At 34.4% G+C, this 72,089-nt stretch overlaps 2 protein-coding genes and 1 non-coding gene across 3 annotated transcripts; 1 reads left to right on the plus strand and 2 right to left on the minus strand.

Moving 5' to 3' along the window:
• The first annotated feature begins 21,848 nt into the window (after window positions 1-21,848).
• LOC18604582 (ATPase 11, plasma membrane-type) lies at window positions 21,849-28,378 on the plus strand. The gene is made up of 21 exons (XM_088805008.1): window positions 21,849-22,162; window positions 22,291-22,410; window positions 22,518-22,616; window positions 22,711-22,848; window positions 23,001-23,135; window positions 23,234-23,413; window positions 23,502-23,708; window positions 23,794-23,913; window positions 24,010-24,129; window positions 24,245-24,367; window positions 24,456-24,560; window positions 24,662-24,806; window positions 24,875-25,039; window positions 25,162-25,400; window positions 25,585-25,617; window positions 25,751-25,832; window positions 26,171-26,331; window positions 26,854-27,039; window positions 27,125-27,307; window positions 27,448-27,626; window positions 27,907-28,378. Exons 1-21 carry the CDS (start codon window positions 22,109-22,111, stop codon window positions 28,001-28,003), a joined length of 2,871 nt encoding a protein of 956 aa, XP_088661134.1. The 5' UTR covers window positions 21,849-22,108; the 3' UTR covers window positions 28,004-28,378.
• An 18,049-nt stretch (window positions 28,379-46,427) lies between these two features.
• Window positions 46,428-48,858, minus strand: LOC18604583 (protein NRT1/ PTR FAMILY 2.11-like). Its single transcript, XM_007037135.3, has 4 exons — window positions 48,679-48,858; window positions 48,382-48,599; window positions 47,537-48,096; window positions 46,428-47,451 (listed from the first exon to the last, which is right to left on the minus strand). The coding sequence occupies exons 1-4, from the start codon at window positions 48,785-48,787 to the stop codon at window positions 46,542-46,544; spliced, it is 1,797 nt and encodes a 598-aa protein (XP_007037197.3). The 5' UTR covers window positions 48,788-48,858; the 3' UTR covers window positions 46,428-46,541.
• Window positions 48,859-65,255: 16,397 nt separating this feature from the next.
• Window positions 65,256-65,362, minus strand: LOC148763688 (small nucleolar RNA R71). The gene has a single exon (XR_016025664.1). It is a non-coding gene; the product is annotated as a small nucleolar RNA R71 (small nucleolar RNA).
• Window positions 65,363-72,089: the final 6,727 nt, after the last annotated feature.

Raw genomic sequence — 72,089 nt, forward strand, 5'->3', positions numbered from 1 at the left:
TCTTGCATTTGAGCAATTTAATTCATGGGGTTGGGGTGGTGATGGGATTCTTCTCCTATTTATGATTTATTCATTATGTTCTTTCTAAGAATTAGGGTTGTAGATCTATAATGGATTTGAGTTTTTTTTTTAAAATTTAATTCTTTTCTTTACTTTTTTTTATTATTATCATGGCCAAAATTCATTACATCGACAATTGTACAAAGATATATTTATCTAGAATGAATGAAAATGATGTGAATTTGTAAAAAAAAAAAAGTTTCAACAATATAGTTTGATAGAAAAAAATTGAAAAATAGATATATTTCATGTTAGTATTCCTTGCTAAGTTAGTAAATGTCACATCAATTTGATCGAATGTCACATCGATACATTTAATGGTAAAATTTAAATGATCTTAAGATTTGATTTGATATTAACAAATTTGAAAAAGTATAAGAATTCAATTTAAATAAATCATTATATAGGACTAAATTCATATTTTTAGAATAAAAGGACTAAAACCTTATAAAATATATTAAACTTTTTAAGTTTCATTTTATATTAATTTCATCACTTATTTTTTATTTTCTTTTTTTATTTATTTTATGAAATAAATAAAACACTTAATTACTAAAATGTAAATGAAAGTAAATTTAAAAATTATGTTGTTTATAGAATTTGAAATTATATCCAAAATAAATCGTTAATGTAAAAAAATTGTTTAAATATTGCATATGTTTAATTTAATTTTAATAATTCAATTACTTTATAATCAACTGGCACATAATGGGGAAGATGGTGCGTTGGGGCTTGGACCACCAAGGCTCAGAGCCTTTTTCTGGCAAATTGTTTGTATTAAGACAAGTTGCATTTAGCAGGAAAGAATGTAGGTAAGATGTAAGGTCACTTCCGCTTTGATTTGCTGGAGGCCTTACGGCTTTCAACTTTCCTCTGAGCAGCTTCAAATTCTTATTCAGAACGTGCATTTCCCCCATGGAAACATGAAACCAAACGGCTCTTTCCTCTCGCTTCGGTGCTCAGCTACAATTGCCACTACATCTGCTTCTATTTACACTAGTAACCAATTAACTATGCTTGTAGGTGGCATGAATCATCTGCTTCTATTTTTTTATTCTTGCTTTGTCAAGCTAAGTGGTAAAGTATCATTATACTGATTTTTAATGGTAATGTGATTGCAATGTAATATCATATTATATTAATTTTTTCTCTTACTAAACACTCTAAAATAATTGTATCTCTCACGATACAAGGAATATGAGTAACTTCCGTCATCTTCTAAAATAAAAATTCAAAAGTTTACATGAACACAATAAAACGTGAGAGGACTTATTTGTAATCTTTTACTAAAAACAAGCTTCAAAAAAAAAAATCTTTTGTTGAAAACATTATTGCAAATATGAGTCTTTTAAGATGAAGATTGCAAATCGTTATCGAGTGAATTGGGTTATTCTTGATCTTGAAGAAAAGATTTTGTTGTCTTATATGTAGGATGATATGGCTATGGGATCCAAGGACGTCAACCTTTGACTAACATCGTTAATGGTTAATGGTTCAGAGGGTACAAGATTAGTGTCTTTTACGGATTTTTGAAATTTACTCATATGGAGGAATGATTTTTTATTTGAAGTGAAGCGTATCTCGACAAAAGAACGACTTGGCGTGATTAACGGCTTCGCTGTCACGGTTCACAAGGCTTTTTCCTGGAATGATTTATGCAATAGTTCTCGGGTTTCAGAAAAGAAGAGGTTCTCATAGGTTGGACTAGACCTAAGCCTAGCTGGTGGTACTCAACACAGATGGTGCATATCGAAGATTGCTTGAGCGAGCAGAATCAGGTGGTGTCCTCTGTAGTAATGCAGCTGAAGATTGGTTAGGAGGCTTTGCAATGAGACTTGATCATTGTACTGCCGACCGTGTGGAATTATGGGGTGGTTTTCTAAGATCTGAAGCTAGCATGGGACTTGTCTTTTAGTCAAGTCGAGTTACAGGTGGACAGCTCTCTGCTGGTTAATGCTATCACCTCATTTTCACCTCATCCTTGCTCCAATTCAGATCTAATCCAAGAAATGCTCAAGAGACGCTGGAAAGTTATTGTAAAACATGTTTACAGAGAAGGGAACATGTTAGCAGATTTTGTAACAAGCAGGGGGTTTTCATTAGATGAAACATGCATGGTTTATGATGATCCTCCCATAGGAGCCAGGGAGATTATGATTTATGATGTAATAAGGGTCTGTTTCCCTAGATTAATTAGAATATAATACATCTATTTCTAAAAAAAAAAAAAAGTATTATAGTAAGAGTTTGTATGCATTTAAAGGGTTCGAAAAGACGATAATTTGAATAGTTCAAATAAAATAAATAAAATTTGCATTATCTACACATTTTAATTTGTTTTCAGACAAAATTTCATTAAAGAAAGGCCAGAGGGGGTGGATAAGAAAGACAAAGGAAACGTAAGAACAAAGGTACATCATGGGGTTTCTTTGCAATGAAAAATTCCTTTTTATCTTAGAAAAAATTCTAAATCAACGTCTTAACAAATGAGATGTGCACGTTTATTAATTGGTACCATTTTCGCAATGGAATAGCTCTTCCAATTAAATATCCCTCTAATAAACATTTAAACATCTAACTATTCATCTATAATGTATTTACATTATAACGTTGGTAAAACTTTGAATTGATGAAAATAAATATGTTTATTCAGTATATTTTTAAACTATCATTGTAAATATTTTTATTATTAATATTAATAAAATTCATTCAATTGTTTTAGTTGAGATAAACTTAAAGTAAATTAACTAAGAGTGGGTGAATTGGCTACCAAGAAAAAATCCTCACTTTTTCATAGATTAAAGAGATAATAAAACTTAAGTGCAGCAGAATAAAAAACAGAGCGTAACAGACTATGAAAGTGCAAAAAAATAAAAAGTGTAAAGCCACAATTTTTATAAAGGTTCGGCCTTCAATGCTTACGTCCTTTCTCTTGATATCACAAGAAGTTTGAATCCACTATAAACTGCCTTTTAAGGAGTAGGCATAACCTTTACTCAAACATTGTCTTTTTGAGAGAAGCAAGCACAACCTCACAATGTCACTGCTTTTTAAAGAGGAGCATGCACAACCTCATAACATCACTGCCTTTCAAGGTTAAAGCACACCTTTTTTACAAGTCTTTGCCTTTTTAAGGTTAAAGCACAACCCTTTACCTTTTGCTCGGAGATATAACCAAGTTACTATATTTTTAAAGAGGTGTAACCTTTAGTACTACTTTTTTCTTGGAGGTATAACCAAATACAAAGTGTGGATTACAAAGGTATGAACTTTATACCTCTAAAGGAGGCTGATGAGCAATGAAAGTACTAAAGGTGAAAGCTTTTTGAAAATAAAAGTCAAAAATAGGAGTATCTAAGCTTAGAAACTTTTTGTAATGAGGAAAGGTATGATTTTTTGGAGATAGTTAGCTCACTACTAGAATAAAGGAAGGATTTTTTGTTTCAGCTTTTTCAAAAATATTTTTCTTTTGTTTTCCCTCTCTTTATCATTTTCTTTTGATTCTTAATCTCTTCTTATTTTCTCTCTTCTAAAGTTCTTTAGGCAGGTATTTATAAGCCTAAAATTTTTCTACCTGTTGGAATGAAATTCAAAACTTTTCTTTTCGTTTCATGTCAGTTGGACTTTTGTCTGTCGTGCTTATAAAAAAGATATGTTGTATCTTTGGTGTCGATTCTTCATAATTCTGAAAAATCTGTACTTTTTTGTTTTTCTAGAGAGTTAACATGTTCTTCATCTAATGTTGATTCATCATAAGATGCTCCAAGTCTAGACCTTTTTTTCTTTTCCAAAATTGACATGTTATGCTCTTAGTGTCGATTCATGTATGATTGGCACCAATCCAAAAATTCAAACTTGAAATTTTACGCTCCATTCTTATCTATTTGTCAACACTTGCTTCTTCTCCAAGTTTCTGACTTTTTCTCTCTCAAGCTTTCAAAACTGACATGTCAACTCCTTGGTGTCGGTTCTCGCTCTGTCCAGTGGCTTTTGTTTTTTTAAAATCTACATGTACTTGTTTGAGAATCGATTTTCTTGTAATAGAAAAAAAAAAGATTTTGATTTATGTACAGTAGAGAATCAATTCTTCACTTTCTAAAAGTCAATTCTTGCAGCTAAAAATTTAGAGTTTGAAGATTTAGAAATATCTTTCAATTTAAAACCAACTTCAAATCTTTTTGGGGATTTTCTTCACATTTGGAAACTCTTTTTAGCTCTTTAAAGTAAATCAATTTTGTAATTTCAAAACCAAAATAAAGAAAACAAATTTCCCTTTTTTATATAACAAAATTAAGAGTTAAATTTACTCATTTGAAAAACTCTCATTGAATTTATGCATTAAAAACTTGAAAAACTCTCCCCCTAAAATTATGCTTACTTGAGAAATTTGTAAACATATTCAAAAAGGTCTAGTAGTGAAAAACCAATAAGCATAGCAAATTTACTAAGAATATTCTTTTCTTTTTTGTTATATAAAAAAGGAACAGTAAACAGAGTATCACAATATAAAAACTCACAGGGAAAGACAAAGTATTAGTAGCACAAGTATGCATATAAACAATAGTTATTATATAAGTAGATAATCAAAAGAGATATTTTATTAAATTCAAGAACAAAGTATCAAGCATAAGTACAAACACAAAAACTTGCAAGTGTAATGCATTAGCAAGGATATATCATATGCAGTATGATGCAAATGCAATGTAAGTTTACACAATTATGGTTTGATTGGTTGGTTGGAGTCAGAGCTTTCTTCTGTTTCTTTTGAACCCGAATGTTTAAATCAATGTTGTACTCATATCTTATTTTTCCAAGAGTATTCTTGTTCAACATTTTACTTTTCCTTTGCCTTTTGGGTATATCAGTAGAAATGTCAATCTTCAACTTGCTATTGAGCTATAAGATTGCCATTCCATAAACCAGGTTATTTTCTGCTCCTTTAATCGGTGTTTTCATATCTCTGAATATGAACTGGGCAAAATTAATTGATGTTCTTTTTTTAATGTGATGCATAAACCACATCTCTTCAGTTGTCACAACTCCATGTTTGACTCTCAAAAGTCTGATGTTGCGAGCAACAATGAAGTGTAGAATTCTATCATGAATAGTCAATATAGAAATGTTGTTGGGAGACTCAGTGGTGATTGATCCAAATAGAAATTCAGCAGTTAACTCTTCTTCAAAAATATCATTTTCTTCTCCTAAATTCACTAGTGCATTCTCATTTGTAGGTTCTAATTTCAAAAATCTTTGAAGCAGTGCAAGAGCAACGATGTAATTGTTACTAGCAATAGAGGTGAGGAAGGAATCATCATGATCAACTGGGCTTTTGTCTTTTTCTCCCACAAAAATTGTTACTCCATTTGAGCAGAAAATTTTAACAAGATCTTCATAAACTCCACTCTTTAAACCTAGAAAGAAATCCCAACCCATTTCCCTTCAGTTATCAATGAATGACCATTTAAATTCTTCTTTAAACCAATCTAAATCAATCATCCTACCATGATGTAACTTCTTTGGAGCATAAATTTCATCAAATGCTCTTCTTTTGGTTACTGATGAGAAGTGTATGTCGAGAAAGTTGTTTTCTTAACTTTTCAACTTCTTGAATGATGCATCATGATTTTTTGTGCATCATTTTATAGCCTTGTGGGTGCCATTGTGACAGAATATGATTTGACTCTTAGGTTTTGAAAATGAGTGATTGATCTTTATATATTTAAATCACTTCTTTTATAAAGGTTTTGTGTTTTGAAAGGTTTGAGTGAAATCCTTATATAAATCAATGAAAAGACGTATTTGGTTAAAAAGTTTCAACCTTTCTACTTCCCAAACTCACACTTTTGATTAAAATTGAAACAATTGTGTCTTTAGAATTTGAAGAGACATCTTTTGAACTTTGAACTTTTGACAATTTTTTGAAAAATAAAAAATTTTGACTCCAATCAAATATATGAAACTTTCCCAGGGTGAAATTAAGTTTCATTTACAATTTTCTCTAGCTTTAGGTAATGTTTATGCATGAAATGCAAATATGACAATGTATCATTCATCATCACTATAACTAATATCATATCAAAATATTCAATCAAGTTTTCGCATAAAAGAATAATTAAGGCAAAATTAATTTATTTCAAGCAACATAAGAACAAGCAATTAAGACTCATGCTTTATAAACTAATAATTTTCGGTATGGAGTTCACCATATCTCAATAAGAGCTTTAACTTACATAAATTTATTCCTTCTAGCTTCGATTTGCCTACAAAACATATTTTCACTTGATTTTTGGTATCCAGTTTTCTTTGAATCCTTTTGTCAATTACAACAATAAAAGAAAAGAGTCAATAATCAAAGCTTCACTCTTGGAACTTATCTAATCAATTTTTTTTTCATAATTTTCAAGAGCATTTCTTAACTTCTCTTTCTCATCTTCTGCATCATTGAGATTCATTCCATATATTTTAAAAGCCATTTTCAATATCTTATTTTTCTTTTTTAATTTAAGTTTTGCATTTCTCAAAAATTCATTTTCAAAATTACGATTTGAAATCTTTTTTTCATTTTCCAAATTTATTTTTTCATAGCTATGAGTTAATTTATCAAAAACCTCCTTAAATTCTTCAAAAGTGTATTGAAACATACAATCATATAAGAATCATACCTTCCCTTCTCGATTCCAAAATGAAGAGCTTGCTTCATCACCTTGTTGTGAAGATTGAAACTTGCTTGACTCATTATTACTTGTTGAGCTGTTATTTTCTTCCAACTTTTTTTTCTCCATATATTTCTTTTAGTCTTTCTCATACTTTTTTGGCACTATTGCACGAAGAGACTTTGTTGTATTCTCTGCATCCAAGTGCAAAAAAGAGAATATGCATGGCTTTGGCATTGAGTTCCAATGTATCTAAGTGACTTGTATCCCATTCATTTTATTCTTTGATCAACTTGCATGGTCTATCTTTAATTATCCTCTAGGTTTCATAATCATTTGCTTGGACAAAAAGTTTTATCCGATTCTTCTAATGAAGGTAATCTTTATAGTTAAATTTTGGACACTATATTATTGATTTTCCTTTGTTGGGAGTAGAGTCTATGCCCATCGAAGTAACTTTTTCTTGTTCTTTAACTTTGCTATGGTGGTTATTTTCAAAAACAGAATTGCTACATTTTCATCCTACATCCATAACTTTTTCCTTAATGATTATTGAGTGACTCGAACATTCAGCATCAAGATATTGTGAGTTATCTATTTGCATATCAAATTCCAAAAGAATTTCATTCATAGCATCATCAACTACCATATAGTAGGAGTTGTCTATCTTTTTTTCTTCTTTATTTGGTGACTCATCATTGTCACTCCATGTAACTACCATAGCTTTTTTCTTATAGTTCTTTGGATAACTCTTTTCAAGATTTGGACATATATGATATTACTAGATTTTTTATACTCATAACAATTAACATGGTCATTTTCATGATCATCCTTTAATGTGTCTCATTTTGCATTTCTTTTTGGTTCATTTCTCCTAAATTGTCTTATGTCCCCTTATTTACTTCTCAAGAATCAATTAAACCTTTTGGGTAACAAAGTTATTTCATCATCATCATCTTTATCATTATCATCATTTTCAATCATCTTTTCATTAGCTTCTTTCACAACCTTGAGAGCATTGTCTTTTCTTTTTTATTCTTTTTTAATTGCTTTATTTTTTTCTTTCTCATGCCTAAGAGTCATCTTATAAGTGAGTAAAGAACCTAAAAGCTTATCTAGCTTAAGCACATTTAGGTCTTTATCTTTTTCTATGGCAATGACCTTAGGTCTCCAAGATTTTGGCCAACAGTGGAGGATTTGTTTCATTAATTGAGCATTAAGAAGTGTAAACGCCCACTTTTACTACATTATCTTTTTTGAATTTCATATTCAACTAGGAAATTAGACTTAAAATGTATTCAAACATAACAAACCAAGATTATGGCAAAATCAAAGAAGAAAAGTAATCTAAAAAAAAGAAAAGAAAAAAAGAAAAAAAAGAAAAAAAGGAAAAAAAATTGAATTGCTGCTATGCTAGGCATGGCAATAGAGACTCGACGGCCGTGACAACCAACAAAGGTTGGACTGTCAGGCAGTCATCCTTTCTCACCTCTTTGAGACCTAGTGCCTTTTTCTCAAAAAAAAAAAATATTTCTAGCTAAGGTTTTTTACTCTTTTGAATTTACCTATTTTTGCCTTTCCTCTCATATGATAAAGAACAAAAGTTAATTTTAAAAAAGTTAGGGGTTTGGCAGCTTGACGCTACCATTGACAGCATGCAACCATCAAGATGCTGTCAAGTAAACAGGAAGGATTTTCAAAATCCTTCCCCTATTTATAAAATGACCAAACCAGGGGTGAAAAAAAAAGGGGGAAAAACCTTGCAAAAAAAAAAAAAAACCTAATAAGCTAAACTCTAAATCTAATAGTACAATTAAGTGGATATGCAGAAGGTGAATGCTATCAAAGAGTGGGCCACTCGTAAGAATACAATTGAGCTTCATTTTTTTTTAGGGTTAACAAATTATTATCGAAGATTTGTGGAAAGATATTCAAGAAAGACAGTAGCATTGAATTGCTAAAAAAGGGACATAAATGGAGTTGGATGTTGTAATGCCAAAAAGCCTTCGAAGGCTTGAAAGATGCGATGATAATGGATCTCGTTTTATCACTCATTGATATTGTAAAGTCCTTCGAGGTACAGACAGATGCATCAAACTTTGCCCTTAGAGGAATGTTGTTACAAGAAGGACAACTAGTTAAATGAAGTTGAGAGGAAATACACGACACAAGAGAAAAAACTACTAGCAGTGATTCACTGTTTACAGACCTGGCGACATTACTTGCTAAGATCACAATTCGTAGTTAAAACTGATAGTACAATCGTAGGTCACTTCCTCGCATAGCCAAAACTTACAGCTAAGCAAGCAAGATGGCAAGAGTTCCTAATCGAGTTTGATTTCTCCTTTAAGCACAAAGTTGGAAAGGCAAATCGTGTGGTAAACGCCCTAAGTAAGAAGGCCAAATTTGTAGCTCTAAGGGTGATCGCACCAATGATAGCTAGCAAAGTGACTATCGATATTTGTGATTTTATTGAGGAAAACTTGCGTCGAGATCCCCAAGTAATGGCCATTATGAAGTTGGTGGAGAGTGGAAAATTGAAATACTTTTGGGTGAAAAATGGACTTCTACTAATGAAAGGACTACGCATATTTATTCCAAGAATGGGATAGCTTAGGTAAAAATTAATGCGGGAATGTCATGACACTTATGTGCAGGATATCTAGGTTGGCAACGGATCGTTGCACTATTGAAATAGGGTTATTATTAGTCTCATATGTGGCAGGATGTGATGGATTATACTAAGACGTGCCTCATTTGCTAGCAAGACAAAGTAGATAGACAAAGATCAATGGGAATGCTCTAACATCTACTAGTGTTGACCAAACCATGGGAAAGTATTTCTCTGGACTTTACTATAGGATTTCTTAGAATGGGAGATATACCAGCAATCTTGATAGTGGTAGACCATTTCTCCAAGTACGCAACATTCATTTCAATGTAGAAGTTTAGCTCCGCAAAAAGAAACAGCTCATACGATTTTTAAATATGTGGTAAAATATTGGGGTGTTCCTAAAAGCATTATCAGCGATAGAGATCCAAGGTTTACAAGTTTTTTCTGAAATTTTTTTTAAGTTATTAGGGTTAGAATTCAACATATCTTTCAATTATCACCCATAAACAGATGGTCAGACAAATCGCTTCAATGGGTTAATGGAAGAATACCTATGGAACTTTGTACAGGCGAACCAAAAGAATTGACTTGACCTACTAGATGTGGCTCAACTATATTTCAATTCATAAAAGAGCTCAGCCACTAATAGAACCCCTTTCAAGGTCATCACCAGACAATAATCTAAACTTCCCCAAACCTCAGTGGAATCGTATAACAAGAAAAGTCCCCGACGTTCAACTTTGCTAAAGAGTGGAGACAAAACACTAAAATTGCCAAAGCCTATTTAGAGAAAGCCCATGGTCGCATGAAAAAATGGGTAGATAAAGGTCGAAGGGAGCAACACTTTAAGATGGGAGACCTGGTGCTGATGAAGTTGGTACCCGAACAACTTCGATTCTTAAGGAACATAGATCGAAGACTAATGCGAAAGTATGAAAGTCCAGTACCAATTATAGCGAAGGTGGGGAAGACTTCCTACAGGATTGATCCATCCAAGTGGATGAATGTACACCCCATGTTTCACATCAATAACCTAAAATCGTTCCATGTAGATCCTACAAAATGTAAGTAGGAATCAAGCCACAAGAGCTGTCATTAGCACCAACCCACCATCACAACACTAAGTGGAGGAGATTCTGACGGGAAAGACAATGATAATCAATTGATGACTAACACAAGAGTTCCTAGTGAGATGGGAAGATTTGGGGCCAGATAAGATCACTGGGGGAAAAGTAAGTCACTCTCCGAGCTTTCCAACAGAAGATTAAAGAATTCCAAGCCAACCAGTCAACGAGGATGTAGACAGATTGAGTGGGGGAGGATGTCATGAGCCAACCTTGTATCGGACTATGATAGGGTAGAATTGTTTAAGAGATTGAGTCTTTTGTATTTGTAAAGGAAATATCCCTCTTTCAAACATTGTAATGGCTCGATGTGACATTTTTAGAAATACTTGTTAAGTCTTTAGGGGGAAAGATCTATTAGGAAATGAATGTCTTCATTTCAAGCATTGTAATGATTATTGGTAGAACACTTATAAAATCTCATAAACTCTTTCTAAGGGGTGAGCAGTCAATGGATTGTTGGGCTGCCTCATTGATAAACGTATGTATGTAGCAAACTATCTAGGGTTGTCCCTATAGCCCTATGATGGCATGTCTTGGTTCCTATGTACTCATTTTCATATTAATAAAATATTTTTCTTTATATGGCTTCAGTGATTGCATGTATAGCATTCGATATGCCTTATTATTTTGATGTGTGTTGTTTTAATCTAATTTATGGTTGTTGTTGATGTTTGTTCAGATCTAGACTATTTATTGGCTAGCTTGCGTGGAAGCATCCATTTAAGTGCTATACAGACTATTGCATTCTTAAGTGAAAGAGCGTAGTCCGTAACACTAGGCATAGCAGTAGAGACTCAACTGCCATGACAACCAGCGAAGGCTAGACTACCAAATAGTCATCCTTTTTCACCTCTCTAGGACCCATCGCTTTTTTCTCCAAACTAAACACCACTTCTAGCTAAGGGTTTTTACCTTTTCGAATTTACCCATTTTTCCCTTTCCCCTCATATGATGAAGAATAAAAGTTAATTGCAGCATGCAGCCATTGAAACAACAAGGAGGAAGGATTTTGAAAATCCTTCCCCTATTTATAAAAAGACCAAACTAAAGGTGAAAAAAAATGAAGGAGGAGAAAAAAAAAAGAGAGAAAAACCCTACAAAGAAAAAAGCCTAAAAAGCTAAACCCTAGATCTAGCAATAGAAAAGTCACAAGAAACACAAAATATATATAAAAAGCATAGGATGGAACCTTTTCAAGAAATCATATACATGGTTTCAGGCTTTTTTTTTTTTTTTTAGAGAAAAAGTGTTACAAGTTTAGCTTTCGTTGTGTTTAAAGAGTTGGTTTCAGGGTGACATCTCCACAAAGTGTTAAGTGAAAATTAGGCTTTTATATTTAAGTTTAAGTTTATTCCAAAATGGTGACATTTGAGGCAACAATAGAGCCATCTTTTGAGCACTAATAGTGTGGTGTGGGAAGAAAGAACAAGCTTTGTTGGAGAAGGCTAGTCGTGGCCCTTACTTTGGTGAGTTCAAGAAGGTATAACCCCTTGGACCTTTATTTCATTGCTTGCTTATGGGCTTAGTTTAGATATGTGCATGCATCTAAATATCTTTTTTATGTGTTGGTTAATTATGTATTTTTAGAAAAAGATATCATATATATATATATATATGCACATGATGAAATAATAATGAAAGTGGAAACATATTATTGTATAAGATTGTAAATGGTTATATTGAATATTTGTGATCCATGTGGTTATATTGTGAGGAAAGAACATTAATATATGTAAACAATATATATATATATATATATAAGAGTAGTTAAGGGTTTAATTGTGGCCTGGAAAAGTAAGTCATGAGGTTGTCTTTTGATAAAAAATAATAATAATGATAAAAGACAAAAATAATGAGTTAGAATATTTAGGCTTAGGAAAATATTTTATATATTCCCCTAGAATTTTTAAGCATAAGGTCTATATAATTTGAATTATTAATCGATGATACAATATTGGTTTAGGATGCAAGAAATCACAATCTCAAATTTATTTTCCTAGGTGAAGGATTTTGATTAAAACTCCATCAATACGATGGGAGGGTTTTAATTCTGAAACTCAATATTTATAATCCTAAAAAATAAAAAATTTTGAATAAAAAATATTAATCAAATAAAATAAGCATTAGAATAAAAAAATAATATAAAAAATAATAATATTGATAATGATAATAAACATAAAGGATAATAGATGAGATACCTAAAATAACATAGAGTTTTGTGATAATTAAAAACGAAAGTTTAAATCTTTAAAATGAAAAGGCTAGACATAAAAAATGTTTAGCTATATAAAATGCGTGTAAGAAGGAAAGCAATATAATAAATAAGTGAATAATTTTGCTTTCTAAAGGATATAAAAAAGAGAGTAATAAAAGTATAAAATAAATAAAAGTAAAAAAAAACAATAAGAAAATTTCAAAAAATGGTAGAATTATAGTGATAGCAATTAATTATAAATATCAAAATTTTTGCATGTCATGAGACATTATTGCATTATCAAAATGTCATGGTATATCGATATATTTTGTATGCGAGTCAAGATCCCAATGATGGGACTTTTCGAGAAAGCTTGAGAATGCGAGTTCACTTAAAAAATTCCCTAGGTGAAAGGATAATTTTGAATCTTACTAGCATGATGAGAGGGCTCAGAGAATGTTCTTAATAAAAGCCTTTTACTTGTACTAGGGTTTACGTTTCATGAAAATATTTTTATCCATAAAATGATTACCCCAATGATAGGATTTACTCAATAAACTTGTAAAGGCAAATTTTCTCAAATATTTCTCTAGGTGAGAGATTATCCCTAGGTCCCACCAATATGATGGGCAGATTCAGGAAATAATATCAATAAAAAGTTTTCATTTGACATTTATCGAGGGTTTTTGCCATGTATTTCATAATTGCATCATAAGCACGACACACTTGTAAAATTGTATAATAAACTTTAGATTGTTAATAAAATAAAAAAATAATAATAAACAATGATTAAGGAAACATAAGAATAAAATTAAAAATTAAGGTTTAAATAAGATAACATATAATAAAATGATACTGTTCGTGGAATGGCGTCACGGAAGTGCTAATCCTTCCTCATGCGTAAATGTACTCCTAAATCCAACTCAAAACTTGCAGTCTAGATTATTATTTTTTAGACTGGCCTAAAATCAATTTAAGACCTCGTCAAATAAAATGAATTTAATAGGTGACCAATCACACCTAAATAAAAAAAAAAGATTGATAATAACTCCAAAAATTTTTCACGTCGAGGTGGATGGGTTCTCGAATCTCGCACGTTAAGACAGGAAGCTCTTTCCCTAGAGCTTTCAATTTTTTTATAATTTTTGTAAATCTTTCATACATCTCTTTAATAGATTCACCTTCCTTCATATTAAAAAGCTCATGATCAAGAGTCAAATACTAATTTTTGACTTTTTCACTTGACTTGTGCCTTCATAGAAATATTTTAATGTGTCCCAAAATTCTTTTGCTGAAGTGCACATAGCTATTCTATTAAATTCACTTTCACTAAGAGCATATAAGATAGTTGTCACAGTTTTGTGATTCAACATAATAACTTTTTATCTTTGTCATCCCATTTAATTCTTTTCTTAACATGTTTCACACCATCAAAAGTTTTGCTAAGAACATGAGGTCCATTAACAATAATATCCCAAAGATCCAGATCAATAGATTGTATAAAACTTCATCTTCCAAAATGGGTAGTTCTCGCCTTTGAACAGAGGATGTCGCATCATAGTTAGACCTTCACCAATGAAGCTTGAAAATGCCATTATTGTTTCTTTAAGCTTTTGTTTAGGATTTCTCAAAGGTTGGTAAACTTGCAAAACTTAAAGTCTTGCTCTGATACCAATTGTTAGTTGAGATAAGTTTAAAGTACCAAGAGGGGGTGAATTGGTTATCAAGAAAAAATCCCTTCTTTTTCACAAATTAAAGAGATAATGAAACTTTAGTGTAGCAAAATCAAAAACAAAGCATGACAAAGTATGAAAGTGTAGAAAAGTAAAAAGTGCACAGCCACGATTTTTATTGAGGATCGACTTTCAATGCTTATGTCCTTTCTCTTGATATTATAAGGAGTTTGAATCCACTATAATTGCCTTTTAAGAAGTGGGGATAACTTTTACACAACCTCACAATATCACTGCATTTTCGAGATTAAAGCACAACCTTTCACAAAATCTCTACCTTTTTAAGGTTAAAACATAATCCCTCTACTCTTTATTTAGAAGTCTGACTAAGATACTACATTTTCAATGAGGTATAACCTTCGACACTATCTTTTGCTTGGAGGTATAACCAAATACAATAGTGGATTACAAAGATATGAACTTTATGCCTCTAAAGAAGGCAGTTGAGCAATGAGAGTATTAAAAGTGAAAGCTTTATGAGAATAAAAGTAAAAAATTAGAGTATCTAAGCTCAGAAACTTTCTATAGTGAGGACATGTCTTATTTTTGGAGATAGTTAGCTCACTACCAAAATAAAGGACGGATTTTTTTGTTTTAACTCTTTCAAAAATATTTTTCTCTTGTTTTTCCTCTCTTTTTCCTTTTCTTTTGATTCTTAATCTCCTCATCTTCTCTCTCTTCTAATGTCCTTTAGGCGAGTATTTATAAGCTTGAACTTTTTCTACCCGTTGGAATGAAATTCAAAATTTTTCTTTCTGTTTCGTGTTAGTTAGACTTTTATTTGTCATGCCTGTAGAATTGACATGTTGTACCTTTCGTGTCGATTTTTCATAATTCTAAAAAATCTGCGCCTTTCTGTTTTTCTTGAAAATTGACATGTTCATCTAGTGTCGATTCTTCATGACATACTCCAAGTCTGCACCTTTTTGTCTTTTCCCAAAATTGCCATGTTGTGTTTTTGGTGTTGATTCTTCATATGTGTTTGGCACCAACCCAAAAATTCAAACTGAAAATTTTGCACTCCATTCTTATCCATTCGTCAACACTTGCTTCTTCTTCAAGTTTCTAACTTTTTCTCTTTAAAGCTTCCGGAATCGACATGTCAACTTACGGATGTCAATGGGTACCCTATTATAGGGTACCCACGGGGTATCCGACCCGATTATACAGAGTTAGGGTATCCAATAAACAGGTTCGTATATCACTCTTAGGGTACTTTTACCTGAACCCGTTTACAATTACTCGCTTATATTTTTTTTAGCTTATATATTTTTTTATTATTTAAATAATTGAATAAAACTGATGCTGATTGGATTCAAACCCAGGTAAGAAAAGAAAACACCCAAAGTTTGTGCCATCTTCACCAATAGTTTCATTTATTAAATGTTGACAAATATATTAAAAATATAGTATATAACTTGTAATGTCTTTTAACACATACACTTTATATTATATATTATGTTTATTTATAAAGAATATAATTACTATTATATAAATTAATTACTAAATAATATATATTCCTTTGTTTATATAAATTTATAATATATAAACTTAATTATCTAAAAAGAAGTTGTGAGATTAGAATAGTTTTGAAACTTAGCTATTTTTTTTAAATTTCATGTAACTAAGGACAAATTCATATAATTAATTAAATTAATTAATGAAATTCCTATTATTAATTAAATTGTAATATCTTTTAATATCCATACTTTATATACATTGGGTTCATTTATAAAGAATATAATTACTATTTTGTATGTACACTATAATATTTTTAGTATATATACTTTAAATATAAATATATTTATTTTTTATTTTGTGTTAACATTATAAAAATTATAACTTATAAAAATTATATTTTTTGTTATTTAAATTTATGTTATTTGTTTGGATCTTTGTGTTTAGTTATTTAAGTTTATGTTGTTATTTGGATATTTATGTATAGTTATTTAAGTTTATATCGTTGTATGGATATTTATTTTTAGTTATTTAAGTTTATGTTTAAGATCTTTATTTTTGATTATTTAAATTTAAATTTTATTTTTTTTATTAATTTAATTAGTGGTTAATTTTATGAAATACGTAAAAAAAATTATTGCATATGTATACGGGTTTAAGTAATTGGGTACTTATGAAAAAGATTTTAATAATTTTTTAATCTAATCGGGTTTTTAAACAGGTTAGGGTAATTATAGGGTAATAAAAATGTAATAGGATTAGGCTTATAGTAGTAATTTTAAAATTATTTGAGTAGTTAATAGGGTTAGGATAGTTGATTTTTTATAGGGTTAGGGTTCAGGTACCTCGAAATTATAGGGTACCCTACCCGTTGACATTCCTATGTCAACTCTTTGGTATCGGTTCTCACTCTATCCAGTAGCTTCTATTTCTTTAGAATTGATATTTACTTGTTTTGTTTGAAAATCAATTTTTCCTATAACAGAATCGATTCTTTACTTTCTAAATGTCGATTCTTGCAACTGGAAATTCAAGAGTTTGAAGATTTAGAAATATCTTTTAATTAAAAATCGACTTCGAAACTCTTTGGGGATTTTCTTCATATTCGGAAACTCTTTTCAGCTCTTTCAAGTAAATAAATTTTATCATTTTAAAACCAAAATAAAGATAACAAATTTATTAGTATTAATTAATTTATAAATTAATACTACAAAAAATTTAATTATTTATGTCTCAAAAATTATATTTTAGAATATTTTTATTTATATATAATGATATTATTTAAAAACAAATATAAAAGTAAAGTATGTTGCAGATGATAATAAATATTAATTAAATTAAAAGAACAATATTAAAATTTTGCTAGTTTACCAAACAAACATCATCTACTGCTTAATGGTCACACAAGGAAACCACCAAAGGTAGAGCAGTCAAATGGCCAAAAGTCTTATACAGAGCTGAAAAGTCAAAGCATAGAGTTGAATCGTCTCTTTGATTGCTTAAGGAGATAAAAAGTGTGTGTGAAATAAATAATCATACAAATATTTTATGTGCTAAAAGTAAATGTTTTTCAAGATTTGTTGCCCAGAATGGTTGAAACGTTGAAAGCAGGTGCAGTTGATGGACCGCTAACCTACGAACAGCCAACGCAATCCGTCAACAAAACGTGAACTACGTTTGAATCAAAGAAAATACACTTATAATTTATTACTAGTAACTCCTTCTCAACAAAAATCTTGCTATCGACGCTACCTTTTTTTCTACTTCCACATCTCATGTGACGGAACAGGACTGGGCCCGTGAACATTTGAAGCGTTAATTGCAGATTCCAGGTTGGACATTAGCAATATGCCAATCCCCTTCCTTTTCTATAATAATAATAATGAATGAATGAATAAAGTCTAGTCTACATTTATCTCTTTAAAAAAAAAAAAAAAGTCTACATTTGCTATTCTATTTGAGGTGCTGAATCTTTTAACCGCTGTTCATTTATTATCGTATTTTTAATTAAAGATAAATATATTTTAATTTTTGATATTTTTGAATCAAATTAAAAAGTATAGTGATAAAATTAGGACATAATACTTGCAAAAAATTCTAAATTATTTTAAAAAATTTAAATCAACGTTTAACTTTCTATCAAGTTCAATCAAATCTCTATAATTTCATTTTGGGTCTAATAATCTTATAGAATTTCAAATAAAAAAATCTTTTATAATCAACGGTTGACTAATTATAGTAAGTCAAAATGTAATTTTATCATTTTATATCAACATGCATGCTGACAAAACACTAACATAGAAAATGAAAATATTACATGATCATGTTGTTATGCCACATTAACATACAATGACATTATCTATTATAACATGTTAACATGTCCTGTCAATGTCATGTAAAATAAAATGACAAGTGAAGTTTTCGGTTTTTGGCTGAAAATAATAGTATAAGAGCATGATGAAAGTTTATTTGAATTTTTTTGAAGAGTTAAGGACTTTTTTATTAGTTATTATACCTAAAATTGCACTTATTTAAAAATAAGTAGTAAATTTGATCCATCATCATAAATAGAATAAAAAATTTAGATTTGATCTTAAAAATATTTAAATGAATGAAAATTAAGCTGTCAAAAAATAAATTATTTAATACTTTAATGCAATAGGGTAGACAAAATTCACAATTTAATCCTATATTCTTCCGTCCTAATTATAAATAAATTTGTATCACGTAATAATTTCATGATTACTCTCCTAATGACTTAACTCTTACAATATTTATGAGAATTAAAAACCACATCTCTCGCCTGGAATAATAAATCATACAAAAAAGGTCTTCGCCACATTCCCTAATTTGGTTTGGGTTAGGTCAGGATTAACTTACCTCACTTGCTTTGATCCTTAAGCAATTAAGCACTCCAATAATAATCCGCCGTCGTTTTTCAAGCCACCTAATTTTGTAAGGAAAATTTTACGGCCTGTTACTTTTGTAATTATGCACAACAATAAATTATTTTTCCATTTTTTTTTATCTATAGACAATTATATTATAGTAGTAAAAATCAAGAGTTTAACTCTCTTGTTTTTTGTTTTTTTTTTCCATTTACCACATTTATAGTAAATGCGAAAATGGAAAATAAGAAACATGTTCCGAAGCTAAACTCATATTGAAAAACTTAATTAAAAAAAATGGTTGAAGTTTGAATTCGGTCCAATAACTTGGACATTATGACATTCAATTGATGACCCCATGTACTGAGATGAATTAATTTTTGATTCATATTAAATAATATTATATCATACTTTAATTAAATATAAAAGAAGACAAAAGAAATCACGTGACTAAATTTGATTACGAAATTTTAAAATCATAATCAATTGTTGTTGAATTGACTTATAGTATTAAGATTAAATTCATTAAAATTCACATAAAAAAAACTAAAATACTAAAATTGAGATAATATAGAGATCAAATTTAGATTTTGACAACAACAAAAAAAGAAATTGATACTTTTTTCTCGACAAAAGGCATTAATTGGGAGTCTTGTGGTTTTATTCTTTCATACAATTGAACAAAATTAAGAAGAATAACAAATCTTCATATTAAGTTGACTTAATTGATAAACTTGTTCGTGTCTACCTTGGCGGTGTCCAATAAGAAGTAATTAATCCCAACATATATGTCTTATTATTATTATTATAAAGATAATTTTTTGTAACCAAAAAAAAAAAGAAAAAAGAGATGTGAACTTTTCACGTGGAAAACAACAGGTTGAACTTGTGGGTTGTTGGGCAATGAGAGTATCCGTTAAGTCTAAAACTAAATATTCCAAAGGAAAAAGCATAAGAAAAGAAAAGCAAAAGCAAAAGTGGAAGAACAAATTTTAAGAAAGACAAAAGGCGGGCGGAAAGCAAAGGATTTTTCCTTTTTCTTTGGACTATTATTATCACTGACTCTCGAGACTTTTTGGATGCCTCACGTTGAATCCATTTCAAACAACACTTGAGTAACTTTCAAGACAAAATTGAAAGCTGACAACAGCATAAACGTCTTTCCCATAACACGTTCTTTTTGGGACTACTGTCTCAACAGTCCTTTTCTTTTGGTCAATTAGGCATTAGTTAGGCTACCAATTCAGTTCCGTTTTTTGAAATCGATCGAATTCATCCAAGTAATTCGGTTTTAATCTGTTTGATTAAAATAATAATTCAATTCCATTCGAGTATTATATAAAATATGTTCATTTTTTGGTTTTTTAAATTTAATATTGAATCGATAAAATTATCATCAACATACCCATACTAATTAGGTATTAATTAGGCTACTTTTGCAATTGGTTCCACACTCAAATTTTTTCAAACACTACTACCTAATTCTATAACTTGTCAGATTAATTGGTTACTTGTGGCCTTTTCAAGTACAAATATACTTTAGAAATTAGGCCAAATAGACACCTATATCACTAATTTCCAAAATCTTTAGACTTAAAAATATCTTCAACTTTTATATCTACTGGTATATAAGATTAACATTATTATTATTATTATTATTATTATTATTATTATTATTATTTTATAGAATAAAACTCTTCATCCAAAATCCAAATATGTTATTGTAATAATTGACCAAGATATGGATACATACAAGCACTTATATATAAAGATTGGCAATTATAGAATAATGGTATTCAATTACTTTTTCTAAAATAACGGGATAAAATATTTAATTTGATCAAACCTTACTCTTTTAAATAAGATTTCCATGCACCTACTACAAAAACCAAATGTTTAAGTGTTCATTATATACATTTTAAAACTCATAATTTTGTCATAATAATGTGGATTTCCTTTTGCATATGATTAATTATTGTATGACCCCATTGAAAAACTTTTCTGGCTATGCCACTGTGGGTGACAAAGTGAATATTGAGCAATGTTATTTACATGCTCATTTGTATATTGTAAAAATACGAATTAAAAGAGAAAAAAAATAAAACTTACATTTGAATTTAAATTTTAAATCTCAACATTCAGGTTTGATTTACCGGTTGTTATCTTCTTTAAGTTTCCTTCACTTAGAACCTCATTTATTTTGTATTACTTCTATTTTGGTACTTCAAGTCACTGTTGTTAATTTAACCTTGAAATAATTTGCATGAAGATTTTTACAAGGTAAGTGCAGGTAGGAATTTGGTGTGAACATATATATATATATATATATATGTATGTTTTGATTGAGTAGACTACGTAATACAAGGAATTGAAAATGAATCATGCAAATTTTACAAAGGAATAAAGAATCCTATACATGGCAGTTTGTCAACAAACAAGAAAGTTTAAATTAAGGGCATCACTGCAAAGATTTTCTTTTTGGGGCTTTGAAAATTTGTTCTTCACATCACCATGTCCAAATTTATCTCCAACAAGACTGAATAGGAAATCACATATAACAAAATTTGTTCATACAAAAAAAGGAAAAAGATTGAATTATGTCATGTTAGTAAATTCCATAACTTGGCATGTTAATGTTATGTTGGAAAGATTACAAATCAAAGTAAATGGCTCTGGCAGTATCTTTTTTTGTGCATGAACAACATCCTGAAAAAAAAAAAACCACGAAAGAAACAAAAAACAGGGTAGGGCTAAGGTGCATGTGCATTTTATTATATATGGGCATTGTGGTTGGCATCATCTCATCACCCATAAAATATATTATAAAAAACAAATGTTATAAAAGCAGATGCACTAAAATCACCAACCAATCCTTTGAAAATGCATAAAAATTCAAAAAAACCCAGGGTACAAGATCCCACCAGCATTGCTTATGGTACAACCTGTGAGAGCATAAGCATGGGAGGATGGTTTTGGATTTTTACTAAAAAAAAAAAAACATTAAAAACAGAAGAAAGGCAAGTGTAGAAATAACAAGGGACTGTCACTGGACATATATATCAACAACAACACTGCCACTACTCTTTTAGCGGTTCCACCTTTCTGTTTGGTCTGTTCTGCATTTTTTTTTTTGGGGTTGTTTGTTGTAGATTTCGAGCTGTGGGTTGTTCTCATTTTGGTTCCTTAACAAAAATCTAAGTTCAAGATTAAGTCTTTGAAACTGGGTATCACTTGTATCGTTCGGTTGTTCAAGGTTTCTTCCAGTTTTGGTAGTTTTTCTTTTCTTGGTGGTTGTGTAATGGAATTTTTCTGTTTTTGATTTTTTTGCTGCAAGGTAGAGTTTTTTTCTTTTGGGAGTTTTGAGTTTTAGAGGAAGAGAAGATGGGGGACAAAAATGAAGTCTTGGATGCTGTGTTGAAGGAAACTGTGGATTTGGTAAATAGATCTGAGCAAACTTTGAAGCATTTTGTTTGTAAACTACGTTATGTTTCATGTTTGTTTGGGTTTGATTTGTTTTTGTCAGGTTTTCTTTTTAATTTTGAGTTATTATCTGTTGTGAGCAGGAAAATATACCCATTGAGGAAGTTTTTGAGAATCTGAGATGTAGCAGAGAAGGTCTTACTACTGAGGCTGCCGAGGAAAGGCTGGTCATTTTTGGACACAACAAGCTTGAAGAGAAAAAGGTACTCTATTTATTTTTACAATTCATTTGTTCCCTCTTGTTTTGTCAATTCTGATTGGGCTTCTTTACTAACTACTAACAATTTATCTGCTTGATTGTTTGATTCAGGAGAGCAAATTCTTGAAATATCTGGGCTTTATGTGGAATCCTCTCTCCTGGGTTATGGAATCTGCTGCTATCATGGCCATTGCTCTTGCAAATGGAGGAGTGAGTGCTTCTTTTGATGGTTTTTATATCAAATTTCATTAGAAGATCTGTCTCTTTAGGCTTTTTAATGAATTTTATCTTCTGTCTCTTGCAGGGAAAGCCTCCAGATTGGCAAGACTTTGTTGGTATCATTACTCTGCTTCTTATCAACTCCACCATCAGTTTTATCGAGGAAAACAATGCTGGTAACGCAGCAGCTGCTCTCATGGCTCGTCTTGCTCCTAAAGCAAAGGTATTGTTCCAGTTCCTTGTTAGGAGTTTGTAATTTAAAGCTCTTTTAGATGAGCTTTCTATCTCTGTTATTGCTATATGCTGCAGTTTTCATATGATTTGTTCGAGTATTTTTTCCTTCTTGTTAATCTCTAAATGAATTTTTAATTAAAGGTTCTTCGAGATGGAAGATGGAGCGAGCAAGATGCTGCTATTTTGGTTCCTGGAGACGTAATAAGTATCAAACTAGGTGATATTATACCTGCTGATGCCCGGTTACTTGAAGGTGATCCGCTTAAAATTGATCAGGTGGGTCTATCTTAATCATTGCTTTGCTTACTGTAATCATGTTGATTTATTGGAATCTTAGTTCTTTCTACTAAGCGCGTTTTTTGTGGTATTTGCAGTCTGCACTAACTGGAGAGTCTCTCCCTGTAACAAAAGGACCTGGTGATGGTGTTTACTCTGGTTCTACTTGCAAACAAGGAGAGATTGAAGCAGTGGTTATTGCAACCGGTGTTCATACTTTCTTTGGGAAAGCTGCTCACCTTGTTGATACTACTAACCAAGTTGGTCACTTCCAAAAGGCAAGTGATTAAATATATTATTTTTTTCTAAGTTGAAACTTTTGGTCTCTTGACTCTGACACTTATTCTTTCTTCTTATAACTTTTAGGTCTTGACGGCAATAGGAAATTTCTGCATATGCTCTATTGCAGTGGGGATGATAATAGAGATTATTGTCATGTATCCTATTCAAGACCGGCAGTACCGTCCTGGAATCGACAATCTTCTTGTTCTCCTTATTGGTGGCATCCCAATTGCCATGCCTACAGTTTTGTCAGTTACTATGGCTATTGGTTCTCATAGGCTATCTCAGCAGGTTGGTTGCATTTGACGGGAAATTTTCAATTGACCTTGGTGCAAGGTAGTTGTATTCATCAAAGTTTTGTTTATAATTGCTACAGGGGGCTATCACAAAGAGAATGACTGCAATTGAGGAGATGGCAGGCATGGATGTTCTTTGCAGTGATAAGACAGGAACTCTGACTCTGAACAAACTTACAGTTGACAAAAATCTTGTTGAGGTCTGCTGGTGAAGATGTTTTATTGGTTACAGCATGTTTCCTCCTCGTGCAGAATTTAATTTCTTCTTTCTAATTGTGTCTGAATTAATTTTTCAGGTCTTTGCCAAAGGAGTAGATGCAGACACTGTAGTTCTGATGGCAGCCCGAGCCTCTAGAACAGAGAACCAGGATGCAATAGATTCTGCAATAGTTGGGATGCTGGCTGATCCAAAGGAGGTAATTGGTCCAATCCTCGGTGTTCTTATGAGCCATAACCATTGGGTTATTAATTTTCCACTAAGTATCTTTTTCTGCAGTTCCTTTTTTATCTTCTTCTTGTTGATCCTGACAGGCACGTGCTGGCATTCGAGAAGTACACTTCCTTCCTTTCAATCCAACAGATAAGAGAACAGCTTTAACCTATATCGATAATGATGGTAAAATGCACAGAGTCAGTAAAGGTGCCCCTGAACAGGTAGCTTGTTCTTACCACCTTTATCCCTTTACTTGTCCCTTGGTTATCAGGATTTCATCCTAATCCCTGCTTGGGAAATGCTTTCTAGATCTTAAACCTTGCACATAATAAGTCAGATATTGAGCGAAGAGTTCATGTGGTCATTGATAAGTTCGCAGAGCGAGGTTTACGATCTCTTGCGGTGGCATACCAGGTAATTGTAATTCTCAGTTTTCGTTGATACTCCCGTTTCTAGTGCTAAGCTGCTGTCTCTCTTGTGTAATTGAAATGTGGCATTCCTTTCATTCACTGCAGGAAGTTCCGGAAGGAAGGAAGGAGAGTTCTGGTGGCCCATGGCAGTTCATTGGTCTCATGCCTCTCTTTGATCCCCCTCGGCATGATAGTGCAGAAACAATTAGGAGGGCTTTGAACCTTGGAGTAAATGTCAAAATGATTACAGGTGGGTTTTCTTTTGCAGGTTTTTATCTTTTCGCACTCAGTCTTGCTGAGCCTTGTGGTTTCTCTCAGGAGATCAACTGGCAATAGGAAAGGAGACTGGGCGCCGTTTGGGCATGGGAACCAACATGTATCCATCATCTGCTTTATTGGGTCAGGACAAGGATGAATCTATAGCTGCCTTACCAGTTGATGAACTAATTGAGAAAGCTGATGGCTTTGCTGGTGTTTTCCCAGGTATTAATTGTTTGAAATTTGATTTTTGCTTGATGACATCATATATTGTTTCCTGCCTTCAGTAAGCTTGGTTTTTGTTGTCTATTGTTTGTTTATTTTCCCCAATTTGTGTGTTGGTGCAGAACACAAATATGAAATAGTAAAACGCTTGCAAGCCAGGAAACACATCTGTGGCATGACTGGTGATGGAGTTAATGATGCTCCTGCTCTTAAGAAAGCTGACATTGGGATAGCTGTGGCTGATGCAACTGATGCAGCACGTAGTGCTTCTGACATTGTCCTTACTGAACCTGGACTTAGTGTCATCATCAGCGCTGTCTTGACCAGTCGTGCCATTTTCCAGAGGATGAAAAATTACACTGTAAGTTCTCATTGACCATGATGTTGTGTTGAATTTCCTCAGGTTGATGTCATGAATGCCATTGTCACTTTGTGATAGCCTTGGCAGTGATATCATAAATTTGTCATATAGTCTACCACTCCTTTACTGGCAGGGTGTGTTTGCTTCTTGTGAATGTGCTTATGTTTGTCCTTTTCCTTGGCAGATTTATGCAGTTTCCATTACAATCCGTATTGTGGTAAGTGGGAGTTTTTTTTTATAATTTCTTTCTAATTGTTTGTTCTCTCCCATTTCTTTTTTTTTTTGTTCTCTTTGAGGTTGTGTTTTATGATAAGTGTTAAATTTTACTGCATGCTTGCCTGATTTCACAGTTGGGATTCATGCTGCTAGCCCTCATCTGGGAATTTGACTTTCCGCCATTCATGGTGCTTATTATTGCGATCCTCAATGATGGTCTGTTCTCTCATTCTAACCAAAACTTTTCTATTTCTCTCTTGTATTTTCTAAGTTTATCACATGTATAGAAAGACTTGACAAGTTGAAAACTTAATAAAACAATGAGAAGTTTTCTTCTTAATACCCCTGGGAAATTTAGTTCTATGTGTCCTTCAGTTGTTCATTTGTGCTCCATTTGAAGTTGCTATAGGTTTTATTAAACGGAATAATTTCTGAAAGCAATCATAAATTTTAATGTTGTTTGTGTTGCTGATATTTTCTATTTCTGTTGTTTTATGCTGGTATCAACTTACCATGACTGTTCTTGTCAGCTGAAAAGTTTTATCAAATTTCAGGTACCATTATGACAATATCCAAGGACAGGGTCAAACCATCACCTCTACCAGACAGCTGGAAGCTGGCGGAAATTTTTACAACCGGAATTGTTCTTGGTAGTTACTTGGCAGTGATGACAGTTATATTCTTTTGGGCAGCATACAAAACAGACTTTTTTCCGGTATGATTTACTTTATTTTGAACTATACAATTAATTGTTTGTAAAACCCATTGTAGAAAAATTCACTCTGGCGTATAATGTTTATTAAGTTGGCAGCCCCCACCATTCCTGTTAGTGTGACAAAACATATGAGGTTTAGTTGTAGTTGACTTAAATATGATTGAAGTTCTGGTGATGGTGGTAATGGGTTTTTTGGCTGTTTGTTTTGTTGTTGTTGCTTCTTATTCTCCCATTTTTGTTTAGCGCTTCAGATTAGAATGAAAATATTTGATGGGGGATGGTTGGCGTTTGTAACATTCCTTATTTTTCCATTTATGGCTTGCTGGAAATTGAGACTTAGCAATTGTAATTTTAACTTGTTTGTTGCATTGGGCAGTTATTTTTATTTTTTTTTCAGTTGTGTACATGTATATGTATATTGCCTCTTTTTTTGGGGTGGGGGTGGTGGGGGCTGCATGTTGGAGCATTGGTTGTGAACTTATGAGGAATTACTTGTTTGACTCACTTGTTTTAACTTGCCAGCGTATATTTGGGGTGCCGACTCTTGAGAAAACAGCTCATGATGACTTAAGAAAGCTTGCCTCTGCAGTGTATTTGCAAGTGAGCATTATAAGTCAGGCCCTAATATTTGTAACACGATCCCGAAGTTGGTCTTATGTTGAGCGTCCAGGTTTGCTATTAGTGGTGGCGTTTGTGGTAGCTCAGTTGGTGAGTCAATTGTCTATCTGTTTGAATTGCTGATCTTTCTGGTAGGTAGCAGGGAAAACTGATCATTCTATATGATTATAAATAGATTGCTACGCTAATTGCTGTCTATGCAAATTGGAGCTTTGCTGCAATTGAAGGGATTGGATGGGGTTGGGCTGGTGTGATCTGGCTCTATAACATAATCTTCTACATCCCACTTGATTTCATCAAGTTCTTCATTCGCTATGCTTTGAGTGGCAGGGCCTGGGATCTTGTTATTGAGCAGAGGGTATGCATCCCACTGATTTGTTAAACAGTTTACCTTTTCTACGTTTGGGTGCCCCAAAAGAAAACCTTTTCTACCTCCTCCTTTGTCATTATGATCTTCTTCATCATTTTGGGTCCTCTGATGGATTTCTTTTGATGTAGATTGCATTCACAAGGCAAAAGGATTTTGGAAAAGAACAACGTGAGCTTCAATGGGCACATGCACAGAGAACATTGCATGGTTTGCAGGCACCTGATACCAAGATGTTCACTGAACGAACCCATTTCACAGAGCTCAATCAGATGGCCGAGGAAGCCAAAAGGAGGGCTGAAATTGCTAGGTAAGCAATTCTTCAGCTCAGCTTGATTTGTGGTGCAGTATTCTTCTGTTTATTGGTTGAGTTTCTTAGTACAGTATCCTTCATTGTTTTCTTGCTGGAACCATGTAAGTGGACTTGGGACCTTGTTTTGCATTATCTCCTCCAAATTGAAAGATTGAACTGCAAAATGTTTCCATGTCCTTGGCTTGGCAGATCTAGGACGTTCCTTGTGCTTGTCAAGATTGTCTTCTCTATCTCGATCATAATGTTGGATTTGTTTTCATTTTCTGCCTCCTTCCAGGTTGAGAGAACTCCACACACTGAAAGGTCATGTCGAATCAGTGGTGAGATTGAAGAACCTTGACATAGACACAATTCAGCAAGCTTACACAGTCTAGGGGAATCAATCCAAAGACATACTCATATACGTAACAGTAGCATTTACCTGCGGTGAGAAGACAAAATCAGCATGTTTTTGGTTGCCCATCATTGAGATTAAAAGATCCTATTTCGAGCAGATAAAAGAGTGCTGCAGTTAGCTTTATCTATGTATTTTTTACTGATTCCTCTTTCGTTACCAAATTATGCCGGCAATAAGGAACGCTTATTGTTTATGGCATTTTATGTTTATATTGGTAAGCCTTATGGTTTTTCATCTTTGGTTTTATTGTATTAAAAAGAAACTCGGGTAGTGGGAAGTTATTGGGGAATAAGAACTCACAAACTCTTGGTATTTAATCGACCAAAATGAAATGTTGGACACATATTTGCAAGTGGTCATGTTTTGATGCAATCTTTCACTCCTAGTCGTAAAGTTGCTCTTTGCTGACAAAAAATAAATGTAACTATGATTATTGACAGCGTGATGCGGCTCTGGTCCTTGAAAATTGAAATGAATGGATACATTGAATTTGGATTATAAAACAGAGTTGGGTTTTCCCATTTCTCTCTCCAACCGAAACCTATATGTTTTCTCCGTCCGAGTGCAGCCCAAGCTAGTATTAGTTTTCAAAGCTTAATGGCTTGGAAGCAAAGGCAGGTTAAACGACAGCATCAGCAGCAAAATGTTGATACAGGTTGATGCCACTGCAGCTGTAATTTCATGCCTCAACATCACATGGGGGACTATTGATAATGCCTATTATTTTTTTTAAGAGGAAATTGTGAGAAATGACTTTCTTTATAAGATCACTTCAGAAATGGCCTTTAGTATAATATTAACTGTTTTTAAATCATTTTTGACAAAACTTGACAAGAATACCCTTTAAACTATTTAATCCAAATTAAGTGGTTTCGGTTTCTTTCTCTTCTTCCGTCATTCAGATAAAAATTTTAAAATTAAATCTTGATTTAGCTATCCCTTCGTCCAGCTCTCTAAGGCCATCGGGGTATATATCTCGCCGTCTAGCTCTCCAATGCCATCGAGGTCTATAACACCATCCAACTTTCTCAAGATCCCAAAGTGCAGAAATGACATCAAGGTATTTGTTATGGATTTTTGGATTTATTTAGGGTTATTCATAGAACGCAAAAGTTGATGGGTAAATTATATGAGTTTGAAAACTTAAATCTAGCTGGGAGTAGCAAATCAGTCAGTTTATAGGCGATGTGTGAATATTTGTTAGGCATTGCGTCACTGGATATTAGGGTGTGTGACTGGATATTAGGAATGGTAACTTGTTTATTTGGCATTACGTGACTGAATATTTGTTGAGCATTGCGTGACTTGTTTGTAGGCATTACGTGACTTGTTTGTGGGTATTGCGTAACTTTATCTACCTAATGTTTAAGGTAATTTTTCAAAAATTTTGTTTTTTTTTTAAAAAAGCTGCTTTTATTAAGAATTTTTTGAAAAATGATGTTTGACCTGTCTTTTGCTTTTAAGAGGTAGATAGGTTGAATAAAAGTCATGCTGAACAGGTACTTAATAACAAATTTAGCCCCCCTGAATTGCACTTATATTGGTGTAGAAAACGAAGAGTTAGCATTCATGCCTATAAATAAAGGGAACCATTAACCATTTTAATGAAAATTATCTAAAGCAAAATCAGATAATGTAATGGCATTCAAACATCGAACAGTCGACACTAGGAAAGGGATTGCCTCCAAGGAGGACATGCCGGAGATGCTTCCACTGAGGGAGTAAGTGGAGAAAATGCAGCAAGAGATGCATGCCTTGGTGGACAAGCTAGTGGCCAAGACATTTAACCTGAAGGGAGATATCCTGGCCAACAACAAGATTTTGGCCGAAATTTATGAAATAGTAGATGAACTTAGGAAAAAATGAACTATGGTTCATTTTTTTTTTGTATCATTTCCTTTTAATGAATAAAATTTAAATTTCATTTCTCACAATTTTCTCTATTTTCTTCGTTTGTTATATTATGCTGAATAACTTCGTGAGTGGATGTTAGGCATTACGTGACCTATTATTAGGTATTGTGAGACTAGGTTATATGCATATCTTCTGTTTAGAGATTGCGTGACTGGTTTGTATGTATATGGTGACTTGTTGTTATGTATTGCATGACGTTGGCCAGTATGTGATTGGTTATGTTGGCATAACGTGAGTGGATATTAGGCATCGAGTGACTTATTATTAGGTATTGCAAGACTGGTGGTGCGTGACTGACTTGTGCAATTCACCTATTGTTTTGAGGCTTTGGTTCACTAGTTTTTAGGCATTGCATGACTATTTTTATATATTGCGTGACCTGTTGTTATGTGTTGCGTGACATTGGGCTAATATGTGATTGGTTATGTTGGCATAATGTGAGTGGGTATAAGGCATTGAGTGACTTATTCTTAGGTATTGAGAGACTGGCGGTGCGTGACTTACTTGTGCAATTCATCTCTTGTTTTGAGGTTTTTGTTCACTAGTTTTTAGGCATTGTGTAACTGGTTTTTATATATTGTGTGCCTGTTGTTATGTATTGCGTGACATTGGGCCATTACGTGACTGGTTATGTTGGCATAAGAGGCATAATGTGAGTGGATATTACGCATTGAGTGACTTATTAATAGGTATTGTGAGACTTGTGCAATTCACCTCTTGTTTTGAGGCTTTTGTTCACTAGTTTTTAGGGTTTGCATGAATGTGTATTAGACATTGCGAGACTTAATTTCTGTTAAATTTCAACGGTCGGCCAAATGTGACTTAGGCATTGCGTAAGTGGTTTTTATGCATTGTGGGGTAATTTTTTGATAAATTGACTAATTGTGACACTTATTCTATTAAATTTCAGCAGCCTGTTAAATGTGAAACTTATGATTACATATGGTGGTGATTGGGTCGATGACACTTACAAGGGTGGTGAGACACGAGTGAGGGGTGTTGGGAGTGATTTGTCATTTTCGAGCCTAGTGAAGCTGGTTGAAGAGGTTGTTGAGGTCAACTCACATAATAATGAAATCGAGCTGCATGCATCACTCAGTCATGCCGCAGGGGTTTCGCAAGCAGTTATCAGGGATGATGAAGATGTAGAAGTATTTTGCGAGATGAAAGGGCAGTTGTTGTGTTTGTGACAGTTAAGGCACGAAATGCAAACGATATTCCACATGAACATGGTATCCAACATAGTAATCACCTAGAACAGAATGTTAATTATTCTTACATACCACACTACGCATTTCCTAACAAACAACCATGGCAATCACGTTTGACGTATCCTTATGAGCTTGAGTAGCCCGACACACACAAGAGGTGTCTGCACAATTCCGATTGAAATGTGCATCGAACAAAATACTTGGTACTTTACAACAAACATAACTGTCGCTCAGAAATGCAGTGGGTCCATTGTCATTCGCAAACGACACTGTGATGGTTGTGAGTGATAACAATGCATCTGATCACATTGAAGATGATGTTGAAGAGGACGACACGGCGGATTGGAACGATGAGTTGCATGATGACTGTGAAGATGATTACGTTGGCGGACATGATGATTTTCAGAGGATGATAGGGGTGAGTACACTGACATTCCGGATTGCAATCATGCAGGTGGCAGTACAAGTCATCCCACAACTGTTGTGTTAGAGGAGGTTGAGTTCGACGACCATGCCACAACTGTTGAATTAGAAGATGTTGAGGGTGCCAACCCTATTTACGAGAACGCCATTGCACTTAAGAATGACATTCGTTCGCCTGATGATAGTGATCAAGAGAGGGTAAATACAGGGGTATCTCGTCAATGGATTATTCTCGAGGTAGATATAATATCCTTCCAAACAGTTACGAGTAAGGAATCCAGATCAATGGACGACCACTTATATCACGAAAAAGCGTTTCCATCGAAAGTCGAATTAAAACGAGCTTTGAGCATGTTGGCACTAAAAGAGCATTTTGAGGTTAGAGTTAAAAAGTCATGTCAAGCTTGTTTTGAGGTTGGTTGTAAGGAGAAGGCATGCAAGTTTGCTTTGCGTGCAACGAAGTTGCCTGAGGGAGAATATTGGCAACTTCGAACGTTCGAGAAAGTACACAAATGTACTGTTGATGGTTTGTAATGTGGGTACCGAATTGTGAACGCGAGGTTAATTGGTGAGCTTATCTCCACAAGGGTGCAAGGAAATTATGTAACCCCATTGAGACTAAAGGAAATAATGGAAGAGATGAATCGCAAGAGGGGATTGCAATGCCTATATGGTAAGACTTGGCAAGCGAAGGAGTATGCGGAGAGTCTTGTGTTCGGTCCCTTAGAAAAGTCATTCCAACTCCTCCTCTCGTATTTCCATATGTTGGAACGTGAAAATCTTGGTATTGTCACGTGTGTTGCTATGGATGGGGAACAACGATTCAAATATTATTTTTGGGCGTTCGAGTCATGTATTCAAGGGTTCAGTGCTGTAATGCGGCCTGTAGTTGCTATTGATGCCACACATCTAAAAGGCAGATTCAAAGGTATTCTGTTTGTGGCGGTATGCAAAGATGCGAATGAGCAGATATATCTAGTTGCACTTGGCATTGGCCACGTGGAAGACGAAGAATCTTGGTTGTGGTTTCTTAACCAATTGTGTCGTGTGATTGGTTGTCCTGAAAATGCAATGTTCATTTCTAATCAGCATCTTGGCATTAATAATGTAGTTGAGAAAGTGTACAAGGAAGCTCATCACGGTCTATGCAATTACCATTAGGGAAAAACATTAAAAACAAGTTAAAGCGTGAAGATGTTATCGCAATTTTCACCCTAGACGCCAATTGCTATAGGCTCATCGATTTTAACAGATATATGAATTAGCTAAAACAGCTTTGCAAAATTGCTTATGACAGCCTTATGAGATTAGACCCTGAGAGATGGGCACGTGCACTGTCATCAGTAAGGCAATACAAGCTAATGACATACAACATTACGGAGTGTATTAACTCTTGCCTGAGGCATGCAAAAAAATGCCAATAACGGTCTTGATCGAGTGCATCAGAGGCATGTTTCAACGTTGGTTCCATGACCGGCGCAATGAGGCATTGAATTTGACCATACCCCTTAACCCTTGGGCTACCGATCTGTTGAATAGATAGTTCAATGAAGCATGTCACTTTTCCATACAACCAATCTATTGGGTGGAGTTTCAAGTTATAGGCGGGACTAAGGACACAGTGGTCAACCTCTCCACTAAGACGTGTTCATGTGATGAGTTCCAGACTGATCTACTCCCCTGCATGCATGCCATGGCGGCAATAAGGTATGAATAATCATGTTTTGTTATTTTGTGCATGATGAATTGAATTTTTACATTGTTCACCAACTGTGATTTCATTGCCTTGGCAGTAAGTGCAAACGTGCAGCCATTGAATTCTGCTCGGACTATTATAAGACTTGGTCTTGGGTGGAGGGATATGAGGTTTCCATTCGCTCGGTTGGGTATCCCAGTGAGTGGGACATCCTCGATGTCGTTCAACAAATTGTTGTTTTGCCACCAACTTGGCAAGGTCAAGCGGGAAGACGTAGGAGGAAAAGGATTCCATCAGCTGGGGAAAGCAGTGGATGACGTAAATGTTCATAATGCAAGAGCAATGGTCATAATAGATAAAATTACTGAACTCCGTTTGTAACTCCATCGACAAATGGGGAAACATCATCTACTCAGTCGACAACTCGACGACGTCGACCTAAGGCATGTGCAATTTGCAGACAACTCTGGCACACACGAAAACCGCTGTCCAATGCAGACTACAAACTCTGAGAACGTTATAGGTGTCGTACTTGAAGATAATGGCCCTTCAGACGTTAGTTGTTAGGGATTGTTTCGAACTGGCCATTGATATTTGCATTGAATAATACTATTTGAACTTGAGTTTGACAGAGTCTGGAGATGATACTCTGACTTCTGACAACAGTTAGCAATAAGACATATGCCTCCTAAGATGATATTGTGGGATCATCAAATGCATTGTACTCCTTCATAATTTGTTTTTCTTTGTAAACAATTAAATTAAATCATAAAATATTTAATAATATTTGCCTGATTGATTTTCGCCTCCTGCTTCATATTTTTGCCAGAAAATTATGTATAATAATAGCATTGTTTAGATAGCTAGAGTAGAAGGGTTTATGGTTTTTAGTCAAGAAGGAGAAGAAAGGGTATAAGGAAGATGGATAATTGTGTCTTCCCTGTTGGATTTAAAATAATAGTTTAGGATGGACAATTGTTTTCTGCCTTATGTAAGATGGTTAATACCTATCTTAACCATGTTAACACCAATTTAAGTATAAAATTAACTATGATTAGATTGACTCACCTAAACTAACTAATTTAAAATAATTAAATAAAATCTACTAATTTTTATGCATTACTTACAAGAACAAAGGCAAATTATTATCAAAATTAAGTTGAAATAACTCTATATTAGAGAGTTATCAATACCCTGTCAACAAGTCACGCAATGATTACACCCCATTCATGCAAGCAATCCCCTAATAATGACTAAAAAATAGTCAAAAATTGAATTTAGGCACACAATACCCATGGACTAGGCACGCAATGCCTTATAAAAATGTCACACAATACTTTATCCACTAGTATGATGTAAATGATTTAATCGACAGAATCAGATTTGAATGAGGCAATCATGCGACACACAATTAATGAGTAACGCAATCTCATATCAAAAAGTCATGTGATTGCATATGGACCAATCTTGCGATTCCATAATAACTAGTAACGACACTCCATATTTACTACTCACGCGACTCAAGATCAAATAGTCACGCGACTCCATATTTACTACCTCGACTGACTTGTTTGCGTGTGAAAAATTATCGATATATACCGTCAACTATCAACATATAATTCAGTTCTAATTGAAATACTTTAAGATTATATCGATATATTATGTAATTTATCGATAGATGTTAATGGTTTTGAGTTTTAGTCTTAACTCTTTCGCCATGTGAATATATCGATAAATGTTGTAATTCTTTCGATGCCTGACTACATCTATCCATAGATGATGAACACCTATCGATAGATTACAACTTCAAACGGATCGGGCTGTGCATTGTTGATTGTTTTTCAAATGCAGCAGCGTGAAACACCGCCAAAATCTGTACAATACATTTCAGGGGCCTGAACAGAAGTAAATTTCGATCGAGGAAAAAAATCAGTTGATAACATCATAAACCGGCGTCAAGCTAAACCATCACATAAAGGGCATTTGATTGGAAGTGAAACTAATCATGCTGTTTCAGGCCTCATTGCATCTTCGTAAGAACTTCAGGGTCGTTTTCCACTAGTGTCATTTGCTGGTGAATTGAGGAGTATTAATCACCAAACTTCAGATTCAGGGGGATCCCAAGAAAATGATCCTAGACTGGGTTCAAACACTTCAAAGACTCTTAAATCCCCTGGATGCCTTTCCCTATGTTGTTTGTTGCTATTTCAACTAAAATTTGTCGTGTAGATATGGACCAAGTTACTAATCATTATGAACTATTTAGGGCAAACAAGATAAGTCGTGATGCCTTTGTGAAGGAGTTGAGGTTTTTAGTTGGAGATGATTTGTTGAGGTCAACAATAACATTTTTGCAGTGTAAGATACCATATAAGCAGGACTTGTAGGTGGTAAAGCAGAACATGAAGGGTCCTGGCAGCCTCTAAATTATCATCTAATATGTTTGGGTGTCTGCTGCGTTTGTGTCTTTGTGGAGTCCTTCAGTTTGGGGTTATCCGGGGACTGTCGGTTAAAACGCGTCGACATGAAGGTATTGTAGGGCTTAGATTTTTGTTATCATTGTGTAATTGTTAGGTAATTTTCTTAAGTAGCAAGGACGATTTTGCTTTAAACTTGTTTTTAGGGTACTTGCTTTTACGGTACTTGTTCTTAATGTGGACTGTTGTAATAAAAAAAAAACATAAAGGGCATAAGATAAACAAAAGACTCAATCAAGCAAAAGAAACTCAAATAAAAGCATGGCAAGCAACAATAGTTCAATGTACCCGATACATCAAAAAACATTAGAGTCAAAGATACAAATATTTGTACATACAACCAAAATCTAATGCACAAGTAGCCATGGAATCGAACAGTCCAAAAACTAAGTAGAACAGACGTATGCAGAGAGAATTCATGATGGTGGAGGAAATTCAGAGTGAAATTGATCCTTGAAGTCTTTTTGGTGCTGCAACATTTCATGATTCTGCACCTCTAACAATTCCATACGGGCAGTCAACCTAGAGTCCATTGTTTCCATAAATGAGAGGAGTCAATTGAAAGCTTGCTCAACATCGAATGTGGTGGAAATAGGTGCACTAGATTGAGCAGTAGACGGGTCGGTAGGATACACACTTGGCTCTCCCTTATTCCCCTCCTCATCAAATTTCGAGTTATCGGTTGCCCCCTTCCAAACCCAACTGTTGTTTCTGAACTCAAAACCTAGCTTTTTAATACTATGCTCATCGATTGGTTTGAACAAAGCATGGTTTTTGGGCGGATCACAACGAGTGTCAACTTTGAAGTAGTTTATGATCTCACTGATCAACATGCCGTAAAGCAAGCTTTTGATGCCACTTTGAATGGTCCGGAGCATGTCATCCATGATGAATTTAGCAAGGTCGATACAACGGTTTAATTTGATGTTAAATAAGAACCAAAGGTCCTCTGTGGTGACAGTCGAGTAGTTTGAGCTGTGAGGACGGATAATGTGAGTGATGATGAGGTGCAAGACTCGATCAAAGAAACATAGCCTTGTGCAACTAGCACTGCCTTTCTCATTTGGTGGAGGGTAGATAAATGCTGACCGAAGGTTCCCATTATCAAAGACACAGTAGAGATCTTATTGGAGGGAAGTAAGGTGAATGACTCATTCTATCAGCTCATGAGTAACAAGGATCCGTTGTCCCATGACGTGGGTGACAAACGTATCGTCATGGTTCACTAGCTGACTTGTTTTCGACTTCACATATTTTTTTGTTGCATTGAAGTAAAAAATTCGGACCAAATTTTCATTGTATTTCCTATTCAATTATAAATAATGTGTCCATCCTAAATTTTCAAAGTTCACAAGGTATGGGAAATCAATAGACTTTAAATAATCAAAGTCAATTATATGTCCAGGCAGTACGTTGCGTTTGGCAAAATTAGTGTTGAATCTCTCAATGTGCGATGGATGAGTGAAATTTTGCAACAAAGAACTCACTACCGAGGCTAAGGATGTTTTCGCACCAGCAAAGTCGCTTGAACCACTGTTCTAAATCACCTTTGTGCGTTTAGTTCTATGACTCATTTTTTGAAATTAGGAAATGAGAAATTTGGAGGCTTTCAGTGTTTTGAGGCAAAACGATTTGGTAGAGATGTCACAGAGTATGACGTAAATGATTTAATCGACAGAATCAAAAAATAAGTTCGGTTAATTTGTGAGTTCATGGGTGAAACTTAATAGGGAAACCTTTTAAATAGTTTAGGCTTTGACAAATTCACAAGTAACTTCAGAGGTTTGAGGGTGAAAGGGTTTTGGAGGCATTGGTGTTGAGAACGAGGCAGTGGCATGGGTAGTCTATGAGCGAAATATCTATCGATAGATTTTAAATATAACGATAGATGCCGTTTCATTTTCCACCATATGCCTACAACTATCGATAGATTTTAAATATATCGATAGATGCCCTTTCATCTTTTTCTAGCATACGAAATATCTATCGATAGATTTTAAATATATCGATAGATGCCGTTTCATCTTCCAGCATATGCCTACAACTACCGATAGATTTTAAATATATCGATAGATGCCCTTTCATCTTCCAGCATACGAAATATCTATCGATAGATTTTAAATATATCGATAGATGTCGTTTCATCTTCCAGCATACGCCTACAATTACCGATAAATTTTTTTCTGGATTATACGCTACAGGCTATAATGTGGAGGTCAAAGAGCAATGTTTCGCATCCAACTCATGCAAAACTTATGTTTTAAAAATTATATGAGAATATTACTCAGATCATAATTCAAAAAATACCATTAGTATTTTTACTTTTATTCAGTTTACGCAATAATAAGTATTTATAAATTTCATAAACATTTAAAGAGTTTTAAAAATATTTAAAAATTGTAATGTTTTTATTTCAATGTGATTATTTATTATTTTAGTGTATTAATATTGAAAAGTCAAATTTTATATTAAAAATTATAAGTTTATTCAACTTATACGATTTTTTATACATAAGGGTAATTTTGTCAATTTACAAATAATGTTGCAAAGTCATATTCCTAAACACTACAATGTAATCCTCTAAGCAATTACATTGACATTCCCTGTAATCATCACTTCCCCTGGTTATACCAAACGTTGCAAAGTGATATGCCCAGTAATCACATTCCTTGCAATATACCAAACCCTAACCCATAATTAAACGAAAATCTCTTAAACCTATCTCTAGTTGTAAGTTCAACCACTAAAGCTAAACAGTCCTACACTGTCTTAAGCAATGGTCGCATCTTCGAGTAGACCCAATGTCAGTGACTACGGCGACCAAATTATGGGTGATGATGAATACTCAACTCTACGATCAAAGAAGAAATGGAAACTAGCTCTTGAACTGTCTACCGCATCAATTGGTTTTTCAATTAAACCAGGTAATGCTTTGTCCTCGTCCTCACAGTTTAGGAACAACGCATATGCTGCTAGGTATAGGGTAATAGAGAACGCCATCATATCGTGCGGGAAAGTGGCAGATTGGGAAAGCGTTAAGGAAAACATATACCTTGAGGGTGACTTAATTATGTTTTTCGACATGGGTAAACTTATGGGTCTAAGTACCTTTTCATATATTGATTATAGCTCGACTCTTGTTAGGAAAATTTACTCTAGCATACGCCGGAGTGAAAATGAATTTGAAAAGCGTAGTGATTTTAACCCAAGAGTTTTGAACGTGTATTTGGAAGGAATAAAGTTTACAGTGAATGCCTTTGATATTGGGAAACTCCTGAAAACGGAGTACAGAGAGTGACAACATAGATTTCCCCCATTTTATAACTTGTCCCCCATGTGGGCCCATGTGACAGGCAGAAAAGAACCATACAAGACAAATTCATGTTTTGCTCGTCATGTGAATTCGTACCTTGTCGACGCATACATAATTTTCTCGCATCCACATTACAGGGAAGGATCAGTCGTTTAAGACATGTTAGTGCTGAGGATTTGTGGATGATGGAATCAATTGGGACCTAGGCTGGCCTAAATATTGCAGAATATATGATCATCAGAATGAGAGGAGTTGCCATACAAGAAGAGACAACCCTTCCATACGAGAACATCATATCGGCTCTAGTTAAGAAGAAAGGGATATGAAGCAATAGGTATCTAGCTAATTGGACCAGTGGCAAGCCTCGTAATCTCTCTATTGGATGGCTTGCGAAAAGGGGATATGACTTGAGTGTTTATGAGCCATTCAACTCTGTCGAAGGCAACCCAGTTCATCCAACCCATGATACTTCATCCAGTGGTCCATCTAGAGTTGTTCTAGATCCTGTTTCCAATGATGTCATGTATAATATGCTTGTGAGGATTGATAAGAAACTCAGTAACCAAACTGCTAGAATGTAGACGTTGGAATTGAGGATATAGAATGTTGAGAATCTTCTAATGCAAGATACAGTTGTTAGGGCAGCAGAAGCGCGGTCGAAAGAAACAGTTCTGAGATGAGTTTCTCCGGCATAAACCTCAGAGAAAAAGGAAGTCAGTTGTCATTGGTTCTGACTGAGTCAAGCATAGCAGATGAAGATTCATATTTTCAGAGTTGTGGCTTAACTGGATTAGGGATACTGTAATTTGTTACTAAACAATTTGTGGTATATTGTTTATTTTTAAATTCACTCAACATGTGCTTTAACTATCATGTGTTTAGGGTAACTTCTGGTCGAGAGTTTAGGGTATTTAACTAGATATTTTGTTATGATGGTGATTAAGGTTGGGTTATGGTTTGATATTGTCCATCATAATTGGCTTACCCTTTTTCAAAGAACATGACACAAAATAAGTGAGTCACGCATTCCCATATCAACTAGTCATGCGATTCCATATCAACTAGTCACGCGATTCCATAATAAGTGGTAACGCCACTCCATAGATACTACTCACGCGACTCAATATAAACTAATAACGCGATTCCATAATAACCAGTCACTCGACACCATATTTGCTACTCATGCGATTTTATAATAAATACTCACTCTATTCCATAATAAGTAGTAACGCCACTTCATGGAAACTACTCACGCGACTTAATATCAACTAGTAACGCGATTCCATAATAACTAGTCACGCGATTCTATAATAACTACTAACGTTACTCCATATTGACTACGCACACTAGTCAATATCAAATACTCACGCAATTCTAAATCTTAATCGTTCACGTGATTCCAAATCTATTAGTCACGCGATTCCAAATCGATTAGTCACATAATTCCATATTAACTAGTAACGTGATTCAAAATTCAGTAGTCACGTAATTCCATATCAAATACTTGCGCGAATCAATATCAATTGGTGACGTGATTCCATCTCCACCATTCACACAATTCAATATCAACTGGTTACAACCCTATGTCACGTAATGTAATTCGACATGTCATATAGGCTATAAAGTAAGGGGGGGTTGGCATATGCAAACTCATGAACGCTGGCATGCAAATTGCACAAAATACTAACATAATTTAAGATATGAATAAGAAAGAAAGAAACAATGTTGTTCTTATTGGACCCGTATACTTATCACATTAATGAATACCGAACTGTTCTTATTGCCCTTTTTTCTTTTTTGTTGAATGATACAAAAATGAAAAAAATGTAAATGATACAACAAAGAATAATATGGACATGATACAGAACAATGTTATTTACATATTGAAAAGAATGAAAAAGAATAAACAAATTATAAAATTTCACTAGTGATGCTATTTGCAAAAATCTCAAGGGTAAACTTTTTTCGAAGGCCATCTATGGCGTTTGCCTTCAGTGTATGATCCTCTGTATTGATCAACCACTGCAACGAGGTGATAACCCAATCCCCACAACTATGTGAATCTTGCCGTATCGGGGTCTTTGTATTCAACTTATACCTCATCTGCATCAAAGGTCGCTTTTGATGACATGAGTTGGCAAAGTACCCGGCTTGGTGGCATATAATGGGAAACAATGTTGTTAGTGGACTCATTTGCTTATCACGTAAGTTAGATTTCATTGCCTTTGTCCAACTGTACGATGAGTCCACTAACGACATACCCTAACTCAGTAAGTTGATGCGCACTACCACCCAATGGCAGTCGAAATAGCATGGTACGAGAATTGAGTCAACTTGATGCCATGGCAAACCCCACAAAGGATTCCCACCCCTCGCATACTCAAGCACATGGTCTAGCATTACCGCTTGACTTGCCTTGAATGTCTTATCGGTCGGGAGAGGATTCATTTCTTGGGTCAGACCCAGCAAAATAAGCTGTCAATTACGTTACGCACAATAGTTAGATGCAATTAACTAATACACACCCAATACGTTTGAATAATTACAACTTATTAACATATAATATACTTACATAGAAGGTAGTGTCAACGATGCATATTTTCTGCTTGTAGAGTTGTTGATGGTGCTCGCGCACCTGCTTACACAACACACTGATGCATGGGTCGATGTGTTGGCTATCCAACAACTCAGTCGGCATCTCCAATAGTCGAAAAAAATTGAGGCCCTTTTGTCCTTCAATGCTCAGAATGTTAACCCTGCATATTTATAATACCCACGTCAAAAGGTTTCTGGAATAAATACCCTAGGACTGTTAACCCTAATATTGTGTATTGTTATCATTTTACCTGGCTTGCTCGTTTTTCATGAAGAAGTCATATCTGTCCTTCAAATCATCTTTTGCTTTGCGCTAGACTAATAGCGGGTTAACGTATGGGCTTCAAAGGTATTTGCTGGCTAAGCTCACACGTGCATCTTTCGCCTGAGTTCGAGGTGGAGCCTCGGGAAAAGGTGTGATCTCACCGTGCGAGGGGCCCTCTGCTGGAGTTGGGACAGGAGTAGGATGCGGGGAAGTTTTAGCTCGACTACTAGCAGGATGAGGTGCCTTTTTGACGTCAGATGGAGGTGAAGCCTTAAGAGAAGGTGTGAGCTGAGAATGCTGGGCTGCCTCTAGTGGAGATGGGATAGGAGCAGGATGATGTTCGATCGGGCCAATGAAAGGTGAACTTCGAGCATATGCAATTGACTGATTTATGCCACCTGCATCGTCAAGATCAACCCCAATACAGCTGCCCTTTTTGTCACGTGCACCATCTTCTTCACCCATCGATCGACCCTAAACGGTTGAAAAAATCAAACACATTAGAATAGTGTATACATCGTACATGTTATAACTCACGCAATGAAAAACATAAAAGCTCATACCTCATAACAGTCGATCAGCCGACTGACAATTTGATCTTTTAGCCCTTGCAGTGACTGCTGGATATGCTGATGTAATGACTGCATCTGCATCTACATCGCCAGCTAGATCTTCAACTACATTGCCTGCTGGATCTCCAATTGCATTGCATGCATCTACATATCTATCTGCAATGACTGTAGGTCTTTCTTCCACTAAGTTCGCATCTGTTGTAGCTTTAGCTTAATGCTCGTTATCATTTGCAGACGCAACGGCGGGCTGCGTGCTTGAGCATGAGGGGTAGCAGTAGAAGCAGGAGGATGAGCAGCGTGAAGAGTCATAGTGGTAGTAGCATGAGGAGCACCAGGAGAAGCAGCATGAAGAGCTGTAAGAGGAGAATCAGGTGCCTCAGCAGCACCCGCAGCCTCATCAGCAGTGAACTGGGAATGGACCTTTGCGTCCATGGTGCTTTTCCGCTTAACAGCTCGTTTTACCGTACTTTTCCCTTTACGCTTCATTATCTTCCTCCTTTGTTGGGGATTGAATTCTGATCGACCCTCTAACTTTCATAATGGAACGTATTGCTGCCTCTCGGAGATATTGACCTCAATGTTTGCCTAATATACGGTCAACATCTCTTCTGCAGTTGGCTCTAACGTCCTCACTACGCACAACTACACCAAAACATACATTGCCATTAGGTATAACCCTCACTATCCTATGACAATAACAATAAAATTTAATAAAATAACAAAATATGATATGGTTTCTTTACTCACGTTCCCCTCTGTTTATGAACTTGCAATATTGGCGTGGAAGCCTGTAGGCCTCTCGTCACAATGCCCTTTCAGCATTCTTGGCCAAAGTTGTCCGGATTGGCGCTGCCTTCCAAACAAGCTTATGATTTCAGGAATTGCTTCTAACGCTCAACATTGCACATCAATTGTGAAACATTTTTTACTCACCTCATAAAATCTTATGCAAAAAGAATAATGATAATGATAAACATTAGGGTATGACAGACTACCTGAAACGTCTATATAAATCTGTAGAAGTGGTAACGTTTTTTCTCTGGTACGCCCACCGCAAGAGGTTCGAAACCCCTCATCAAGTTATCGATGGTCAAACTCCAAACGTATGTGCCCCATGGGAACGCATTCCACTCGTCGATGTTCTCGACCAACGACAACAACTATGGAACTACTGATCGTCTGTAGTCTTGACCAAATTAAACATTGGTCACGATCAAGACGATGGCCATCTTGGTTGCGTCTCCCTCCTGTTGAAACTGCCCTCCCTTGAACTTCTTTAAAACGTGTTGTATCTTCACCTCGTTCCCCGATCCTTAATATCGTAGGTGAATTCCTCTAGGGAGGGCCTCGTACAGATTGACAATAAGGGTCAATAGGGCACCAAACTTTAGTCTTGTCACCAAACAAAACTCCCTTTTCGAAAATCGAGCCTTCTTTTTCCCTATTACAAACCATAACTCATCCTCGATGGCGTCAGGTTCGTTGATTTTGCGTAGCATTAGGTTGTACACGAGACCGGCACAGAATAAACTCTTTTTCGATTCGACTTCCATCATATGCCCGAAACATGTTCTCTTTAAGTTTTCTAACTTGTTTACTTTACACAACATCTCACGTATCATGCACAGATGTGACCACTTACAGTGGATGTTAATGCCAGCATTGAACCTCTACCGGTGCCTCGGCACACAAAGCAAAGACTCCATATTATCCTGCTCTATTCTTGTGTTGGCCATCTGCAACATAAAACAGATAACATTTTCATTTTAGTCATGTTAATACCATCATTGTTGATTAACAAAAAAACAAGAGGAATTTTTGAGAAATAGCCCTCCTCAAAAGCTCACTCAAAAAATAATCCTCATAATAATTTTAACTATTTTTAGACAACCTTGAAACAGAATAATTAATGCAAGTGTCGAGCATGGATTATTAAGTAAATCAACAAATACATATTAAAGCATTACAGTTCACCCAAAATAATACAAAATGTACCCAATGTCGGTCATGCAATGCCATACACGTAAAGTTCATGCAGTTATGAATTATCAATTCGTCACGCAATTACTAACATTAAATCACGCAATGATCTATAAACAAGTCACGTAATGTTATGAATTATCAATAGGTAACGCAATGACCTATCAACCAGTCATGCAATGTTAAACATTATTGCAATCAGGCACACCTTAACCCCATGCCAAAATCCAATCATGCTGTTACGCAATGACCCATCAATATGTCACGCAATCGCATATCAACCAGTCACGCAATGTTGAACCCTAATTTAATCATGTAAACCCTAAGTGACCCATGCCAAAATCCAGTCACGCATAAGGTGCCAACCACATAAGCAAGCCCTCAGTCGTGCAATATCTAAACCCTTAACCCTATTCCTATCAAAGGGTCATAATGTATACATATCAACCAGTCACGCATGCTCGGTCACCTTTCCACCCCAACAACACCAACAATACCACCTTCATGTTTATATTCAACAATTTCAAACAACAAGAATATCAATATGAACAAGTAATATGTATAGGTTTATGCTCAAAAACCTAAACCCTAAACATGAAGAATAACCATTTCTTCACATGATTCAAAATAAAAAAAAAAAATATTATACATTTCTCCGCGTAATGTCAACTTCCTCTCACTGCTCAATATGTGAACTACCTTTATGTGAATAATAACCACTCCAAATTCCTCCTACCACTTCGAAAATACTCGAAAGTTGAACTGTCGAGGAATACTTTTGACAGAATTGCTTATGAGGAGATGTACGCACTTTTGATGAGAACTGAGGAGTTGTGGACCATATTAACATACTTGACCCGTTAATAGGTTTCGGGTTGACGCGCAGAGTCTAATGAATGGGTCGAATTCATTAAGGATAATTTTGTCCAAATTTTATTTCTCTTGGTTAAAAACAGTTAAAATTATGGAGAAGCCTCTTCTCAGAAACGCTTTATGCATGGAGCCTAGTTAAGAAAAGTACTCTTATTTCTACTACCATGATTTGAAACACAACAACCTGAAATCCCAGAAAGCTGTTTCATCTTCTTCATGCACTTTTATGGGGTCTTGAATGGGCTTGAGCTTGGTCTGCTACTGCTAGTGGTTAATTTGTCGTTATTGTTCGCCTCAAGGGAAGTTCTATAGGAAATGAAACTTGGAAGATTTTTATTTTTTGGTTATTCATATATTATTCATGTGCTGAGGCCAGCTTTTAACATTAGGAGGATCTGTTGTTGTCAATCTCAAGTTGGATTTGGTCGTCATTCCTGACATCACAAGTCCACTCCCAGACCAGTTGGTTTTCCACTTTCGTTCCAAAAAGTCAAAACAGATTCCCCTTGTCACTTGTAAGACCGTGTTCCGGTATGTTCTTTTTGATGCTATGGTGTGGATATTCAACACTAAAAGTTCCATCTTTCAATCAGTTCCAATCAACCCTCCTTGCTTTTCCCAACATTTTTTAGGGTAATCGAAGGGAAGAAATGGAAATGGTCCCATGCAATATGCTTGCCTTTCTAGTTTCGGGACACATTCCTGGAGCAGATTTGAAGTTAACCTCGTAGCTTAGGAATATGCTTTGACACAACACATATCCTGCGTAGCTTAGGAATTCCTTGACTCAACGTTGATAACTCCTTGAGAATAATATTCTCCCTTTTTATCTAAGACGTAAACCTAATGGTGTTTCCATGCTGATTCCTTCTCTTTCTGAGATTTTCCTTTTCATTTGAACAATCAAAGGAATCTGGTATGAATCTGTTTCGTTTTACTTTCCAACCACATTGATAAAGTTTTTATAAATTAAATACAATAATATGATTAGGATTATATGCATGGATTCAGGGATGCAATAAACTCGTATTCCCACTTTTTTCACCGAATGCAACATCTACTTATTTCTTGATACTTTAAAAGGCCTGCAACTGCATATTGCTGCTAAATTGGATGGTATCATGTATAGCTACAGAGAAGGGTTTTCTAATTAGATATGATGAATGTAATCTCCTAGTTATGAATATCACTAATTATCATACGAATGATTTATCAGATTGGCTTTTCTCGCCATTAACTTCAAGTTCAAGCTCAAGGCTGTCTTCGTTTCCTTTGTATTTATACCATCTTGCGCATAATAAAAAGTAGCCCAGATTTAAGACTCCTAAGCAAGCAATCGTATAATAGAAGTAGTCCAATCTTCCCTTGTTAAGATCCTCTGGTAACCAATTTCCAGTGGAAGCCCCCTTAGTCGCACTGTGAACTATTAAGATCAATAAGCTACTAAAATAACTTGAACCTGCCAAGCCACAATAGAATAGGGACCCTGCAATGCTTCTCATGTTCTCCGGGAACTGCTTGTAGTAGAATTCAACTAGGCCAATGGACGCAAATGCTTCTGTCAGTCCACCAAGGGTGAATTGAGGGATCAACCATGAGGCTGACATAGATGAAATGGCTCCTTTTCTTGGTGCAACTCCTAGAGTTGGTTGAGTGAGAGCTATAGTTCTTCGATGTTCTTCAACAACCGCAGATACAAGCATGGTGATTACCGAGAGAAACATCCCTATGCCAATCCTCTGGAGGATTGTAATACCCCCTTCTTTTCCCCTGACTCTACGAAGAAATGGGACAATAACTCGATCATATATAGGTATGAAGCAGGTCAAGCTGAGCATCAAGAAGACAACATAGGTTGCAGCTGGGATCTTGAAGTTGCTGTTTCCAAGGCGTCTATCAGATTGAACGGCTTGGAAGACAGCATAGGTCTGTTGTTGAACAATGGCAACAAAATAGATGATTTGTGATGCCCATATAGGAAGCACTCTCAACAGGCATTTCACTTCTTCTACTTGCTGCATGCTGCAAAGTCTCCATGGATCAGCTGGTGATCCGTCAGGGTTTATTTGGTCTTGGGGTGTCATAATTGCTGCTTTGTCCAAGAATCTGATAAACAATACCTACTTAGTAAATTAAGAGTAAAATCTAATTTTAAACATGTATTCTTCGTATAATAGTCAAAGCTGCTTACTTGAATTGATCAGTGTAGGGAAGCTTGGAGTTGATGGACTTGGGAGGAGTATACTTGAAAAGGGAGAGCCAAGGTTGCTCCAGTAGTTTTAATTGCCTTTTTTTGATTGCTACCAGTATTACTTGTGCTACACTGGTCAGTGGACTACCAGTGGCTTTTACTTTGACATATATTTTTGAACCGACGAAATAGACTGCACAAGCTATAAGCATCAGAATTGCTGGAATTCCGAGGCCAATAGCCCAACTCACGTTTGATTGAATGTATACGATGAGGGTTAAGGATACCATCTGCGCGAAAGTGAAGGTGAAGAAATACCAATTGAAGAAGCTATTGATTCCTCTCTTTCCAGATTCTGTTTTAGGATTGAATTGATCCGCCCCAAATGCCAGGTTGCATGGTCGAACACCGCCAGCTCCGACAATTATTAGTCCTAACCCAGTAAGCAGAAATGCCATTTGCCCTGCTGTTGGCCCTCTGCAGTCGGTGTTCCCTTGTGCTGCACAGCGGTGAGGATGCAACTCTGGGATAGCTGCTGTTAGTTGTATTGCTAGCAGTCCCTTCATAATCAAAAGAATGGGAAAGAATACCAAAGGATTAGATGCATTCATATGAATCAAGATTAAACTGCGGCTATGGAAATATTTTTGTTATGATCTCGTGCGTCCAACCTACAAATCAAGTCTGCTGTACAAAATTGGTAAAGTTTAGTTGAATCAATAGCCTGTCAGCTCTCTGTTAAGTTGGATCAATATTATTTAGTGTTACTTTCCTTGGGTTTTTCAACTATTATAAAAATCTCAGCATCGAAAAATGATGAGTAGAGAATAAGGATGTCTTATTACCAGGAAAGAGGCAACTGTAGCGAATCCCAGGGTCTTATAGCGACCAAAGTAAGTGTCACAGAGAAAAGCTCCGAGCAGAGTTCCAAAGTTTGTGGTGCCATTGAAGACATTGATCATAGTTGCAGCTGTAATGCTCTTCAAGTGGAAGACAGTGGTGAGGTAGATCAACAGGTTGGATAAGGTACCAATGGCTCCCAACTTCTCAAAAGTTTCATTCCCTGCCATGTTACACTCAAAATTAAGGAAAGGAAAGAGATAAAGAAGCATGAAGCAAACAAAAAGCTGTCTCCAAGGAACCTATGATAAATGGCATGGCTTTCCATCCTCTGTAGTTGATTTCAGGCTCATGATCAGTTGTGACTGTTTTCTGGTTCGTCCCCATTGCTTCTTTGTCATTCTTCTCCATTGCCGTACTTTCTTTTTTCTTACCTCACAATTTTAATTCCAAGAGGCCATGATCTTATCCTATATTAATTGCATCGGTCAGTGTGAACATATACATTGAGAGGCAAAACATCGTGGTGTCCTTCCGACATTAACGGTTCACATTGACCTTGCTTCCAATTGGCACGCTAGTCAAATCTCTCACAGCCAACTTTTAGACCATATTTCTTGACTTGATTCATACGAGTCTACCACCTTGCCTGTAGAGAATACGATAGCTCCTTTGAGTATTCATTGCCATTATGTTACATTGTCTTTTCTGACCACGAGTCCAAACAAACTTGTTTTTCTCTAGTGGTTGAGGTTTCTCAATTAAATTAAAATTACATTAAAACAAAAGCAAAGGACAAATATTCAATGTTTTATTGAAATATGATAGAAAATTTAGTGGACCAATGACAGCTCACCACACTCGTTAAAGGTTGCTTAAAGTGATGCAATAATGCAGAGGCTATTAATGTTAGTTTTAAAATTATTATAATTTTTTTTTTATAATCGGGAGAAGAGACCCTTCTCTTTAGGTAGGAAGATAATGCACTAACCAATGTGCCAAATGCTCAAGTGTAAAATTATTATAATTTTAATTATGATAAAATGATCAAAATTACTTGAACATTACAAGTTCCTAAAATGATTTAAATCTCATACATTTATTCTTATATAGTTACAAACTTGATTCTTGAAGTTATTGAATTATATCTATAAGTTTGTATGATTTAGTTATATGTGTGCTTATGGTTCCTATTCATTAAAATCTAATTTAAAGATTAAAGAAAAATCTAGATGCACTCATTAAGAGAGAGTTTTGAATTTTTTTTTAATGATGACAAAAAGGAGAGCAGGAAGACTACGTTAAATAGAGTTTGATAGGTTTTTATGTTTAATTTATGAGTGTAATGTTTAGTTATGATTTTGTTGATTCTTATGTGTTAATTATTATGAATATTCAATATATCTTACTTAGCTACTGTGGATATTGTATGTCTTGTTTCGCTATTGTGGATATTATAAATATTTTATTGTAAAAGAAAACTAGATGCATTAACTAAGGGGGAGCAATCCTCATTATGCATAAAGATTTAAAGCATTCATACTGAACGTAGACATTGTACTCTTAATCTAGGAGTATTTTGTCATCATCAAAAAATAAGATAAAGAATCTTGACTCCATGTGTTTTTGATGATAACAAAACATTCTTATTCATTAGTGTCTAATCATATTATCTAAGTGTGTAGGAGAGCTTAAATTCATTGATATATTTGGTATTTGAAAGCAAGTCAAGATGCTTGTTCAGTTTCAAGATGGGTTAATTGGTTAAACAAGCAAAAAAAAAAAAAAAGAGCTTTAATGAAGATAGACTAGTCTTAACCGATTAACATAGATCTTTAATCAGTTAAAGCAATTTCGGGTGCTAGACTAAGGATAAGCAAAAAGGTTTTAACTGGTTAACACAAGGTTTGATTGGTGAAGTGAAAGAAGTTTCTATATATATAGAATTAAATGGTTACTTGAAAATTTGAAATTGGCGAAATTCAAATGTTGAAAATTGCCAATCTCAAATACCTCATATGATTAACAATTTGAATGAAACATGTCTTTAAATTTTATTCATATTGATGAATATATGTGGATAATTATGGACTTAGGCCCAATATGATTATGCTATGGTTGAATGTATATTTTTGGTATTTTTGAAATAAGGCTTGCATGTCCTGCCTTGTCTTTTTATCTCAGTTTGTAAATTCTTTCCTTATCTTCCTCCCCTCCAATGTAACTCGAGTTTTCTACATTCAAATGTAATTAGAATTAGGATAGATTAGGAATTGAATTTTGGAAAAATTGACGATGGAGATCCAAGGCGCCAAGAAGGATAAGTAGATTAGAAGAAAATTTTGAATATTCTTATATGTAATCCCCTAGGTTTGACCAAGCTAGCTTCTTTTGATAGCTCAAGAAAATTAGTATAGTTAAAGTCCATAATCATCCAAAGTAGTTTGCATGTGATAGATTTATTTTATGCAATTTAATAAATGCTATGCAATGCAAAGTAGTATGCATGTGATAGATTTATTTTATGCAATTTAATAAATGCTATGCATGCAAAGATGAGACCCTAATAGAGGCGAAAACAAAATCCTTCATTATATATTGAGTCACATGCCACGCATGAGCAAGTTGCCTTCTACCATATAGCAAGATAACTTGGCTGCTCTTTTAATCGGAGACTTGTTGAGCACACTCAAGGTTACAATTTTACACGAGTATGTTTGAGCTATTGGTGGGTCTTACTCAACTAGTTTCATAAAATCTGGATGCTTGGAAACTTGATTATTATGAAACTAGAGGCAAAGGCTAGGCGAAATATATATGATATGTTTAAGCAATGTGTTGTCACCTAGCTGATCTAAGAGTTGTATAAAGATACAATTGGTAAGCTCAGTTACCTACCTAATCCACCGATCATGGTTTGTTGAGCACACTCAAGGCCATGACTTGATGGATGGGATCGTAGCCCACTAAGAGAATCTTAGTAGAGATCTCTCGAGGTGATATGGAAGGTTATCATCTTACAGAAAATAGTGGGAGAACTATTTAAAATTTTAAAACCTTGTTTTAAATAGTTTATGCATGATATTTACGTATTGCTTTATTTTATCTATTTAGACATAATTTATATACATGGCTAATAATATGTCACTATGGTGCATCTTGGATGCAAATCAAACTCATTAGACCAAACCCTTTTTAAAGGTACCAGGACTTGAGAAATGTTCTCAAGTGAAAGGTTGTTCGTTTCATAATCTCTACCAAATACAATTCATAATTAGGAGTGTGTTTCCATGAGATGGAATTTATACTGCCTTAATTATGAATTGGGAAGACAACCACGATAATGGCACTAATTGAGAAATGTTCACAAACATCTTTATGGTAAAGATGGACAAAAGAGGGACTATAAAAAAAAAATGTTTCCTTGACAGAGTTAAAGAAGAGGAAGCTTATAGAAGCTTATACTTTGCCTAAGTTTATGATTGAGCTATAAGTTACTACTATTGTATTAACATCATAAGTATTCAATACTAGATGTTGAATGCACTTAAATAATGACATAAAGCGCAAAACAATAGTAGTAAGTCAATTCTCAATATAAATGTCAAGAAAACTAATTGCATATGATCTTAATTATGGCATTTTGTCCTAGTCATTGAAGTAAGAATTAAAGTATGAAAATACTTAGATCTTTTTGATTGGGAATCATAAAGGAGCTAGTAATTCTTATATGACTAAATCAATTTTCATGCAAAAGTGAATGACTTGGTATGTTCAAAAGGTCTTATACATATCGATGTATACGAACCATTGAACATAAAATGTTATGGAAAATATTCCTAATTCATTAAGTTTACACAAGACCAAATTGAGATTTTGTCTTGTATACTTAAAGAAATAAAATTTGAAACCTTGAAATGTTCAGAGAACTCAAATATAAGATCACACGAGCTATATAGTATGAAGTACTCTTATTAAGATATGATCTTAGTGAAGATTACTCTTACTTATTAATTAATCATTCAAAAGATGAATGTAGATACACGTGAAATGGAACTTTCTTATGAATAGAACATAGAGATGTTTGTTCAAAGAAGAAAGCAAACTCATATAGTGATATAATTTGGTCCATATCTCTTCAAGTTATATGTAGCCAATTATATTATTCCAAACCACTATGATTCCAAGCATACATTGAGATATTTGTATGCAATATCACAAAAAATTCAAAAGAGTTTGATTATTACTCTCACAAAGGATCTTGGATTTAGTGGGAGTATGACGACACTAAAAAAGGAGTTTTTTAGTTATTACATGGTTACATTGGAATCTAACTTTTAAGATTTTGCATAGAGATGCATAATCATATGTATGAGAACTCCATGGATTTAGTAAGATACATTGAAGATGTATTATTCATATGAGATGAACTACTAAATATGTTTTTCGTTGGAGTTATACTCTTTGTTCTATTATACGGGATTCAAAGGGTTGGATTTAATAATATGTACAAGTGTATTTATCTTATAGACAAAAGGAGGTTAGTGGGAGTGAATACAATTCTTTGGTGATACAATTATATGGGATGCAATGTGTATTAAAAGAAAATGCCAAAATTTAAAAGGGGCAGATGGTATAGTGAAAAGTGACAAATGCATATGATGCATATAACATAGTTTAGTTGGAATAGTTCCAAAGAAAGAAAGAGGACATGTACATGTATATAATTAAAGTCATATACATTCTATTAAAAAGGCTCTAATAAGAAGATACTTAGATCGTTAGTCCATGGAACTAATAAAAGGTTTTGAACATTGTTAATGTAACAATGGAGCCATACAAGCAGAACCTGGGTCTCATTGGATCTAGATATAGTAATATGACATGATGTGATGCATGGACATCATGAAGATAGATAAAAGTAATTAACCACAATGAAGGGCACAAGCGAGTCTACATGCAGACACGATTGCTAGATGGATTGAATCCACATACGATGAGGTAGCAATTGGCTTTGTTCTAGTGGGAGATGTTGGGATGAGCCTTGCAGCCAATTGGGATTGGTTGAGGCTTGATTCCAATCATGCAATAGTATCATTCATGTTGAATGATTAGAGGTTTTCCTTCATCAATAAGACATTAATTATAATGAGTTATAAGTCTAATTGGATGAAGTCCATGAGATTAATATGCCTTGCAAGGAAACTGTAATGGGTTGCAATTATGAGATTCCTATGCATCAAAGCATAATCTCAAAATGTTCCTGGTCAATGTATCATTGAGACTCGACATCAATGATGCTTAGAGGCTAGTATATTCTATGTTCCTTACTTTGGAAGTAAGCAATCGATCTTATAGATTGAAGTATAGAGATACTTAGAACTAGAATAGGTGCTTGCCTAGGAGAGCAAGTTCACTGAACATGACCCGCCATGAGAAGTGCATTTGGTAATACACTCTAGTGTCTATGCAACACTTCTCATGTGTCAGTTGTGTAAATACTCCTTGGACTTGAGACACCAGGTTGTCTTATGTGTGGAGTGTTATGCTTTGATTTTATCCCTATGGGTGCATAACCAAGGATGGCAAAACATGATGCTTTTGGGTATAGTATGAAGCATGTGAAGGCAAATGAGTGGTCAAGATCGGAATCATCACCTCAAGTATTTTAGAGGACATATTCTATTAGTTCTTGGTTAACATTAGCTTATTGAAGTCCTTGGCCAAGGCGACATGGAGATTATGAAAAAGGTTTCATGAGTCTCTATAAAGCTAATGCTATAATTGTAGGAACAAATATGGAGGTCAATAAGAGTAGACACTGTACCAAGCTCTTATCATCTCCGGGATATATGATAACAGAATGAATTACACTGATAGACTATACACTGAAAGGTTGTCAAAGAACCCTTTGACTCTCCCAACAATTGGGTGGCCATGATGCATTGCTCGATGCCAATCTTGGTCTATGGAATTAATTATAAATTAATTGATTGAAATTTATATTAATCAATTAAGTCATTAATCAATTCCATTGCCAACATGTTGGGAACTTGATGAGTCACACATAATGATTGCATTTGAATTAAATTGGGAGAGTGACGATTTAAGTTAGACTTAAATCACATGCTAGGTAATTAACTTTTATAAACTTAATTAAAAGAGTTTAATTAAGTTTTTGGCATAATTATAAATAGTTATAACTATAAGGCCTTGATTGCAAAATATAAAAGAAATTAATTATGATTTTAATTTCCAAGGACTTAATTAAAAGAGTTTCAATTTTCAAGAGAGGTTCGGTTAAGATTGTGAAAAAGAAGAAAATGACAATTGTTGTCTTCTTTGCTAGCACAAAGTATAGTTAAAAACTTCCTCCTTTGTTGAAGGTTCAAGTGAAATCGTGTGTACTACCATTGGAGGCCAAGTAGTTGATTGGCTAGGGCTTTTGCTCTTTGTGGTGTTCGGGGGATTGCTTTGAAAAGTGCCATCGTGATTACAAAATTACATGGCAAGGTAACTTTCTAAACAATAATTTATTTTGTGCTTTTATGTGTTAAATATCACCAAGGTGATCCATGGGTGGAGGCATGTTTTGTTGTTTAGTTATAAAGTTTTTAATTTTCTTTCCACTGCGTATTTTGAGCATGCCATCCATAGCCAAACCCATCATTAAGAGGGTACTGGACACAAAACATAACGTTATTAATCGGTTAACCAAAGGGGTTAATCGATTAAGGATCAAACTTAAAGCACCTAAAACCATCAAAACTCAAATTCAAAGTGATGTTGATTGTCCAAAGGCACTAAACCAAGAGATTCAAAGTTGAAAAATTCTTAATTGGTTGAAACCCATTTTAATCAGTTAAGGACGAAAGGAGAGAGGCCTCAATTAGTTAGTAGGAGCTCTAATTAGTTGAAGAATGATTGATGAAAAACAATATTTAAAAGTGCTTGAAAACATAAAGTTATTAATCGGTTAAAGCTGTCGTTGATTGGTTAACATAAAGAAGCAGTGTGCAAGTCAGAGAAGGCTTAATTGGTTAAGGCCTGTTTTTAACTAGTTAATGAAGAACTACTTACACATTTGAATTTAAGCACAAAGGACAAAATAACAGTCAAAAATTGTTTGTAATGGTTGGTTTCAATCTTTAATGGTTAGAACTAATTTTTCAAATTTTTAAAGCCTCTCTCATAGTTGAAAATCTTTAAAAGAAGTTCTAAAGAGTTTGAAAGAGCTTGGAAAAGCAAAAACCTTCTCTTTTACACTTGTATTCCACTCTTATCTCCGTGTAAGTGTTTGAGCTGAAGCTTGTACAACTTAGATCAATTAGGTGATCATTTATACCCCATTTTATCTTCTATTTCTTGTTTACTTAAGGTGTGTAAGATGTAACGACCTCTATCCCGATCGTTACCGGTATCCGAGACCTTCGAGAGAAAGACTAGCCAAGTCCTGAACAAGCCTTAATAGAAATACCTGTCAATCACTATACACGTTCACCAAACGATATTAATGCTTAAACCATATACACTTGTGCCATGATTTGAACCATAGGCATAATGAATCAATTTAATCCTTAACTTATATAACCATAAGTATATACATCATAGCCTAAAATCTCTAATTTGTCATTTATACCAAACCAATATCCATTTACATATTAATAACAAAGTGCTATGACTCGACCTCAAACAGCGGAACGACTCAGAATGGAAGGCTAAAAGGTGTAATTACCTACACTGCAATAAGTGTCGGTGTGTTGAACAGCGCACTTGAGCGGTTTACTTATTTGCAAAAGGAAATAAAGGGGTGATTCTCACAGACTCAGTGATCATAGACTCTGTGAGTAGGGTGTAGATGGGAAACAAGCGTAAAGCAGATAAATTTGAATATTAAAAATATACGAATACATAACTATTTAAACTTAAACCGGAGAGTTGTGCCTTATATGAAAATGAAGAATTTTAATGCAAGATAGTTATTTCAAACCAAAAATATATCAATCTAGTGCGAATAAAAGTTTCCACGTTGAAACTATTTAATAACTTCATTCAAATCAAATCAATTCATGTATTACATTAAAACCAGTGTACATAAAAGATTTCTACCGTCAAAATCAATTGACATTTTACTCAAATCAAATCAGTAGAATCATGCAAGCTCCCGTGAAATCAAATATTAATCAAGCTTATACGTAAACCACAAATCGCCTCGTACGCGAGGAGTTAAATCTATATCATTGTATAAATCGGGGAGTTGTAGAAAATCTCATAGTTTTCACCATGCGTAGAAATACGAGTTTAAAAACCAAAAGAGATGTCACTCTCGAGTAGGGAATAATAATAAAAGCTCATAGTCCTGTTACCACGTATAAACATCTAGGAGCCTCGTTCCACCGGATCCCACATGCCATGGCAGTCTCAACGATGTTAGCCGACATCGGAGAAATCAAGTGGTCGCAACTGCGCATAATATCATGTGGCCTAGCCATGTATGTACAACACAGACCATGGCCTCAGCCATGTCTAACAGCCCGTCGACGACCCAAAGGTTCTCTAACTAGAGCGCACTTGTGCACAAGGGTCACACTTAATCGAAGTGATAGCCTGCTTACTCTTGAATCTCCCGATTTAGTAAACCATTCAAAAATTGAGTTACGTTTTCAAAAGCTTATCTCAAAACTATTAGACCTCGACCCCTATAGGCCCGTAACTTGGTGTAGACGTGATAACCCAAACTAGGGGTAATTTCATCATTTCCTTAGTGAGCCCCTAGAAGTATGCTTTCAAACAATATTAAGGCCTAAGTAGGCCTAAGGCATAAATGAATGATGAAAGTAAGGGTAAATAATGAAGCAAATAAAAATAATGATGATTGCCAAAGTAGGGGCAAAATGGTCATTTTTCATCTCGAGTAAAAATTTTTAAGTTTTCATGAACCCAAGTATTTCTAGACTATTATGGACCTTGTCCCAGTGTCAAAAGAGTAAAAAGATAGCACAAAGGATTGGAGGAGAACAAGCTAACTTGTTAAGGGTATTTTCGTAATTTAAGTGAAGTTGGATAAGCTTGAGCTATAAATATCATCTTTCAACAGCTTCTTCTCACATTTCTAGTAGCTTATTCTTCTTCTTCCTTCTTCGCTTTCATGTTTCTTCATCCTCCATGGGAGTTCTCTTCAAGCTTCCATAACTCTCTCAAGCTAGCTCCACTTTTCATGCTTTTGTGTACCCTTTCATAGAACCTTTGTGCTCTTTCACTCTTTCACTTTAAAACCCTTGAAAAGTCTTACTTCCATATTCTCTCTCACTAGCTAGGTGTTTTAGAGAGAGAAAGAGGGAGTTTTTATAATAGCTTGAAAATTATTGGAAAGAATTTCAAATTTACAAAGCTACCAAGGTGAGTAGTGAATTAAAATTTATTTTTAGTTGTTGATAATGTCTAGTAATTTAATTTGTAAGTGTTTTATTGTTGGGATTGTTTAATCATTTTTAGTGTGACTAGAGTAGTGCAAATAATAACCATTTAATGGTAGTTGGAAGCTGGTAGGAATGACTAGTAGAACTCAATTTAGAAAATAGCTTTGGAATAGTATTAATGCCAAGTTGGGTTGATGGTGATGATGCTAATGTGATGATAGGTTCCAACGGAACCCCACCACCCTATTTGGACCATTAGAGGAAGTTGGAGTTGAGTAAAGATTTAACGAATACCGGTGAGTGAACTTGCATTTCAAAATTGTTTTGGGAATGTGAATGTATTTGCACAAAACATTTGAATGCTTTTATCCAACTTTTCCTTAAAAAAATCTACCTAGGGAACAAGCCTTTGGTGAATGTTTCTATCTTGTGAAAGTGTGCCATATAATGGTTCATGTGTTATCACAATATGCATTGGATGTTCTTTTTTTTTATGAGATAATGATGACCCAGCTATGTGTTGTGGGAGTGCACATGAGCTGATGATGACCTAGCTATGTGCGGTGTGGAGTGCACATGAGCTGATGATGACCCAGTTATGTGCGAGTGGGAAGTGAACATGAGCTGATGATGGTGGGATGGTATACATGATGATGTGTATATATATATATATAAATATGTGTGTTATAGAAAGTTCATGAGTATGGTACATGGTTGTAATACATGTGATTTTTACATGTTAAACCTTGAGAAATTCTAAGCATGTTCAAGTTGATTTTATCTTTGCAGCTAAATGGCCTTTCCTTGAGAGAATGAGAATTTGTTATTAATGTCTTGTTTCTTGCTACAGTGAGAAACTCTCGGGTTTGGAGGGTTACATTGGCTTGATTCTCGCTGCAACGAGAAACTTTCTATTTTGGCCACTTGAATCTCACTGTAGCGAGAATGCTTTCTCGTTGCAGTGAGAAACTTTCTGTCTAGCATGCTATCTTGTTGGTTGCTGCCCCATTTTCCATTTCATTAACATCACAGTTGATCATGGACTCCCAATGTTAGGGGGTTTATTTAATTAAGTTTGAAAGGAGGGGTTTTAGAGAGAAACCCTCATCCAACTAATAATTTGAGCCCAAATTTCGTTGCAGTTGAAATTCATTCTCGCTGCAGCTAATGCCTTTCCGCTGCAACGAGACCCGTCGTTTGATTTGACTTGTTTGAATATTACTAAAGCTTTCATTCTTCAAATTCTTTGTTATGTATGGATCTTTCATCATCAAGGGATTAACTCATTAACGGTTTAATGAGGGGTTTTAATAAGAACCAAACTAAATTGCATTGTTTTTGAAATAAATGCATCATGATTTCTTTAAACGTTCCTTATCGTTTGCTTGTTCCCTTCCTTTGTTCACTCACTGGGTTTATACTCACCGTTTTCAACTTCATGTTTTCAGATCAAGAGGCAGCCGGTAACTAGGTCGAGGTGTCCTTGTGGATTCATTTCCTTGGTAGGTATCTCGGCATTCAATAGCTGAACTTTCATCGAGTCTCTCCGCTGGAAGTCGAGTATCCTTTTTGTGTTGTGTATAGACAAACCTGATGTAAATTATTAAGATATATGTTTTAAACAATATATGTATATTTGATCGGAAAGGCCACTACGAGATAGCAATGGTTAGCATTATTTTGAATTGAAATTATGAAATGTGACTTTAATAACTTATGATAGAATGATGAACATGTTTTAGACGATGTAAATAGGCTTGCTTGGGCTTAGTGGGCTAAGTCCATTAGCCCCTTGCGTCAGTCACGGCTTGGAAATCGAGTCGTGACAAAAACCTTTTTTTGAAACATTCAACATAGTAAAACGATGAAATCCCTTACAAGCTTTCTAACGTAAAATCATTGCATGAAGTTAAAGTATAAATCTGCATGGTGAATACATGTTTTATTCACGAATGCATACCACATAAACATTAAGGCACATTTGATAGAAAATCATGGTACAAAGGCTTGTTTTCCAACTGAAAAACACTTTACGTATCTAGCTTATATGTATATAGTCAAAACATTTTCAAACATTTAAGCATTCACAAAATTCCTAGTTCATGCTTTTCACAATTTTTGCATTTAAAGTAAACCATACTTATATATATATAGGTATAGGAATTTTTAAAATGGACACCCTCTACTCACCTCACAATAGCAGGATGCTATGTCGTTATTGATTCGTGTGCTTAAATAACTAATCCTATTTGCTGGTTACTCTTTATCTTGTCTGGCACGCCACCACAGTTCACTTCCTCTTTTTATACGTTTCCTAGCAATCACTCAAACCCAATTCACTTATGTACTCATGCATGGCAGCAAATCAATTAATAAATTCTTAACTAGGTTTCCATAGTTAATTCATGCTTACACAATCATACTTGGCAGCAATTATAAATCTACTTTCATCAAGCATTTTTCTAAGTTTGCCTGCACCACAATTTACATTCATATGCTGCCAACAATTGCACAATTATTCCTCACAATATTAAATTAACCGTAGGCCTCAAAATGTAGTATCAAACTTACCATTGTTCTTTCACCTTAAATCCACTAAACACCCACGGGTTTGGTGACTTGCATGTCACCAAATTTCCTCCAAATCTAGCCAATCTTTGCTGCCACAGGACATTTCTCTTAGTCATCAACTCATTTTCAAAGATTACTCAAGCTAAAAACCAAATCCTTACCTTTCCTTGCTTGAATCACAAAACCGAGCTTAATACCTCCATTGACACTCCATGGGTTCCCTCTCTTGAATTTGAAGACTCTTTGATTGATGAAACAACACAAATTTACAAGGTGAGGGAGGAAACCTCACGGTTTTTCTTAATTTTGTGCAAACCATGCCTTTCCTTTTCTCTTTTTTTTTTTCTTTCTTTCCTTTCCTTTTCTTTCTTTTTTCTTCTTTCTTTCTTCTCCTTTCTTTTTCTTTTTTGGCTATGGATGGACTCCTTAAGGCCAAGCCTTGAAAATGGTTTTCTTTTCTTGTTTTTACATTCACATGGGCGGATTGCCCAATGCCTTCCTTTTTCCTTTATTTTTCTTTTCTTTCTTCTTCATTTTCTTTACATGGGCGGATTGCCCAAGGTTGAATGGTTCTTTTGGTTTCTTTTCCACTTATTTTAGGTGATAAAATCACATGGTAAAAACTTGCCACCCTTCCATCTCCCACTTGCATTTTTTTTCTTTACTTTTCATCATTTTTCATTTTCATTTTTTTATTCCTTACACCATATTTACTTTATGTTTTATTTAATCATTTATTGTCCTATCCAAACCACATTCACCCCGCTTTCTTCTTCCTTCATTTGACCACTATTGCACCAATTACATTTCATGCAAACAAATTTTAATCTTATTCTTTCTTTTACTTTACATGGTGGGGGTCCCATATGTCCTCCACTAACTTTTCCTTTTTGTATGCTATGATTGCATGTAATAGTAACTTTTATATGTACATCACATATTCCACATAATCTAACCTTTTTTGATTAGTAAATTCCTCTTTTTAACTTCAAATATTAAAATTGCAAATCAATCCTCAAACTTTTCCTTATTTACCACATGACCCTTCCAACTTTCATCCTTTACAATTGGGTCTTATGATGTGTGCATACATTTGGCACCTAAATGATGTAGTGCATTTGTTTGGCACATAAATGAATATGATATGAGAGCAATTATGCTAATTATAATTTATATATTCTGTGACATGGAGCATGATTGAGGATTTGAATTATGTAATGAGTATATGTGTTGATATTGGGTAAATTTTGATGAATTTAGATGCGTAATATATGTTGGAAAGGAAATGAGTGTTAGATATTTAAGTTAGGAATGCTCTAAGTGTTGGAAAAATATATTTTGGACAAGAAGTATCGAATACATGGGCTTCATGTATTGATACATTGAAGGCAAAAAAAAACATAAGAAGGGTATTTTGGGAAATATGTATCGATGCATAGCCTAATGTATGGATAGATTTGAAAAACACAATAGTGAATGCGATTTCTTCTGATACATTGTCCAAATGTATTGATAGATTTGAATGGGGAAGTATTTTGTGTTATTTTTATCAATATATTACCCAAATGTATCAATAGATTTAAAGGAGGAAACATTCTAGATGAAAAGCATCGATACAATGCCTCATGTATCGATAGATTTAAGGGTGATGTAAAGAAATGTATCAATACAATGCCCCATGTATTGATAAAATTAAAAAGAACCTGTGGAGATGTGTCGATAAATGTATTGATACATGCGTACGAATAGGCAAAAATATAAGAACTTTGGGTTATTCGCCCATTTAAAACAAAAGGTAAAACAAAAACCCTTTCATCCCTTACTCAAAAGCCTCTTCCCCTACACAAATTTGAGGCTTGAAAGAAGGCATTTGAAAGTTAAAAAATCAATCTAAAGGTAAATCTAAAGCTTTTATTGATTGATTTTCAATTTGAGCAGTTTAAAAGTTAGAAATTTTATGTTTCAGCTTTGGTGGTTGTTAGATTTGAATGTGGTTGGGAATTTGGGATATAATGAGCCAAACCAGCACTTAAGGTAAGAAGTTTAACCATTGTTGAAGAAATTTTGAAAGTTGAGTTTGTATGATGAATTACTAGAAAATGTGTTATATTGAAAAGCTGAAATTTATTCGAAAGCCAAGATTTGGTTGTGAAATTGAGAATGTGGTATTAATTTTGATGTTTATATCTTGTTAAATGCTAGATGATTATGGGACTAAGAATGTTGCCCAAATGCTAATTGTATGGATTAAAGCTAAGGCATTGGTGAGTTGAATTGTGCAAGTGTCGATAAAGGAACACTTAAAGTGTCGAGGTGAGTAGGGCTTTATGGTTGAATGCATGTGGATGCATTACGCATAATGTTATGCACTACCATGGTATAATGTATTGCTATGATGACATAGATGAACATGCTTGGGCTAGTATATTAATTATACATGTTAAGAGAAATGCATTTATGCCATGTTATTGGGAAGCATGAGCTAGTGAATATTTTAATATGCTTGTACCTGGATGAGTATGCTTAGGTCAAAATACTTACACTGTATGATGATACTGGTATATGTTATGTTGAGAGACATATGGTCACATTGAGATATTTGATATGCTGTATTATTGGGAACAATGAATTGTTTGACATTTAGGGGATGTAAAATTGATTTTCTATGTTCAGTTGTGAGGCAATGATGAATTTGAATGATATCATTGATACATGTGCGATTGATGGGCCATGATTATTGAGGCATATTTGCTTAAGTGTGTGAAACCATGTACTACAATTATTGATAACTCTACTATATAGAGTTATTTTTAATACATTTTGGGGACTTTAATAGCTAGACCCTTGAGTTCAAGATCACATTTCAACCTTTTAAGTTGTTTTTTTTAATGTAAGTTAGATTACATTTTCAATAGTTAAATTAGTTACTGTTAATTTAATTTCACTTTACTTTGTCTTAATTCACTTTAGGAAAAATTATTGCTGATTTTTCTCATGGTTTTGTGTAGAATATGATGAGCAAGGTGAAAGAAAGTGTGGTGAAGGTGTCACTCGTACATGTTGCAGTAATTTGAAGATAACTTAAGTTGCATAAATCCAATTGATGTGATTTTTATTCATTAGAAACCTAAGAGAATGGGCTCTAACTTCTGTGTTTACCACTTTGCCAAATTCGGACCAGATTAAGGTGAAAATCACATTCGAAGTTGATAGATAGATGTAGTTTTGCACTTAAGGCAACATGGATTGAGGCCACAGCCTTGAGTAACTAATGGTCACAAAGCTGAAAGTGAGATTGCCACAGTGCTAGAGAACCATGGCTACAGTGCTGAGCATCATGGTTGCATCATACAAATTCCTAAGAGCAAGGCACCACAGCGCTGAAGAAGTAGCACCACGGCATTACCAAGGAAGGCCACCTTGATTTCCAAAACTATACCTTTGATGGAAAATTGGAAAGTAGCACACCTTGCACATATTTAAGAGCCTTTTTGGAGAGCATTCAAAAAAGAGGCAGCAAACAACTACTATGGAGAAACGGAGCCAAGAGCAAAGCAAGAAAACAAGAGAATTTGATAGAGAATTGAGATTACAAAGCTTCTATAATTAGTTTCTTTCTCTACTTTTGTGTTTCTTTTATTTTCTTTGACTTGGATTTATAGATAAATTTCTCTGGATATTGTTTTATTAGATATTATGAGCTAAACTATTTTTCTAGAATTGTGGTGGATTTCAACATGTAATCTGAATATTGGTTTCTCTTTAATTTATTATAAATGGGCATAGTTTACTTATTCAAATATGTTCTTAATGTTTTTGAGTGCCTGGCCAACAATTAACAAATTTGTGAATCCAATTGAGACTCAAGAGAGAGATTTTAGGTTGGACTGAGATTTGAATAGTGTATGTTCACGTCACTTAGGTGATCTGATTCGCTATTCGGGTAGACATATGCCAAGTGCCATGCATAGCCAAATTAGAACACTAGCTTAATGAACCTTATTTAATTGATTCTTATAGACATATAATGACCCAATTAAGTTAGGTATTTGTGCAAGTATCTCGATAGAAACTTGTACCTAACCTTGGATTCTAGGTTAAAAAAACCACCCATGACTGTAAATAATAGGAGAAGTTGGTATAAGATAAAATGTTGAATGAACCTATAATCCAAGGTCTTTAATCTACTACTTTTCTCAACATATTTAACTTCTGTTAGTTAATTTAGTGATTATTTTAATTAATTTGCTAAATTTTAGTTACTTAAATAAGATTAATTTGTCATAAATTTAAGTACTTAGTGAAACTTTAGAAACAAATCCCTATGGAAACGATAATTTGGACTTATTGTCTATATTACTTGTTCAATACGTATACTTGCATATGCAAAATCGACAACAACTTGGAGATTATCCTGTGTGATCCAAAAATTGAGAGAACGTTTCACAAACTTCGATGAGAGAATCAACAAGGTGTTACCTCAATAAATACAATGGCTTATCAATAGTGTGAACAACAAATCTAAGAGCGTACGGTAGTTGAAAATCATTACTTAAGGGATTATACTGTTCTTTTTGTACAAGGAACTCCATCAAGCATTCGAAGGTCGATTATTCAAGCTAGCCATCATCACCATGATTCAAATTTCAGTCCAGTTTGGGGGTTTACCAAATGATGATCAAAATGGCCATATAGTAAATTTCTTAGAGATTTGTGACACTTTCAAGCATAATGGTGTCACAAATGATGCAATTTGTTTGAGGCTTTTTCCTTTTTCATTGAGGGATAAAGCTAAAGCATGGCTGAATGCACCCCCCACAAACTCAACAACATGGGATGATCTTGCTCAAAAGTTCCTTGTCAGGTTCTTTCCTCTAGCTAAGACAATGAAAATAAGGAATGATATTACATCATTCATGTAGCAAGATTTAGAATCGTTGCATGAAGCTTGAGAAAGATACAAAGAGTTACTTCGGCGTTGTCCTCATCATGGTTTTCCAAAGTGGCTTCAGGTGTAAACTTTTTACAATCGGTTGAATGGGTAGGTCCGAACCACCATTAATGCTACTATAAGAGGAGCTTTAATGGCTAAATCGATAGATGAGGCACACGATCTATTAGAAGAAATGGCTGCAAACAATTCCTAATGGCCAACAAAGCGAGCAATGCATAGGAAAGTAGGTGGAATTCATGATGTAGATGCTTTTTTAGCATTATCTGCACAAGTAGCAACTTTAACTAAGACTCTTGAATATTTTGGTACTGACTCCATCTTGAGTCATTTTGTAGCTTGTGAATATTATGGAGATAACCATGCCAGCCATCAGTGTCCAAGCTTAACAGAAATAGTGCAATTTGTGGGGAATGGATAGCAAAATAACCCTTTCTCTAACATGTACAACCTAGGGTGGAGGAACCATTCAAATTTTTCTTGGGCTAATAATCAAGGGTTTTCCTCAACTTCAAGGCCAAATGAACATTCAAAATTCCAACAGCAAGCTAACATGCCTATCTTACAATTGAAGCCTACTATGGAAGATTTTCTAAGGTAGTACATTGCACAAAATGATAGCATTATACAAAGTCAAACAACTCTCATTTAGAGTTAAGCAACATCAATTCAAAACATTGAGACTCAAGTTAGTCAAGTTGCCAATTTATTGAATAAAATATCTCATGGAACACTACTTAGTGATACAAAGGTGAATCCAAGGAGAGAAAGTCAAGAACAAGTTATGTCAATCACCTTGAGGAGCGAAAAATATGTTGAAAATAGTGTTAGGCAAGCTAATCTTCAAGATAAGCTTATTGAGAATGAAACAGTGATTAAGACAACTAACAAGCAAATTCAAGAGAAGGAAGCAAAGGCAACTTTACCACCACCACCCTTCTATCAGCACCTTCAAGAACAAAAGCTTGATAAGCACTTCTAAAAATTTCTTGAGGTGTTCAAAAAGCTTCACATCAACATTCCTTTCGTAGAAGCTTTAGAGTAAATGCCTTCATATGTGAAGTTTCTAAAGGACATATTGACAAAGAAGAAGAAACTGGAGGATTTTGAGACAATTACACTCACTGAACAGTGTAACGCAATAATCTAAAACAAGCTTTTACCAAAGCTTAAGGACCCAGGGAGTTTTTCTATCTCATGCTCAATTGGTAACTTTAATTTTTCAAAAGCTTTGTGTGATTTGGGTGCTAGAGTCTCAATTCCGCCTTTGTTTGTTGCTAGGAGAATTTGATTGTTGGAAATTCAACATGTTACAATCACTTTGCAACTAGTTGACAGAACGATAAAGCACCCTTGTTTAGTTATAGAGGATGTCTTGATTAAGGTTGGGAAATTGTACATTCTAGTGGATTTCGTTGTACTTGAGATGGAGGAAGATCAAGAGATTCCAAATATTCTTGGCCACTAGAAGCACATTGATATGTAAGGAAAAGAAGAATAACTTTCAGAGTTTGAAAGGAGGTAGTTGAATTTATTATTTTTAATGCAACTAAGTATCCTACAAACCCAGCTTATTGCCATGGAGTGGACTTAGCTGATAAAGGTAAAGGTGATCCTTCTCCACCATTTACAAGTAAGCCATCATTGACTCTTTAAAGCCACCACCACCACATCTCAAAACTAAGCAATGTTATGATGAGCATGATCCACCACCTTCAATTAATCTTGATTTTAAGGTGGACAACAAGTGTTATTGACCAAATCAATCAAGCTCCTTCCATGGAAACAAAAATCAAAATGGCTTATAAGGTGGTTAAGGTTCACTAGTGTGGTGCAATAGATATTTGTAGTGAAGCTACTAGAACATTCTAGAAGGTGATTTGGATCTCCAAAGATTCTCATGTACTTTAATAGACAACAAAATGATGTATCATAGTCAAGCTAGTGACTTTAAAGAATCATTTCTCAGGAGGCAACCCAAATTATATCTTTTTAAGTTGAGTTGTTATTTTAGTTAGTTTTTGTTTTTCTATTTAAATGAGTAGCTATAATCTTTCCCTAACTTGTTTGTTGGATTTAAAGGTTTGGAAAGCATGAAGATAAGGAAAAAGAAAATTTAAGCTTTCAATGCACCATCACCATTGATAGGGGAGTTCCTTTTTCTTATTCTTTTTAGCTTTTCACACTGAAGACAATGTGCAATTTAAGTTTTGGGGAGGGTTTTATTATTATTAATTTTTATGATATTTTAGGTTAGTTATTTTATTTAATTTTTTTATGCATGTTTTAAAAACTTGAACTAGATTTCATTGTGCCAGTTTCGTTTAATTTACCTATCCAATGATGAGAACATAGTTTCATTCTTATTTTGATTCTCTGAAACATGTGAATAATGTTTGAGTGTTATGTAGATTCTTATGTTAAGCTTTATCGTTAAGATGAAATTTTTACAGTTTGAGCACCATGTTTATTGCTTAGATTTATTGTACAAATTTAGACAAGGTTTATGTGAATGTGAAAATTTTTAATTATGTATTAAGTTCTAGAATTTTTTTGATTCTTTCTCGGGTTGAAATTCTAGGCTAAACTTAGTTAGGGAAATGATTTAGGCCATTTTTGGACCAATTGAGCCTTTTGTAGCCTTCTTTTACATAAATTACCCTTAATTTTCCCCTTTGAGCTTAATGACACTTTTTCTTTGTTTGAGCACTTAATTTTTAGTGTAGATCCTTATATTAATGTTTTCAACCATTATTACATCCCCCATTCATAAGTGCATAAGTCAATTTAGGAAGTGTTATGAACTATATAGTGAAAAAAGTAGTCAAAATGAAAAATGAAGAAAAGTTCAAAATATGATTGTATTTATTTCTCAACCCAATAAAAGAAATAGTTTAAGGGTGTGAAATTGAGAAAAAGAAAAAGGGAAAGAAAAAAGAAGAAGAAGAAAAAAATGAAGTGATGAACAAAAGAAAAGTCTTGATGAAAAGGGGCATACTAGGTGAAGGAAAATAAAGCTCTTAATAGGTCTTAGATTGACTATGAGCTTAGGGTGAATTTGAGCTATACATTATCCCATATCCAACCTTAACCCTAACCATGCATTACAAGTTAATTAAAGTCCTATTGATCTTTGATTTAATGTTAGTCTATATTAGTGGAGGGAGAGATGAAAAGCAAACTTATGAAATTTAATTACCTATTTGAATTATGCATGAATATAAACTTATCCGGATTGTACAATGTTCTAAGTGAAAATATTGCATACACACACAAAATTTCACTAAATGATTAATTTGCATTTGAATTGAGACATCAACTTGAATAATATTTGTAGGTGGATTAGAGTTATGAATGTGAAGTAACTTTTGAGGATTTTGAAGGTAATGAATGAAATGGTGCAACTGAACTCTAGTTAAATGCTTTCATGTTTTCATGTTTAAGTTATTGCATTTAGTTCTTTGTTTTGTTTGAGGACTAGTAAAATCTTAAGTTTGGGGATGTGATAACTCTACTATATAGAGTTATTTTTAGCACTTTTTGGAGACTTTAGTGGCTAAACCCTAGAGTTCAAGATTGAATTTTAACCTTTTAAGTTGTTTTTCTCGTGTAAGTTAGATTACACTTTCAATAGTTAAATTAGTTGGTGTTAGTTTAATTTCACTTTACTTTGTTTTAACTCACTTTAGGAAAAAATATTGTCAATGTTTCTCATGGTTTTGTGCAGAATATGATGAGCAAGGTGAAAGAAAGTTATGATAGCATAAGTGTGGTGAAGGTGTCACTCGTACATGTTGCAGTAATTTGAAGATAACTTGAGCTACAGAAATTCAATTAATGTGATTTTTATTCATTATAAAGCTAAGAGAATGAGCTACAACTTTCATGTTTACCACTTTACCCAGTTGGGACCAGATTGAGGTGAAAATCATGTTCGAAGTTGATAGACATATGCAGTTTTGCACTTAAGGCAACATGGATTAAGGCTGTATCATTGAGTAACTCATGGCCACGACGCTGAAAGTGAGACTGCCGTAGTGCCAGAAAACCATGGCCGCGACGCTTAGCATCATGGGGGCATCACATAAATTCTCGAAAGCACAACGTCGTAGTGCTGAAGAAGTAGCACTGCAGTGCTACCAAGGAAGGCCATAGCACCTTGACTCTAGATAATCATGGCCGCAGTGCCACCCTGATTTTCAAAAATATACCTTTGATGAAAAAGTGGAAAGTAAGGCACCTTGCACATATTTAAGAGCCTTTTTGAAGAGCATTCAGAAGGGAGGCAGTAAGCAACTACTCTGGAAAAAAAGAGCCAAGAACAAAGCAAGAAAACAAGAGAATTTGAGAGAGAATTGAGATTGCAAAGCTTTTATAATTAGTTTCGTTCTCTACTTTTTTGTTTCTTTTATTTTCTTTGCTTTAGATTCGTGGCTAAATTTCTTTGAATATTGTTTTTATTAGATATTATGAGCTAAACTATTTTTCTAGGATTGTGGTGGATTTCAACATGTAGTCTAAATATTAGTTTCTCTTTTATTTACTATGAATGGATATAGTTTTGCTTATTCAAATATGTTCTTAATACTTTTGATTGCCTGGCCAACAATTAACTAATTTATGAATCTAGTTGAGACTCGAAAGAGAGATTTTAGGTTGGATTGAGATTTAAATAGTATATGTTCACGTCACTTAGATAATTTGATTCGCTATTTGAGTAGACATACACCAATTGCCATACATAGCCAAATTAGAACCTTATTTAATTGATTCCCATAGACATATAATGACCTAATTAAGTTTGGTATTTGTGCAAGTATCTCGACAGAGACTTGTAAATAACCTTGGATTCTATGTTAGTAAAACCACACATGTATGTAAATAATAGGAGAAGTTGGTATCGGATGAAGTGTTAAATGAACCCATAATCCTAGGTTTTTAATCTATTATTTTTCTCAACATATTTAATTTATGTTAGTTAATTTAGTGCTTGTTTTAATTAATTTGCTAAATTTTAGTTACTTAAGTAAGATTTATTTGTCATAAATTTTAGTATTTAGTGAAACTTTAGAAACAAATCCTTGTGGGAACGATAATCTATACTTACTGTCTATATTACTTGTTTGATATGTATACTTACGTGTACAAAATCGATAACAATTATTGACATGAATTGTTATGTATGTAAAGCTAAAGAGGTCAATTAAATGACATGACATTGCAATTTATGAATCATCGAGGTAATAATGATCATGATAAGTATTGGGATTTATAGTACATGATAGATAGCTTAGTTGAAAACCCCTATGCTTAGTACGTCTTGTTAGTGAAAGTTCATTGAGATTGGTGTTGAGCTATTAAGCATGTGAGGCCTTAGGGCCATAATTAATTAATAAGGATGATTTATGTATGTGCGTTATGCATTAGTTATGTCCTTGGGAACAATCGCGTATGATGAATGGCTTATTAGAAAGGCATTATCCAAAATTAGCGGATGTGTGTAATTACTTGCTTAATTAAGGTGGGATTGTTGAAGCACATAAGGTTGTTGAGCCATGATTAATTGGTTTGAATAGCTTGAATACCTGTGTGGAGTTAAAGGCATGATGGCCTATAGATTTGATATGTTCCATTTGGTGGATGAATTCCAGACATTGATGTGAATTTGAGGATTGAGTGGCGTCTTCCCCATGATAATGTTTGTGATACCACCCATTGGGAGATTACTCTGAGTGATGACTATGCTTTAATACCACCCATCAAGAGATTACTTCGGGTGACGACTATGCTTTGATGCCACCCATCAGGAGATTACTCTGGGTGATGACTATGTTATGATACCATTCGTCAAAAGATTACTCCGAGTGATGACCATCACTGTAACATAATCCGTCGAAAGATTACTCTGGGTGATGACCATCATTGTCACACCATCCATCAAGTGATTACCTTGGATGAGCGATTCGATTCTACCGATTGGCCACCATGCTTGATTTGTGTATGTTCAAGGGAAAAACACTCGCAGTTGATGAAATTTATGCGATAAAGGCTTATGGTAAGTGTAGAATTTTAATGTTTGGTTGGGAAACATAGAGTTAGCTTATTATTGAATATGAGTGTACTGTAGAGACGAGATCACGACAAGGTAGTGTGGATGTGACGTGCATACTCAATATTAGAATGATCCTTGCACTTTCACTTTTGGGAGATGTTTGATGAATAGTCATGTATGCTTCCAGAATAAAATGCATGATATGTATTATGTGTACATCATATGTATGTCTAGAGGTAGTATTCCTAAACTAGTGATGTTATAAATGATGTGAATTACCTAAAAAGATTATGCCTAGGCTAAGAATAACAATGTGCAAATGAAATGAAGTGAAATGCCTAGAGGAACTGAATTTGGGCCAGACGATGTTAATGTGAATATGAACCTATGTTATGAGCAAAATGATGCTATGTCTGATATGCATGTGATGTATGCGTTTAGAAACGATTTGTCTAGACTAGTGAAATGTCTAAAAGGATTATACCTAGGCTAAGCATAAGAATGCAAATTATGAACTTGGCCTTCTGATAAGATGATATGCTATCATGATATGAAGTAATGTATGATCAGTCTAAGGATAATATTTCGGACGATGATAAGATTATGTATGAACAATTATGAATATGCATGATGAATATAATATTTTCGTGGATGATTTGGACGATGTATGACATGAGGTTGAGTGTGTCCATATCCTTGTGACTATGTATGCTATGGACA

The sequence above is a fragment of the Theobroma cacao genome, chromosome 3, assembly GCF_053813885.1.
Source record: "Theobroma cacao isolate CCN51 chromosome 3, ASM5381388v1, whole genome shotgun sequence".
Classification (NCBI taxonomy): Eukaryota; Viridiplantae; Streptophyta; class Magnoliopsida; order Malvales; family Malvaceae; genus Theobroma; species Theobroma cacao.

Excerpts from the sequence above, each read along its gene's own strand:
- LOC18604583 (XM_007037135.3), bottom strand. The coding sequence starts at position 48,787 with ATGGAGAAGAATGACAAAGAAGCAATGGGGACGAACCAGAAAACAGTC. Across the intron at positions 48,600-48,678 it reads AGCCATGCCATTTATCATAG|GGAATGAAACTTTTGAGAAG; the intron begins GTTCCTTGGAGA and ends GTAACATGGCAG. Across the intron at positions 47,452-47,536 it reads CCCTACACTGATCAATTCAA|ATTCTTGGACAAAGCAGCAA; the intron begins GTAAGCAGCTTT and ends ATTGTTTATCAG.
- LOC18604582 (XM_088805008.1), top strand. The coding sequence starts at position 22,109 with ATGGGGGACAAAAATGAAGTCTTGGATGCTGTGTTGAAGGAAACTGTG. Across the intron at positions 23,414-23,501 it reads AAGTTGGTCACTTCCAAAAG|GTCTTGACGGCAATAGGAAA; the intron begins GCAAGTGATTAA and ends TATAACTTTTAG. Across the intron at positions 24,130-24,244 it reads TGCTGGCTGATCCAAAGGAG|GCACGTGCTGGCATTCGAGA; the intron begins GTAATTGGTCCA and ends TGATCCTGACAG.